Source organism: Schistocerca nitens, chromosome 8, assembly GCF_023898315.1.
Source record: "Schistocerca nitens isolate TAMUIC-IGC-003100 chromosome 8, iqSchNite1.1, whole genome shotgun sequence".
Lineage (NCBI taxonomy): Eukaryota > Metazoa > Arthropoda > Insecta > Orthoptera > Acrididae > Schistocerca > Schistocerca nitens.
In genome coordinates this window covers 594,561,482-594,633,570 of record NC_064621.1, presented here as the reverse complement: position 1 = coordinate 594,633,570, position 72,089 = coordinate 594,561,482, and the positions used below count along the sequence as shown (strand labels likewise).

The window sequence follows — 72,089 nt, the reverse complement described above, 5'->3', positions numbered from 1 at the left end:
TGAAACAGAGGAATTGAATACAGTAGGAGAGGAAGGGTAGCTTTGAGAGATGAAACAGTGAAGGCAGGAGAGGTTCAAACAGATAAAATAAACAAGGACTAGTAGAAATCCCTGGATATCATAGGTGGAACTACACTTAATTCAGGAAAGGAGAAAATTTAAAAATGCAGCAAATGAAGCAAGCGAAAGGGAACACAAACGTCTAAAAATGAGATTGACAGAAAGCGCAAAATAGTTAAACAGGGACAGCTAGAAGACAAATTTACATCTGTAGAAGCATGAAAAATTGAGGGAAAGTTAGATACTGGCTACAGGAAACGTAAAGAAGGGCTTTGGAGGAAAGAAAAACAACAATGTGAATGTCAACGGCTCTGATGGAAAACCAGTGCTAAGCAAAGAAGGAAAATCTGAAAGGTGGAAGGAGTATGTAGAGGGTCTATACAAGGGAGATGTACTTGAGGGCAATATTATGGAAATGGAAAAGGACGTGGATGAAGATGAGATGGGAGACATGATATTGCGAGAACACTTTGACAGAGCACTGGAAGATGACCTAATCCGGCTCTCTTGTTAACATATACAAAATATCACAGTTTTGTTTAGTCTTAATACAGTTGATTTTCGGGCCTAATTTCAAAATTACTCTATTCAACTATTCCATTAGTCGTTGACGTTTATCTGCACTAGCGGCAAACAGTACAGTGCCATCATCAAAGCCGGCCGCTGTGGCCGAGCGGTTTTAGGCGCTTCAGTCTGGAACCGCGCGATCGCTACGGTCGCAGGTTCGAATCCTGCCTCGGGCATGGATGTGTGTGAGGTCCTTAGGTTAGTTAGGTTTAAGTAGTTCTAAGTTCGAGGGGACTGATGACCTCAGATGTTAAGTCCCATAGTGCTCAGAGCCATTTGAACCATTTTTCAACCAACATCAAAGTGAAGGATGTGTACATATGAATCGAGTTTTTTTAAAGGGCTTTAACTCATCATTTCACCGATTTTCAGTTTTTTGTTGTTTCAGAAACCCGATAGATATGCCTATCGATTAGTTCTAAAAGGGCGTTTCTAATGCCTCACATTGAGCGAGAATCCCAGACCAAAGATCGCAGTTTCTTTTTAAATGGACGAATGTCACTGACAATTTCGTCTCTTTAAAAAAAAAATCTGTTGGCAGCATTGTAAAAAGCTGTTTCAGTTTGCCGCTTATTTTCTAACCTGTGATATACAGCCTTTGTTCCATTGCTGTTCAGTTGACAATTAGTTCACATCAAACGATAAAATGAGTGACATTGATAGCGTGTGTAGTGGTGATTACGCTGACAAACCATGCAAAAGAAAACGTGGTGCAAATCCGTCATTATATGTGGCAAACAAAGTACAAGCAGCTCGACTTAGGGGTGAAGGCTACGTTAACCACAGAGGCAACATTGTTGAGGCTAAAAATCCTGAATTTTCCTGCAGGTAAGCCGCTTTGCTTCCATTATTTTGTTCCTTTTTTGTGTTAATGACTTAGAAATACATTATTATTTCAAAGCTATACCTTATGTTTATAATTAAAACAATTAATAACAATATTACTGATAGGTAACCAAAATTGTTTTAAATGGTAGCCTCCCTCTTCTTCAGAACGACCATGTACTAGTTGTGTTTACTGCAACAGTTACTCATTTGTTTCTTTCTTTTTCTTTCTTCTGTTAGATGTACAAGAAAGTGTTTAGACAATCTGGGGGAAGACGACCGTTTGGATGTGTTTTCAAAATTTTACAATATTCTTAGTAAGAATGCCCAGGATTTGTATCTACAAGACTTGATTGATGTAGATGAAGTTAAACAGAGAAGACCAGAAGGTAGACCTAATCCCAAGGTAGTGAAAAGTGCTACTTTCTCTTACCAAATTCTTGTAGGAAGTGATCGAATGAAGGCGTGCATGAAAGCTTTTCTTTCAGTTTTTTCTGTGAGTAAAAAGCGAGCCAGTAGAATTAGAGATTTAAAAATGGCTGGATGTACTCCAGAAGATAAAAGAGGTAGAGGTATTACCAGATGTCTTGCACCTAAAATGCATGAGGCGATTCACGATCATATTAGATCTTTCGCATTGTATGAATCGCAGTATTCTCAGGACAAAATATGCTACCTGAGCCCTCATCTATCAATAAAAACAGTGTGGTAACTAAAACTGTGTGCCCGACCGAGACTCGAATTCGGGACCTTTGCCTTTCGCGGGCAAGTGCTCTACCATCTGAGCTACCGAAGCACGACACACGCCCGGTCCTCACAGCTTTACTTCTGCCAGTATCTCGTCTCCTACCTTCCAAACTTGACAGAAGCTCTCCTGCGAACCTTGCAGAACTAGCACTCCTGAAAGAAAGGATATTGTGGAGACATGGCTTAGCCACAGCCTGGGGGATGTTTCCAGAATGAGATTTTCACTCTGCAGCGGAGTGTGCGCTGATATGAAACTTCCTGGCAGATTAAAACTGTGTGCCCGACCGAGACTCGAACTTGGGACCTTTGCCTTTCGCGAAAGGCAAAGGTCCCGAGTTCGAGTCTCGGTCGGGCACACAGTTTTAATCTGCCAGGAAGTTTCATATCAGCGCACACTCCGCTGCAGAGTGAAAATCTCATTCTAGTGTGGTAACTGTTCAGAACGAAATATCCTGAATTCAGAACTGTCTCATACTACCCATACTGGAATGATTTTAACAAGAGTTTTGGCTACAGATTTGATAGGCCTCAAGTAAGTGTGTGTTGTACCTGTGAAGAACTTAAGCAGAAAATTAAAGCCCCACATCTTAATGAGGTTGCTAAAAGGACAGCTACAGCCGAACTATTAATACTTAAACGCAGGAGTAGGAAGTTGTATTCTGTTCTAAAGCTTGATTTATCTGTAGAGAGGCAAAAAGACAGCCATGTTTTGTCCATCGCAATTGACTACATGCAGAATATAACCCTACCAAAGGTTCCAGTTCAGGAGCTTTTCTGTTTAAGACATCTTACTGTTAATGTATTCTGCATCAGTAACATTAATGAAAAGAAGAGTATATTGTACATTTACCATGAAGGGAATGGCAGAAAGTACCCAGATGAGGTCTGTTCTTTTTTATCAGATTTTATAAAAGAGGTGCCTCAAAATAAAACAGAGCTCTGTTTATTTTCAGATAATTGCACAGGCCAAAACAAAAATCAGACACTTTCTCGATATCTTCTCTCACTCGCAGACACAGGTCGATTTAAGAAAATACAATAATTTTTCCGTGGGAGAGGTCACAGTTTTTCACCTTGTGACCGTGATTTTGGAATCATCGCAAAACATCTCCAAAAAATGATGGAATTTATTCAGTGCACGAGGTTGCTCGTCATATTATAGAGAGTTCTGTACCAGGAAAGTTTGTGGTAAAGAAGTGACAACCACAGAAATTCTGGATTTCAAAAGCTGGTGGCCATTGCAAAGTATGCTACCTCTGAAGAGACGAAAAGCAAATCTGGAAATGAAACAATTAAGTTTTTAATTAGTGCTCTTTATCACTTTGTCTATTCCCATGAAAGAAAGGGTTACATGAAGAGGTATTCGACAATAAATGGTCTGGTCTTCCACACATCCTTCATGGCTCTCAGTTCAATGCCCCCCTCTCCGCCATCATCACAATCGTACTCTTCTAGGAAAGTTCACATCAAAAGAGCTAAGATTGAAGATCTAAAGAAAATCGAACCCTACATTCATCAAGAGCACAAGTATTTCTACACAGAACTATTTTCCTGGCCAACTGAACCTGAAAATGCCACAGAATAAGAAGAATGCATTTTATGTAATCTAGTTGATGACAGTACTGGTGTTATATTTTTTAGTAATTATTGTGATTTGTATCATAAACCATTGCTCTTAATAGTATTTTGTATACCTTTGCAAAATAATTAAACTAAATTCAAAAAACAAAAACAAAGCGAGATTTGCTTAATTCTGACATGAGTTTTTTAAGAACACTCCATACAAGACATTTTACGAGTCTCTTCCTGAGTTCTCCGTCCAGACCGCTGTAGAAAATTCTCCTTTTCTTATAAAATGCCTCTTTTGCCATTGCTATCCTTGTTTTAATTTCTGTGGTGCACTTCCAGTCGGTGTCTATTCTGCTTCCAAGATACTTAAAATTTTGCACCTGTTCTAATATGTCTCCATTCAGCATAATTTTTATTTCTTTATTTCCTCCTAGTGCCAATACTTTTGTTTTTTTGTGTTAAATTTCATTCCATAATTTTTTCCGTTAGCCTCAATGGTGTCCATCACGTCCTGTAATTCTTTTTCCCCTGTGGCTAGAAGGACCATGTCATCAGCAAACCTCAAACAACCTACTCTTCTTCCTCCAATTTCTACTCCTTTGTCATCTAATGAGCATTGGTCAATCGTATTTTCCAAGTAGAGGTCGAAAAGGGTAGGTGATAGACAGCATCCTTGTCTTACTCCTTCTCCTAGTCCAGTCCAGTTTGTACTTCCTCCTCTCACTTTAACTGAGGCTTCTGGTTTCCAGTCCACTCTCTTTTCCCTCATTATAGTCGCCAGCTTGTTCCAAATGACATTGTGAAATGCCTTTTCTAGATCGATGAAGCACATATATAGGTCTCTTCCTTTTTCAATAAACCTTTCTCCCAAGGTTCGTAGGAGCCCTATTGCACCTCTGGTGCCCGTATTCCGTCTAAAGCCAAACTGCTCCTCGCCTAGATTCTCCTCCATTACTTTTTTAAGTCTCGTATTAATTATTCTTAACATCACTTCGGCTGCACGTGAAATGAGGCTGATTGTCCTGCTTTAATGATACCTTCTTTCAGCATATTCCCGTACTCGTTGGAATTATCAGGTGGTTCTTTGTCTCGTAATGTGTTTAGAAACTCACGTGACACCATTTCTGTAATTTGTTCTTTGTTGGATCTTATCTTCTCTAGATCCTACTTCTTCACCATGGTCGCCTTCTTCAGTTTTTTCATTCTTATTTCTATTTCTGCCATAAGTAAGTTGTGGTCACTATTAATATCTGCACCTGGTAATGTGTGCACCTTCTTGATTCCATTCCTGTATCTTTCTTCTACCAGTATAAAATCGATTTGGTTTCTGTATTTATCCCCTGGTGATTTCCAAGTTTAGAGTCTCCTCTTGTGGTTATTGAACCATGTGTTTGCCGCTATCAGCACCTTCCCTGCAAAAGTCTATCATTTCTCTTTCCAAGACTATGACTGCCTACTATGTTTCCCTCTTTCCCTTTTCCCACAATGGCGTTCCAGTCTCCCATTACTATTTTGCAGCATTTTTTATTTTCGTCCATTATTCTCTCTATTACATTGTACGTTTCCTCTACAATTTGGTCATCATGTTCTGAAGTTGGCATACACACCTAGACAATCAGTAAATCTTTTTATGCTCCTTTTAGCCTTACACCAATAACCCGGTCATTTGCATAGCCCACATATCCCACACATTTAGCCAATTCCTTTGTCATAATCATTCCTACGCCATTCATTCCTTTTACTTCTCCTCCTGAGTAATACAATACATATTCATCTGACAGTAACTCTCCACATCCTTCCATCTTACCTCAACAACTCCTGCGAGGTCCATATGATTCTTTTCCATCTCTCTTTTAAGGTTTTCTAGTTTTCCTGCTCGTAGCAGAGTTCTAACATTCCAGGTACCAATTCTCGTTTTGATTTTCTGCCTCCTTTCAAGTTGTCGTCCCCCCCCCCCCTCCCCCCCCCCCAGAGATCCGAATGGGGGACTATTTTACCTCCGAATACTGATTTAACGTGAGAGGAAGCTATTTTTGTGCATAAAATGGAGACTGCATTATGCGGGGAAGATAATCTGCGGCGGTATTCCACTGCCTTCCGCAGTTCTGGAGGCCGCCCCTAACCTGAGATACAGACGCCTTTTGTAGCAGCCCGCTCCTGGTCAGACGCTGCATGAGAAGTATACGTTGGAAAATGAAAGACCCCTAGCCCTCGAAATCTAATAGCGTCAGGGTCGGAAAAGAACAAGAGCTGGCCGAGGGTGGCCAGATAGGAAAGATAAAAGTGAGGAGCCTGGCATAAGTAAGTGGAAGCAATGCCAGGACTCAGCTCGGGGCCCCGTGATCACCAGCCGCGTACTCGCTAGGTAGGTGTGAGTCCCTGAGGATTTTTAGATATTACAATTAAATATCATCACATTAAGTTATTTTGACATTCGTACAAAATCGTTTCAAATACTCTTCTCAGTAGTAAAATTATAAACAGCCGACCGGTTGCAATGGATAAAGAAATTCTTTACCTAGGTTTCGATAAATATATATATTAAAAAAATATATAACTGTAACGTCTCCTTCTCTACAGATAACAGTTTAAAGAGAAATCTTGTACATTCAGTAGAGATCGCCGGCGATTGGTTTTCCAATTCAGGGGTTTACAAACTAACCTGTAACAACTGTCCTTCATATTATATTGGTCAAACAGACAGAGCTGTGAAAACAAGATATAAAGAACACCTGTTAGGTAAAAAAGGAGCGAATATACGCAATTCTACTTTTGCTGAACACCTCCTGATAGCCAGTCATACGCCAGAACATTTAGAAAACACCGTTATCCTACACAGAGAAGACAAAGGGTGTAGATTAGATCTGTGGGAAGAGCTACAAATTTTCAAACATCTTGAGCTCAAGGACGGTAATATACTGAACGACCAGTTGAACCTTGCTTGTAGACAATTTTTCGAAGGCTTTAAACCTGTACTGTTTACGGTATGACATTAATGCTGGTAACCTTAGTGGTCTATTTCCTCAGGAAGCTATGATGCACCTTCAGTGCTTTAAGCTCACTACCCCTTATGTAATGGTGGGTTTGTCACGATGTATGTTTGCTACTACATCGGCCCTTATGTGATTTTGCCTGGTTCCAAAATTTTGTTTTTCCTGTGAATATGTATTAACGGGATCGTGTACCAGTGTTCGTAATTCTTTCTTGACAAGAGCCATTATTGTCAATTTTAAAGTTCTGACATGTATACCGTTTGTGGGCTTCACTAATATAGTAATGTAATTTTTTATATTTTGGCTGTATATGCCACTGGGCGTAAGTTTCTCGGCGTAAGCGCAGCCTGCCTTTTTTTATGTATAACTACATTATTTGTACCAATGCTCCCATACTGTTATAACGGGAGTGTTAATTTCCTTCCTTTTTTTATTGTTAGTCTACCTAAGGACGTTATTAATACTGATAATTTACACGTTGCCTCTGTACGCCAATTGGCACATGTTTCTCGGCACGAGGACCACCTGCCCTGTTTTCAGAGTAACTACGCTCGCCGATTACACTCAGTCGGTTGTAAGTTCTGCAAGATCCATGAGCTATTTTATATTAACGTGACAAACCCTAATTCTAGGGCTATATTTTATTTTTGACACATGGATCTATGCCGACAATTGTAAAAACGGCGATGGTACATTAGTCTTTACTAATGTAAAATTGTAAGTACCAGTCGTCGTTATCATACTTCTGTAATGCAAGAGTTCTCTAATTTGTCTTAAAATTTATTCTTGGCTTATAAGTTTCATACTTTTCTAATGTAAGCTATGATGTTCATTGTCCTTAGGTTACCTTCTGAAGAAGACAAATTTATGTTTATCGAAACCTAGGTAAAGAATTTCTTTATCCATTGCAACTGGTCGCTGTTTATAATTTTATTACGTGAAACCGTTGCTGTTGTGCAGCTATGTTAAAAAAAAAAAAAAAAAACTCTTATCAGTTTCAGACATACAAGTCAGCCAAAAAATTATATTATCACACAAGTTTAAACAAAAATGCAGAACACGCAAAGAATGTTACAATTTCTTTACTTACTTGAAGATGAAATTAAGCACAACGCTTCTACAATGTTTTCGATATATATGTAGCTAGAACTTTTTAATAGTACTAACAGTAATACTGTCTTTTACACAGAAAGTATCTTTTGACAACCTGTCGTTTTTCAGGTTGCATAATACCGCACACTATCTTAATTACTTCAAAAATTAGTGACTTTCGTCGCGTACATTTGTTATACAGCTGGATAATAGGAGTTTACAAGTTGTTCCAAACTATTTTTCGGATATTTTGGCTAACAGACTGAAAACGAGTAACACTGAATTAAACGATATCGTTATATAATAATTAGAACAGATAGGATAATTCAGACCACCTAGTTGGGTTCTTTAGGTTTGATGTGTTGATGTATCATAATTGTTTACATTTTACATCATCCAAAAGGTAGAGATTACTGGTACTGATATTGCAGTTATCTTGTTAATTGAAATCTGGTTTATTACTTGCCCTTACAGAACTAAGAATTGTGACACCAATCAGTACAATATACTTCCTAAACTAATCTGCTACGTATCAACGGGTAGACCTGAAGAACACAATATAAAAAAAATCCGTAGGACATCTTTGTTTTGCAGTGGATGTCAAATGGTTGGTGATGGTAATGATGAGGATGATCATGCTGATGCTGTTGATGACAATGGTCAAGTACCAGCCTTTCCCCGAGCGGTAATTATTTGCTCGTTTTCCTGAATTTCGAAAGTGGAACCTGCCTGTATTCAGTTTAGTCATTCTACAGCCTCAGAGAGGAACCAGTGTTATCTAGGAGATAATTTGTTTATGTCGTGACTTAGAAATTCTCCTCCTATTCTTCTTTGCGGTACCGGTGTACCCAATGCTACTTTTGCGTATGAACATATCTCCTTATTGGGAACGACGAACTAAATCCCGTTTGACTAAGAGGTGAATACGCTCGTATAGACCGATATACCGTTAGCAGGCATTGTGTTTACAGGACGGCACTGCAGAAGTGTGTCGAAGGCTTTCCGGAACTCCAGCAAATACGGCAACGGCCTGGGCTGTGGTAGTAGCAGATTTCCGCTGCTCATGAATTAAGAAAGCAAAACGGGTTTCACACGATCGGTGTTTGCGGAACTCATGATAATTGTTAATTAACTATTAAAGTAACAGATTGCCAGTGCGTTATTAGAATAAAAGGATGACTGTATTTTATTATTAAACCGGAGCAATGTTAAGGATTCTTGCTTCAAAGCATCAGATTTGAGAAATGTGTGACACGTTTGAAACATAGCGTGTCACATTCTTTCGTAAAGAATTCACAATTTTCAGATTGCAGGAAATAGTGAAGTCAATTGCCACGCGATCTGATGTCACACGATTCTAAATTATAGTAATTCATCGAGATGTCGCATTGGTTTAGACACTGGTATTCGGGAAGACTAAGGTTAAAACTTTATCTAGCCATCCAGACCTTGGTTTTCTGTCAGTGGTTTCCCTAAATCGATTCAGCTGAATGTCAAGAGGATTCGTTTGAAAAGTACACGGATGATTTTAGTCCTCGTTTTTGTCTAATTATGTCGTTATTGACAAAAGGTTATGACCTAATATTCTTTGCTTCTAGACTGCGATACGTTTGCTCGTGTGTGTTTGTGGGTACGAGGCGCTCAACAAACGTTTGCTCACCAGGCTATCAAAGAAGGAATGGCGTGTGCTATCGGCTATGTTGAGTAAAACGTTTGGCAATTATGGATAAGAAGCCATCGCTTGTCCTGTCGAAAATGGATCTAAGACTTTGTTTCGACTTTTACATCTTCACAGGCATACCAGTGCCCGTAGGGTACGTGGTAATTAGGAATAGCAGAAGTTGCTGTAGCCTATACTTACTAATTCCTTACGCTGCTTTTGGTGACCAAGAGTGCACGGAAATATCCGTTTAGCTTCAAATGGCTCTGAGCACTATGGGACTCAACTGCTGTGGTCATGTCCCCTAGAACTTAGAACTACTTAAACCTAACTAACCTAAGGACAGCACACAACACCCAGCCATCACGAGGCAGAGAAAATCCCTGACCCCGCCGGGAATCGAACCCGGGAACCCGGGCGTGGGAAGCGAGAACGCTACCGCACGACCACGAGATGCGGGCTATCCGTTTAGCGCTGGGCAAATGTTACTGAGTGTAGGTACGATACGTGTAGTGTGCTGTCTTTAGCCGGAAGAGTCGAATGTTTGAGATCATTGTTAAGATGTGTTACTGGTCGCTATAAGACCTACAGAAGGTCACCCATGACATAAAGTGGAAGAAAATCATCAAAATTTGGTTCAAAATGGTTCAAATGGCTCTGAGCACTATGCGACTTAACTTCTGAGGTCATCAGTTGCCTAGAACTTAAAACTAATTAAACCTAACTAACCTAAGGACATCACACACATCCATGGCCGAGGCAGGATTCGAACCTGCGACCCTAGCGGTCGCTCGGCTCCAGACTGTAGCGCCTAGAACCGCACGGCCACTCCGGCCGGCTCAAAATTTGGGTAACAATGGGAACAGAATACAAAGATAGTCGTGAAGTCTACAACGTATGTAAAATCCAAGACGATGTAATAAAAGTAGAATGATACGAAAAATAAATTCGTGTTAGGAAAGGTATGTGATAAAGTTCTGCTTTTTTGCCACTGTTCTTTCAACCATGAATGAGATATGAAGAAGGGAAAGGATGTTACAGAAGAGTTATACAGGTATAAGGCGAACAAATACCAAGACGTAAATTCGTACACAACATAGTCCTTCCCTTCGAAACTGAGGCAGAATACCATAGCACTGTCAGCCTACTTAAGTAACAAAAAATGTTAAGCATAGAAAAAGAAAAGATGAAAATGTAAACAGTAACAGAAAAAAGAATAGTGACTCCAAAAAAATTAAAAAATGAAACAAATAAAAAAATCAAGGAAGAAACAGTGGAGGTCGTAGAATTTGCATATTTAAGAGTGAAGGCTACTAAATGCAGCGAAGGCAAGGGAGACATCTGGAGCAGAAATACTTTTTTTCTGTCACAATAGCTCTACTGGAATAAAAGCTTAACATACAACTGAGAAAGGTCTATTTGAAACTGGCGTGTAAAGTACAGTTTTGCATTGAAGTGAAAGTGATAAAAATGAACAAGAAACTAGGAACGTTCGAAATTATATCTCAAAAACCGATAAAAGAATTACGTTGGCACCGTAATGGAGATATACTGGGAAGAACATGGGACGAAAGAAACTATTAAAAGCCTTCACAAGCTGCATCGTAGCCGCGAATAAAAACAGTAATCCAGCAAATGTAGTACTTGTTTCGTTAATTCTAGTCTAGGAAAGCAAAAAAAAATTGTTCTCAGACTATCGCTTTATCTTCAGATATGATTGTAATGTATTCTAACGTCATAACACCCGAGTGAAATCGCCAAGAAGTGCAAACAAAATCAACTAGACATCGTCGAACATAAATATGGTACGAACAGAGTCACCACGGCGCTACTGTTCATAGCCGTCTGACGATTGTCACCATGACTGAAAACATACACTGGAATAAAAGAAACAAATTTTGTTAGAAGTCTTAGTAGAAGGAAGGACTAATTAGTGGACAATGGGTGAGAAATATTAATTAAATGGTTCAAATGGCTCTGAGCACTATGGGACTTAACTTTTTTGGTCACCAGTCCCCTAGAACTTAGAACTACTTAAACCTAACTAACCTAAGGACATCACACACATCCATGACCGAGGCAAGATTCGAACCTGCGACCGTAGCGGTCGCGCGGTTCCAGACTGTAGCGCCTAGAACCGCTCGGCCAAAATATTAATTACCACTAGAAGAATGACTGCAATATGTAAAGCAGATTATCGATGATTTCGGTTGTGGTGGGTACACGGAACTCAATGGAACAACATAATACAGCAATGAACTGAGAACAACTCAAAACCAGTTAAACAAAATATGATACAAAATCAAACCCGGACGTTTGACGTACGTGAGGCTGGGGTGGTTTCTTTACTGTCATCGATGAAGAACGTTACTAATTCTGGTTATTCTCGAACAAAGAAACCACAAACGGTAAGAAGCACGATTCGGTCGCAGTGTTCCAACAACAGAATGCCAAATCACATGGTGAGCAGTACAGATATGTCTACGTCATCTTCACAGCTCAAGAGGAAACGGCTGGTCCTTGTCCACCCGTGTGTCAGATCTGTAGCACACTGAACGTGCGTGGCTCTCGATAACGCGGAAAATGCTTCATTGGTTCCACCCTATTGAAGAGTGGAACGAGATCTGCATTAGGCATCTACAAACTGTCTCTTCGGAACTTCGTTAGAGTAACATTTAAACCTTCCTTTTCTTGTAAAAATATTGAAGTACCACACTGCAGCAAATCAACAGACAATTTTTCCCCCTTTATCTTTAACTCAGCTTCTATATCAAGAGGAGAATTCAGTTTCCTGCTTCCCAGATTCTCGATCGTAAACACACCTACCTCAAAGCGATGCAGGTTGTCCCTACAACAGTTTTCTATTGCAACAGCGCAGTAAATAGTTTCCGTAAGCAGGTGATATCGAGCGTTCGTGAAGACCGGACGCAAGGCTATTTAAGCTGCAGCGAATGAAATGTTTCGTGAAAAAGTGTTCTAGACGAAAATATTATACCTTTCTATGCTCCAACGGGCCACCGCCTGCGCGCTCGGGGTGAACTTTGTATTTTCAAGTGGGAAACCCCCATTTTTATTGTATATTCGGATTCTACGCCAAAGAATACGTACAGTTTACTCAAACCATTGTTTTCCATTTGTGGTAGATGGCGCTGTAATCGACAAATATAGAGTGTAACTGCTTTTGCGATTAAGAACCGACGTACTTGATTCTACATTTCATTTAGGATGTAAATGTAAACCTTTTATGTTGTAACGGCTGATATTTGCGTTCGAAATTTACTTTAGTGTTGCAAATTTGGTTAGCCGTTTCAGTGTCTGCTTACAAACTACGTCTAGCGTGATCCATGAACAATGACGTGGATGTGATAGTTTTCTGTTTCCATCGGACTCACAGTTGGGGTGGTTGTTTACGGTCAGTATCCATGGCAAGCGAGTCTGTCACTACAACTCATGGACATTTTGCCTTATTAGAATGTTCGTGATTTGTATTCCGCCAGTAGCTGCGTAGCTGCCAGCGTGAAAGTTAACGGCGGTTGGATGGAAACACCCCGATATCAGTCACCCACACGACGCGGCTACAGGGCGGCCACTGAAATCAAGCATGCGATGGTTTGAGGACTCACCACAACCAAACCTATAGGGAACAGAAAACTACGTTACCACACACGTATATCATTTGCCAGAAACGTCAATGTCTAGTCATATTTGTACCGCACAATGACGTTTGTAGAACTCGAGCAACGTTTGAACGTCAGTATCAACTGTTACCACACAAAGGTTTACATTAACATCGTAAATGAAACGTAATATCAGATACGTTGGTTATTAATTGCAAAAAGAGGTACACTTCATATTTGTAGATTCCAGTGTTATCTACCACGAATGGGAAATAATGGTTTGAGTAAACTGTGAATATTTTTTGGTGTAGAATCAGAATATGCAATAAAAATGGGAAGTTTCCTTTTGAATATACAAATGTGACTCCGCCCACGCAGGAGGGATGGTTAGGACGTGCCCATCACAGACGGATGTTCCATTTACTAATATTAACTTTTCAGCTAGAAATTGTTTTCGTACCATCCGTCGCTTACGAGGTACTTAGTCGTCTCAAGATAAAACAGACGCCCTGTACATAAAAAAGGGAGTGCGAAGCATTTCTCCTGGTCCTAATAATAAATAAAAAATGAATAAGTGTATAAATCGACAGGCAGAATAGTCTGGCCACCTGACACCTGCTATTGACCCTATGTGATCGTTCACTTTCACAGCCCCACAGTTCGCCTCCATATCTGAGTGGGTTGGCGGCACGGTAGCTCAGCGTGTTCAAATGGTTCAAATGGCTCTGAGCACTATGGGCCTGAGGTCATCAGTCCCCTAGAACTTAGAACTACTTAAACCTAAAGGACATCACACACATCCATGCCGAAGGCAGGATTCGAACCTGCGACCGTAGTGGTCGCACGGTTCCAGATTGTAGCGCCTAGAACCGCTCGGGCACTTCGGCCGGTCTCAGCGTGTTCGGTCAGAGGGTTAGCTGCCCTCTGTAATAAATAAATTAAAAAAAAACTGAGTGAATAGATCAACGATGAACTTCAACGGGTGTCGTGGGACATCTGCCCCGGACAAACGCAACGAACAATACTGAACAAAATAAAATTAAAAGTAAATAAATAAAGTGTTCAGCGCGGTAGAATACTGCGCAAAGCTGCCCGGGTTCGATTCCCAGCTGGGTCGGAGATGTTCTCCGCTCAGGGACTGGGTGTTGTGTTGTCTTCATCATCATATCATCCCCATCGACGCGCAAGTCGCCGAAGCGGTGTCAACTAACAGGACTTGCACCAGGCAACCAGTCTATCCCACGGGAACCTGTAGCCACACGTTTTTATAGCCCCACAGATTGTGATGCCCAGGTACATATATGAGTTAACTCATTCCATTTGTGAAAAAAATGGCTCAAATGGCTCTGAGCACTATGGGACTTAACATCTGAGGTCGTCCGCAGCTCGTGGTCGTGCGGTAGCGTTCTCGCTTCCCACGCCCGGGTTCCCGGGTTCGATTCCCGGCGGGGTCAGGGATTTTCTCTGCCTCGTGATGACTGGGTGTTGTGTGCTGTCCGTAGGTTAGTTAGGTTTAGGTAGTTCTAAGTTCTAGGGGACTGATGACCATAGATGTCGAGTCCCATAGTGCTCAGAGCCATTTGAACCATTTTGAACATCTGAGGTCATCAGTCCCCTAGAACTACTTAAACCTAACTAACCTAAGGACATCACACACATCCATGCCCGAGGCAGGATTCGAACCTGCGACCGTAGCAGTCGCGCAGTTCCGGACTGAAGCGCCTAGAACCGCTCGGCCACCGCGGCCGGGCTCCATTTGTGATTCGTTGATATTTTAGTCATAAGATACTGCGCTTTTTTGTTTTGAGAATGGCGTAATTTTACGCTTTTGAACATTTAAAGGGAGTTGCCGGACTTGCACCGCTGTGAAATCTTATCCCTATCCGGCTTAATGTTTGTGCAGCTTTTTTTTTCGGCCAGTACTTCGTTATAGATAACTCCATCATCCACAAAAAGTCTGTGGTTTATAACAATGCTTTATGCTGATCATTAATGTACAACATCAACAGCAAGGGTCCCTACACATTTCTCTGAGACACACCTGAAGTTCTACGTTACTGGATGTCTCTCCTTCCAAGGTAATATAGCTGTGTCTTCCGTACTTGTTCCAGTCGCATATGATCGTGCTCTCATTAATGAGTAATGGTGTGGTACTAAGTGAAATGCTTCCCACTCGTCAAAAAATGCTGGATCTACTTGGCTGCCTCGATTCATAGCTTTCAGGAAGTTATGTGAGAAAAGCGCGAATTGGATTTCGCGTGACCAGTGCTCACGGAATCTACACTGGTTGGCATGAAGGAGGTCATTCCGGGTAAGACACCTCATTCGCTGATAGCGTAAAGCCATTGCTAATTATAATTAGACAAGGGAGTGACACAGATGCGAATAGTATCCGCACAAACCTAAATATTTGTTCGCTCACACAGGATGACTTAACAGTACTGAAGCAATAGAAAAACGACGACAGTATACCGACGCTTACAATGCCGGTGTGTGCTGGGAGTCTATTTAGAGCATTTAACAGAGGTTCACTAAACCCGTTCATAGTCGAGAGCACTATGCGACTTCTGGTAAGAGCTGAGATGTTAAAGGGGCGATAACGGAGAGGTTTCCAGTAAGCGGCGCACGGGACACTGACCATCGGCGGCGTCCGGTGACGTCACCGGCAAGGCCAAGGCCGGGAAGTGGGGGCAGCCTGGATATATTGGACGGCCGGCCGGCTGTTCTCCAGTTCTGCGTTTCGGCTGCTCAGCGCGCGACGTATCAGGTAACGATCTACCAACTGTTTAGCTTCTTATTCTCCTTGTTTTCGTTGCTTTAAGTCAGACAGTTACATGTAATGGTATCTTATTTTTACTACTTAGTCGCATTCGTCTCATTGTTCTCTACACCTCTTCTCTCGCCCATCTAGTCGTATTCTGTCTATAGGATGGTAGTTCATTGTTACTTCAGTGTTTTGTCATATCCCACTGACGAAACGAATTAACTAGTTAATTTTTCTAAACAATCATCTCCTGGTCCTTGTGTGATTACCTTCTGTAGTAGTGCTGCTAGTATCAATTGAATAAAAAAAAAATACTGACTAAAACAGATAACGAAACTTATACCTCCACAAAAGTTCTTAAATTCACATGCCGGAATACTTAAGAGCATAAGTCAATTTCAAATTAGCTGCGGTTTTCACAATCACAATGCAAGATCTAAAACTAATTTCTACAAATACTTACTTTTCTTCAGGAGGGGTCAGAAAGCGTTTTTGAATTCTGTTGCAAAGGCTTTTAACAATAGCATTACAATCCCATCTTATTGGCCACTATATCTACGGTTTGTCTGATACCTCGATTCTAGAACATGTCAAGCCTATTAGCAGTATGACGTTTAACACTTTGTTCATTACAAACAAGCTTTTGCTCTCACAGTATATAGATAATTGTTTGGCAGTTATTATTGTACTCATGTAAATACTAAGCACAATGGTCGATAAATACCTACTTCGCAAACCTGGAAAAGTAGCATTTTTATTATTTGTACTAAATTGAGACTTTACCACTACTGCTCTGTTTGCAGCCTTAAACAAGAAATGGATCAGATTATGTCAATTTCGGTGAATAGCTAATTAGTTTATAACTGATAATTCTCTCGCCTGCCATTTAGAATGACACGATCCACATTCGTAGAGGATTCTCCTTTCTGAAAATATGTATTAGACTTAGAGAATGAATGGCGGACACTGACTCTCTGGTCGCATACCCCTTAATCTGACTTAACACTTGCAGCTCATTTCTGCCTTGTTACTACGTTCCGTTTCCAACCTGGTCTTCTGTAACCAACAAATCTGTACACTTTTGAGTCTGCGTGCCTTTTGTTTTATTGTTATCCCTCGGCTGTCGCCTAATGATTTTATTAATCTTTATACGCATGATAGAGTTAACCATTGGATAGCGTGTACTGGTTCATATGTGTGGAGCTTACAAGACATGGACCATCAGTATTTTATTGGCTGCTGGAGCTATGTAATTTACGCATTAAAATCTGTGGCATCTTTTCTTCTTCCTCACTGTTACAAGTTAAATCTTGCCCACATAAATGTCATATCTTATTGGAAACTCTTTCGTAATCCGAAAGATTTTCTTGTGTTTGGTATCGGTGAGAGAAAAATGGTAGTAAAATTATGGCAAAGTTGGAACGATGTACTGTGATTAATAAACAGGGCTTCTCACGCCAGTAAACAATGCCAATTGCTGTATCATGAACATTCTAAGACGATGAAACAGAATTTCCGACAAGTTACACTATGCGAAGAGTCGATCTTTCTTATGCCGCTTGTGTTTTTAACGTAATCCTTTACTGAGGTTTTGAAACTAAGGCTACTTGCTGTAATTGTTTCTAACGCCATTGAACTGCCCTTGAAGATTGCAATGGAACACTGGCTGCTAATGTTTGCAGTGAGACGTTTCACAAAAATAGAAACTGTATAACAATGCGAGGGCAAAATATGCGAACATAGCTCGGTTTCAGGGTGATCCGTGATAGTTTTACAGTAGTTTTCCTGTCTATTCATGGTAAATGTTTCATTTCAAACAATGTCCGTCATTATCCATCCTTGCTGGCCTTCTCAAGACCTCTGGAATATTTTTGAAAAGGTCCTCTCTTTCTAAGAAAAACAATTGTTACTTCACCACCTTGGTACATAAAAAGTTAAGGATACGAGCTATGCAGGAAAATAAGATAAACCTTACTGTTTCGATACTACAAATTATCGAAAAATTGCTTTTCCTGGTTTATGAAATATCATAGATGTAAAGATATGAGGGAATCCTGTTTGACAGCATCTATTGCCGTGGAATTGTCCGTCCCGGTAGCTGAGTGGTCAGTGCGACAGACTGTCATGCCAAGGGACCCGGGTTCGATTCCCGGCTGGGTCGGAGAGTTTCTCCGCTCAGGGACTGGGCGTTGTGTTATCATGTTATCGACGTGCAAGTCGCCGAAGTGGCGTCAACTCGAAAGACTAAAATAGCACCGGGACACCGGTCTACCCGACGGGAGGCCCTAGCCACACGACATTTCCACGACCGTGGATTTTTTATTGTCTGTCATTTATTGACGCCAATAGGACGTTTGAATTCTTTTTTTCTTCTTCCTTTTCCTCCTCAGTTTGTTTTACATCACATATCTTTCTCCATGTTGAAGCAACTGTTCATTTTGCTTCATTTCTCGTGTTCTCTTTATCTCCATACACATTCACGTCACACTAGCATTTTACTATGTACTCTGTCATCGTTTCACATCTCTTCTTAGATGAGAAAACCAATATTGTTTCATCCTACATAAGCCTCGCGAAACGACTTTGAAGATTCAGTTAGTGTCATTCGAGGTCGCGCGGAGACTTCTTCCCACAACTGGGACAGGAAAGGGTGGCGGGGGGTGGGGGGGGGGGTGGCAGTAGTAACTAAAATACGAGCCACCACAACACACTCTGAAGTGGCTCGCGGAATATACGGTGGATGTAAATGTAGCTAAATTCATTGTTGCATTGGTGTTATATCGTTTTTTTTTTCCTGTAGTTTCCGATCATTGTTCTAAGTACCTCTTTTAAACTTTTTATCTTTGACATACCTAATGTTCTCGGCAGACTATAACTTCTGTCTTTTGCTCCCAGGCGCTGTAAGTTTTAGAGAACTGTTTGCTCAATCGTCAGTGAGAGCTCAGTGTATTAACTAGAAAATAACTAGAAATTTGATTCTGAGTCGCCCTTTATTAGTGTCTTAAATTTCCCCTTTTGTTATGGATGTTTATACTTCTAACCATCATAAATTACTCGCCCATACATATTTCTCGCTACTGTTGGCCGAAATCTTTATCAAAATTTAACGACTGGTGACATGGATGTCATTAGACGCTGCAATAGGAGGAGAATAGTAAGAGGCAATGATTTATGTAAGTAACCATCCCGGCATTATCTTCGCACACTTGTCCGCAGCTCGTGGTCTCGCGGTCGCGTTCTCGCTTCCCGAGCACGGGGTCCCGGGTTCGATTCCTGGCGGGTCAGGGATTTTCACCTGCCTCTAGATGACTGGCTGTTTGTGTTGTCCTCATCATTTCATCATCATGATTCACGAAAGTGGCGACATTGGGCTGAGTAAAGCTTGGGAATTTGTACGGGCGCTGATAACCACGCAGTTGAGCGCCCCACAAACCAAAACATCATCGACAAACTGAAATACGAATTGGGGAAGGGAGAACAATGTTCGCTTTTTGGATATCTATGCTTTGCATAGGTGTTTTGGGGATTTGAGTGAGCTGATTACAAAAATAAGTGACATATTGCTGCCGCTGAGTCCGTCATGTGCGATCAGAACATAAATGGTTTGACAATATCTGAGCTGCATGGCAAAATTTATTGAGTTAGGAGCACATATACAACTGAATTAAGAAAAATACAAGCAAAGTGTAATTCTAGCTGTGGCAATGCTCTCGTCTGCAAGACTAAAATTCCATCGTTCGATTTGGCCAACTCTTTGTTAAGCAATATTGTTGACAGGAGGGAAGGCTATACAAATTCAAGAAGCTGCATTCATCTATTCAAAACGTCGCTACATTGCTCCCCATTCACATATGTTACAATTTTGAAATATTGCCACTGTGCAGATCAATCTTCAAGATTGCCTGCTTCGAATAATTATTGCTGTTAATGTTAATAATTTTTGGTGTTAATGAAAAAGCGTCATCACCAACTAAAACCGCGTCTTATAGCATGCCGAGTGTTCTCGATTGTAATGCACGAAATATGATACGCAATTTCAGCTCTGGCGACAGTGCTTCATGCATTACAGTACCTTTATTCCTTATCGCATAATTAACTCTATTTAGAAGAAACGTGAACCGTTCTGGTGTTGTTCGATCTTCATCCAGTCACGAATCGAACACGTTTCTTATTTTTTTCTTATGTAGCGATTCCACGCAAAAAGCTTTTAACTCCATAGCAACTCGTGCGACGTGCAGCTGCCAAAACTTTCATTTCAGACACGACTCAGGGACCCACAAAACGACGAAACTGAAGTGTATACCGGTGTCGACGTGTCTACAGACGTATATGAGACCACTTGCGTGCAACTCATTCCACACGAGTGGTGCAACCCACTGTCGTCGTGTAAACTAGGCTTTAGGAAAACTGCGGAACACTTAAGTCAGGGTGGCCGGATGGAGATATTAACTTCCCTTATATCGATTCCGACCCATATGACGCTTCTCTCAGTAAGCTTTTGGTGTTAGAAGCTATCAAAATTCCACCACAAGAAAAATGAAATACCTATAGATCCCCTGATATTGAGAAAAACCACCATTTCATTCAGCACTTGCTGCACCTACATTTGCGAAGCAACATGAAACAAGTAGTTCACGAATGAAATACCACTATATGCACATTGAGTCCGTCACAGGTCATGCATGACTTACGTGAGTCACTCATACCAGTTTTGGTAACTGAGGAATTATTTCCTACTTAAATCGTAACATTCGCAGTACCTAAAGAACTCAACACGTAAGCCTGCGATGCACGTGTTGTGTTGCACTGATATGTTCTACCTCCTTCCCAATTTTTATCGCATAATATTTTTCCACAGGTTCCAACGTCATCTAAAAGAAAATCTGAGACAGCAGCTAACACTCTCAGACGTTAAAACACAGGATGTTGCCCAAATAGCTCAGCTCAAATATTCTCGAAACCGTCAAAGATTTAGAAATAAGCATATCAATAAGGAAACTCAGAAGGGCTGTATTTCGCTACATGCTCTTCGTCTTTCTCTCGACTTGGTATTAAAGCGTCTATAGAAAAAGATAATTACGTAATTTTGAGCAGCATTTGCAATCCCTTAAAAATAAGGGTTTGGTGATAATGACTGTTAAGGTTTCCAGCGTGAATTTGCTCAAAAAAAGTGGGCCATTCCTGAATATCTGGGCCAGGCAAAGTACAGTTTGATCTGACCTGCTATGTAAATAACTGGTTAGGTACATTTCAAATATTGTATAGTGTCGTTTCCAAAAGCAGGGATCGTACTCTAGAATCTTAACTCGAGCTTGTCTGTTTATCTGTGAGTGTCCCTACAGAGACAGGGCATATATATAAGTGGGATAGCGTAATAATGTACAACCAGTCTCAACAAAACCAGTAGTGCATCTTTAGAAACGTATTCTACTGAATGTCCTCTATTTAAGTGCTCTCCAATGCCGCTCCATATCGCTCACGTAGGGATCGTGAAGGACAGATCTAATTATAGCATGCGCAAAGGCATTTAAGGAATCATTTTTCACGTGCTCTATACGCAAATTGAAGGGAAAGTAATCATAATACGTGGGACGATGGAAGTACTGTCTATCATACACTTCGCAGTGGTTTGCATAGTATAGATGTAGAACAGTACATAGCTCCATATAAAAACCAATTGCTTGTGTTTATCGTTAGATTAATAAACAATGGGTATTGTTCATGCATCATAATACTTACCTTTTTGCGTTTTATCTTTTATCGAAAAATTTGCTTCTGTGCCTTCACTGATTACCTAAATATATGAAGTAAACAAAGCTCGTAAGTCTCATGGGATAAAATGAACAGCAGTGGCCTTTTTAGCTCCGACTCAGCGATGGACTATCCGTTCAGGGTGATTTCAGCGACCTGCATGTGATAAAAGGATTCGAGGTTCGATTCCAAGTGACGACCTGCATAGACTGCACTGGATTGTTCCGCCAAGGACACGGTCTGTGTGGCCAGCTGGGTAGCCTTATCAAAAATAAGCAAGCGCCCGAAGTTGAATGCACCAGACTGCGTGCCACTGTTCTTTTCGTGCAGGCCCTAGTGACACGTCATCACAGACCTCTTGCGGCGTACGCAGCTACGCAGTTGAATCAGTCGCAGGCGAGACGTCTTAATTCGAGAGTTGATGTAGGGAATTTCGGCGACTGCCCTTAACTATGAAATGGACAATGAATTCAGAGCAATAACTGTGTAATGTTGCTATGATGACCTATACTTCGCAGCCTATTCGTACAATGTCTAATAATTGAGTACTCCCTGACCGAAGACTTTTACTTTTTTCGTGTCTTGAATATCTACAAAAGCAAAACGAGGATAATGGAATGTGGTCAAATTAAATCGGGTGATGCTGAGGGAATTAGATTAGGAAATGAGACACTTAAAGTAGTAAAGGAGTTTTGCTATTTGGGGAGCAAAATAACTGATGATGGTCGAAGTAGAGAGGATATAAAATGTAGACTGGCAATGGCAAGGAAAGCGTTTCTGAAGAAGAGAAATTTGTTAACATCGAGTATAGATTTAAGTGTCAGGAAGTCGTTTCTGAAAGTATTTGTAGGGAGTGTAGCCATGTATGGAAGTGAAACATGGACAATAAATAGTTTGGGCAAGAAGAGAATAGAAGCTTTCGAAATGTGGTGCTACATAAGAATGCTGAAGATTAGATGGGTAGATCACATAACTAATGAGGAGGTATTGAATAGAATTGGGGAGAAGAGGAGTTTGTGGCACAACTTGACAAGAAGGGATCGGTTGGTAGGACCTGTTCTGAGACACCAAGGGATCACAAATTTAGCATTGGAGGGCAGCGTGGAGGGTAAAAATCGTAGAGGGAGACAAAGAGATGAATACACTAAGCAGATTCAGAAGGATGTAGGTTGCAGTAGGTACTGGGAGATGAAGAAACTTGCACAGGATAGGGTAGCATGGAGAGCTGCATCAAACCAGTCTCAGGACTGAAGACCACAACAACAACAACAACAACAACAAGTTATAAGCTTATTCCAGTTTTTCGGTTCAGTGCTAAGCTGCGTCATTTGCACATTTATTTGCTTTCCTTATATCGTCAGCGGTATGATGGAACAGTTCTTCGCACTGTTGCACCAAAAGTGTCTGCTCCATTGTTCGGCTTGGTTAAAGATGTAAACTTCAGTCAACTATAACTGTTATGCAAAATGTTTACTTAAGGTTGGCGTCTGCTCACTCCGCTCTGGTAGATATGTTCAAGAGAGCTGGGCTAGGGATATTAGTATTTATTGCTGCAACTTTCTTCCGAAATCAGAGTTATTGAAATTTGTACCACTGTGCAATGTGCAGATTTTTAGACATACACCATTTCGAAAACAGCAATTCTGAATGGCGTCGTCCTGTTTAACGTATGTAATTTCTTATAGTGTGTTGTTCTGTAGGGCAATGGCTAAACCCCTTTGTAGGAGAGCAGCCTTTTGCGTTCTGCGGATGCTAGACAGAAACGGGGGACCAGAAAAGTGAAAAACCTTGCTTGAACGGAGACCAGGAGCACTCATGAAACACGACTTGCAGCTTCATTCATTCATGCGGTTTTCGTGTGGTATTAGTTTGTTGATTTTTAAGTGTTTCTGCGGTTACAAGAATTTGAGTTTGAAAAATTAAACTTACAATTTTGTAGAAACATGCAACTAAACTCGGCCGCATTTTCGCGCATGAGAGACGCTCTGTCTGAAAAAAGGTGTCCACAGAAATTCATCCAAGACCTACTTGCATTTATTGATGTGACTGGTGAGTTCGAAGAGGAACTGTTTCCCAAGGACTGTATTTGACAGGAATCACACAAAATTTATTATATCTCAAACGAATAATTGGTATCTACCGAATTATACCCAGACCGTAAACATATTTTATTAGTATATACAAAATAAATAATTTTATGCTATTAATACAAATATAAGCGCCACCTTTTTCATTCAGCTATTTGTGATTAAACCCAGGGTAGAGTCATTTACAAAAAATATTATTTTATTCATATATCAATAAAGTTAGGTTGACACTTAAAGTCTACAAAAATCAGAACGAAAGAAAATCCTGTTGGAAAACAATAAAACAACCAGCGAAAAAGTCACAGTAATGCTGCTCAAAGTGAAGAAACAGGTAAAGAACTTTAAAAAGACTTTTAAACTTTCCTGCCCTCTGCAACTCCTTTTACTTACAAAACTTCACATTTGACCGTGTTAGTAGACTGTTGCACAATTTACCATGCCTTGTGCTATTTGATGTTATCTGGCATAACTGAATCTCTTGAAAGCTATTTTTTTCTTTTTAGTTTCGATAAAGTGTAATTTAGGACCAACAAACGACTAAATGAATGTGGGGGAAACCTCCCGAAACTACCCTCCACTTGGCCGATGGAACCTATTTTCAGCAGCCTGGAATTGAAACAAGGTAGTCCTCGTCTTCCCAGTTTGACACAACGTTGTGCAAACTTGCCAAATAGTTTTTCTCATAGCACTCGACAATGCAGAATCTACGGTTTAGTAAGATCCCAGCCAGTCATTGTTAGAAATGCGTAAGAATTCTGTAATGAACAGAAAGTAAACCAAAAGTTAAGAAAAAAAGGGGGGCAATGCCTCCTTTCGCCTCTCCCCCCTCCCGGTCCTATCCTTTGTCTTTAGGGGAGTTGGAACTCCCTATCCCTTCAGTGTTAAATTTAGTGACTTGGCTTCCCTGTATTTCAGGAACCACTGTAGCCATTGACATGAAACTTTTACAGGACATTAAACTGTATGTTCTGAGTCTACTGAGCTACAATAATTGCATTTAGCCACTGCTTTCGGAAATACAATTTTTTAATTACACAGTTAAAATTTGGTGTACTTCTTTGTATGTTATCATAAATAATTTTAATTATACATAACAGTATGTTCTTCTTTTAGTTCAGTAGACTCAGGATATGTATTACTCCCTGAAAATTTGAATACTCTACTCGAAGTGATTTCTGAGATTTAGGGAAAAATGAAACAGAAAATGTAAATTTTCAGGAACGGCTTCTAAAGTTTCAAAAGACTGTAACTCAATATATGCTTAATTTTTTATTTTTAGTCATTCAGAGGCATCCTGCACCATACTGTATATCATCCTCTTGATCTTTTTCCAATTTTTTTCTTCTTTCTGGACTCCTTAGTGGCCAAATGTGCTGCATACTCTGCTTTGTCAATGCCAACCTTGTCCATCCGTTCAAGCGATAACAGCAATACTGACACCGCCCCCTCCCCCCACTTCAGTGTCTTCATTCCAACAAAAACTTTTTTTTTTTGGTAAGCGAGTCCATATAAAATTATTGAACGACTCTTGGGATTTTGAGTTTGACCATGCAGACACTTCGTCAGTAATTCAGGATTGCCAGGTCTCTGTAAAAAGGTTTATGATATTCATGACAGCTGCTGGGATGGAATGTTTATGGCTGTATGAACTGTTTGAGCAGTGGGCATTGCGGTAATTGCATCGTGAATCAGGTCCAGGAGGGCAAAGGTGGTTTACTGGTTTTTCATCAGTTGACAGTCTGTGGAAGAAGGTAGCCCATACTGCCTGCTTCATTTTCAACAAATCCTCAGTATTATTTTAATGGCCATCCAATAATACTGCTGTAGTTAATCGATCATTTTGGCTGTCAGCCAGCCTCTTATGGTTTTACCATCAGAAAATTTCTTGTGTCTCAAACTTTGTTTCAACTTCCTCAACCTGGTGCCCATCCACCCTTGACAGTGCTACCAATACAAACTCGTAATTTAACGAAACTTCCTGACAGATTAAAACTGTGTGTCGGACCGAGACTCGAACTCGGGAACTTTGCCTTCCGCGGGCAAGTGATCTACCAACTGAGCTACCCAAGCACGACTCACGCCCCGTCCTCACAGCTTTACTTCTGCCAGTACCTCGTCTCCTACCTTCCAAACTTTACAGAAGCTCTCCTGCGAACCTTGCAGAACTAGTACTCCTCAAAGAAAGGATATTGCGGAGACATTGCTTAGCCACAGCCGAGGGGATGTTTCCAGACTGAGATTTTCACTCTACAGCGGAGTGTGCGCTGATAGGAAACTTTCTGACAGATTAAAACTGTTTTCATCTGTCAAGAAGTTTCATAACAGCGCACACTCCGCTGCAGAGTGAAAATCTCATGCTGGATACGTAATTTGACCTTTATAACACAGCAACCCAGAGCCTGCTACATAAAAAATTAACGATTTTATTAGATCTTGAAGTAATGCACGTAAAAATTGTAACATTTTCAACCTGTGTAGATTGTATTTAAAAAATAAAATATACTTCCCATGCGAGTTTATAAGTGAGTTACATCATTTTATTCGGAAAATTGCAAATTTTATGATGAGATAAAAATCTGAAAATGGGAAATTTTTTTTCCGTTCTAACCCCCCTCAAGTGCACGATTTGGTGGTGCTTTATGTATTGGATTTTATACATTATGAAAAGTTGAAGATAATGTTATTGTGCCTGCTTCTCAACTGGAAAATTATTTGCGTCAGTGACTCAGTTGTGGCGCTTCTCGCAGTTAATGTGCCGTACACGGTGTTTTTATATTAAGAGACGCCATCTCATTCATATGACAATGTACGACCTAAATTGATGTGTATAAAACTGCTTCAATCCATCCAGATCTTGTAGGTTTTGACACTTTCATTATCTTGCTACTAGGATGGCCAAATGATTTGTCTACGGAGGCGCATGTGGAAGCAATATATCCAACGACGTAGCGGAAACTTTCTATACAACACTCTGAAGCTTCTATCAACTGCGAAAACAGTTAAATCATCTAGTGTAGTCTCTCTCATTTGTTGCTCATCAATCATTGACAACGCTTCCTCAACGCCGGGCACAAGTCCAGTAAACAACTTGACAGTCAGTTTGTATCCGTTTCCACTGCGACTCGTGAAGAATTACGTAACTGTCAGCAGTTCTTTAGCTCATAATTAAAATACGCAAATTGCTTTTGAACTCCACCGGTAAGGGATCATCACATTCGCTGCCAGTTGCTCTTATCTGGGAAAATAAGTTTTCCAGGCAGACTTGGTTGAACGTTGAGGTCAATACATACTTCAAATAGTAGCTATGTTTCAAATCAGAGAAACAGCCCAATAATGACCTATCGAGTTGCGTTTCTGCTCTCTCCCTTTTTTTTCACAGATGGAGTAGAATCAGCGAACAACTTCCTCTTTTGTCTCCATTCACGATCCAAAAGCACTAGAAACTGGTCGCTTGACAACAGCCACCTTGGAATTCATGACGCCAAAGATATCTTTCACCAACTTAAAAAATTCTGCTCTATCTTTTTCTTCTGAGATCACGAAAGAAATCTGACACGGTGCTGTAAATAGCTAGCAGGCAAGATGAACACGTTGTCGATCCCTTCCGGAAACTTTCAGATGACGAGCAGTAAGTTTAGGGCACAGTTTTAATTCGTCATTAACTTACAACAGCTGCTTGACTGCTCGTTTTATTATGGTTTTCCATCGCTTAATGCAAAATCATCATCCAAAAAGTGATTTCTCAAAAGTTTCACCATATGTGACACATCAGCAAATACCAAAACACGTTTCGTTTCATCGTTAAGGTTGATGAAGCAAGTGCTTGCGTAGTCTATATGGAATTTCTTCCACACTTTTCCATTTTTACCTCCCAAATCAGACACAATACCATCTACAATACATCCCACTTTCTGCGTCTCTTTGATGATACTGACCAGAAAAACTCGATTCATTGTAGTATCAAAACTATAATACACAGGTTGCTTCCAGGTCCCACGTAAACCATGTGCCATAACAACCTGTATCTGACGATGTGGCCCGTATGTGGTGTCTGTCTCTTGGTCGTAGCATATGCGACTGTCCACATTTATTTCATCAAAATTCAACACGCTCAACCTCTCTGCTTCGCCAACATGTCGAATCTCCACGTTTTATGAACACGATAAGGAGATGAGAACGGAATCGCCAACTCTCTTGAGGACGCCGGTGGAGCTGCTTGCAGAACAATTAGCGGCTCAGATGTCGAAGGTGACGTAACGGCCAGGGAGTGGTGTGTTAACCACAGGCTCCTCCGTTGCTGCTGTACGATGAGTCACCAGGCAGGGGTTGACATATCGGTTGTTGTGGCGGTACGCCTCATAACGTGAGAAAAACATTAAATAAACTTCACAAATATACCAAAACTGATGTAAAGAAATACGTTACTGTGTGAACTGTCAAGGACATAAATATTATCTCTTCTAAGGAAAATAACTAAGTCTCTAATCAATTAATATGATCTGCAAATGTAACTGCAGTCTGTTTTTTGCAAAAAGATACCTTCTCTTCCCTTTTTTTTCGTAGTGTAAGAACCCGTAGTGTAAGAAGAGGCACGAAAACTTGTAAATTTCGTGTAATATTTAGCCTAAATATAATAAAATATTACTTAAAAGTATTGTCAATTTTTATATGCACCAGCTTCTAAATTCATGAAGTGTTAAAATTAATTTCTTTGTGCAAATTTTATTTGGTACATTGGTGCAGAGGTCAGCGCCATTATTCTAAACGATAATGGCCCAGAGTCGTGATAAATATCTTAACATTCTCTAATTTTGACAACTAAAAAATAAATGTAAATGCAAGAGATTTCTCTTGATTAGCGATTCTTCCTTTGCAACAATAAAAGTAATAAATATTTTCAATATTGAATCATATTTGAGTAAACTGAGTTCAGTAAATGTTTTCAGTCCTCGTTTAACGAAATTGCGAGAATCAACTTAGCCTTGTATTTTCACAAAAGTAAAACAATTTGACAAAAAACAATTTTAACAATAAATAGTCATATCTGGAATTTTGTTCGAATATTGGACCACGAGTTTGAAGCCCTGAGATAGAAAAAAAGGTCGTATGTTTAAGCCATACACACTATAAAGATTTTCATTCTTATACAGAGTTAGCGATTCTTAGAACTAAAATAATAGAAAGCCGTGAGCCGCCGGCTTTTCGCTTATTTTTAAATTTTCATGGCAGCAGTCTGTGTAAAGACGGTGATTAGAAACCTAACGAGACATTCGATTGGGAAGCTTCCAGCTTTTTCTCAAGAGGTCATCACAGTATATGCTGAGGCCATTATCCGGGCAAGACACCTCAACACATCAGCAAAGGCACAGACGGCCAACCAGTAGCAGCAGAGAACAACACGCTGGTGGACAGCATCTGCGGTTCACTACAGAACGGATTAAGACATTTAAATTATTCTTCAAATTTTTGAAAATGAGGCGATTAATCGTGTGACTTCTGTATCATCATGCTTAGTAATGTGTAAAGTAACTGGACTTAACAACGTTTCCTTACTATTTAATATCTGCGTGACAAAAGTGTTATACACTATTTCCGATTGTGACGCAAAAAATGTTTTCTAAACTGAAAGCTCTTGTCATTGTGCGTTTACATACAATTGAAAATTGTATAATATTTGAAAACTGACTGAAGTATGCTAAATTATGACTTATATAATGAAAAATATCGAATAATAGAACATACATGTTACGGAGACCACAATCAATAGTTTTGCCATTCCTAGAAAGACAGTATAAGAGTTTCATAGACGCAGTAGGTAGTAACATTCAGTACCTGTATAGATAAACTTCTATCGAACTCATGACTGATTACACGGCCCTTCAGTTTTCGTAAATAAATGTTAGTATGAGAGGAATAGCGCCATACGCGAACGTGAGAATACGTCTCGTGCTGCTGAAGGTTCTCGACGGTGACGTCACGAGGAAGCGCGCGATGGCTGCCCAACGCATCGGCCCAGCCTTGTATGTAGGAACCTGGCTACAAAGCATTGGCCGTGCAAGCCAAAGTTCCTTTTCAAAGGAACAAGTCCGGTATTTGTCTTATGTGATTTACAAGAACCATAGAAAAGCAAATCAGGAAAGTGAAAGTTTCGTTTATTATTTCGTCTGTCGACGCTTCCACGCTAAGCTTTATTAAATTTCTTATCAACACAGAGAACTATTTTTGCTTCATATCAAATTAAGTTGGGAGTGTCATTTATAAACAAGGTGTCAGTCGTAAGAGGAATTTCCGTGATATCTCATATATAATTAAAAATACGGAAGCAAAGAACTGCGCAGTTTGATCTGATTTATCCGTAAATCCAGGTTAATAGGGTAGTCCTGCAGTGGGTCTGCAGTCACAGTTTTCACATTTCCTGATCCTGACTTTTCGAGATAGTTTCACTACAAATGTTGTTATATGTTCAGGTATTAGTCGTACCGTGAAGTAGTCACCTTTCTTACAGACAACTCTGTTTCAATGTCTCATCCCGTTTTGAAATATGAAGGACGTTCGTAATTTCGTGACACGTCATTGTAACTACTGGTGGATGCAGAATCAGCTCCTATCTTATAACAGTACAGATATTTCCACGGTTAGATGATGATCTTTTATTCAAGCAGATGCAGCTTACTAACTTGACTCTGTTGCTTCAGTCCACATTGCCTGTTATGTTAGCGTGGATTTGGTTAGACTAAGACCTTGGTATTACATCACTCAGATTGAGGACAGTAGGGTGAGAGGTGTAAAAGATGTGTTTGTTGACAGAGAGGCAGAATCAGTGTGTGACCCCGAGCCTGATTGTCACCGTGACCCACTCCTATCTGCACAGGTTAGGGGCTATCGCGAACTCTCTAGCCACCATTGAGATGACCTACGAGCGCTAAGTCTCCTCCGATAAAACATGTCGCTTGTTTTCATTTGTATTCTATACCGATTACTGACACTCAAAAGTTAGGGTGGTACGCGATAAATGGTAAAGTGTTGCGTAATGAACACAGATCGAACAAATACGTTGGACAAACCTGTTAGCGTTGCAAAAATTGACGCAGTCTTTTTCAGAGAAAAACCGCAATCCGTCGTTGTAAAACATATTCCATTGTCCGCTTAGATCACATTTTTTTTTTAAAAAAAATTGTGGCTGGTTTCGGTTCCACATGCGCCACATTTAGATCCGTAAAGCAAAAAATAAAGTAATTAACCAACATACGATCTACGATGTTCAACATTACCATACGTACCAGGACGTACCTGAATGTACTGACTGCCATTTAAGAGTAACTGCCATTTAAGAGTAACCCGTACAGTTCATCAGCAAAATACTTGCTAAGAAGTGAACTTCGGAGAAAAGGCTGTAAATAAATATTCCGTACGATAATGAGATAGTTAAACAAAAATTTATTAATAAATAAAATGGCCCAGTTTCTTAGACAAGCGATTAAATGAGCAGCGGCCGCCATACTGTACCTGACAACGATCATTCTGGTTTCCTGGGAGACAGTGATAATCCCTAGATCAGGTTCCTCATGTTTCTCTGAATGCTGCGATTAAAGGACAAGTACACACTCAACAAAGTTATTGTCTTCAGGTCTTCCAACAGTTTCAATACTCTTCTTTTACGTAAGTGTATTCGTTTTGCATTACAGTGAAGTCAAGACCACTGCCACATTAAATAATTCATGCCGCTTGTTAACTAGTCGCAGTTAGAATTTACTACCAGTAGATGTTTGGCTTTATGGGTCTTAACTTCTAAGGTCATCAGTGCCCTAGAACTTAGAACTACTTAAACCTAACTAACCTAAGGACATCACACACATCCATGCCCGAGGCAGGATTCGAACCTGCGACCGTAGCGGCCGCGCGGCTCCAGACTGTGGCGCCTAGAACCGCTCGGCCACTCCGGTCGGCGTAGATGTTTGTTTTGCGTCATTCCCGGTTCATGAATAAACATGCTCAGATGTCTGTGTGCTCTAATTGGTAACATCTTTTTTCTCTTTCGCCGGATTCGATCGTGACGTGAAATACACAATTGTGAACGGATTTGGTACGGTATTAGCCGACAAGAGATCCGATATCAGGACGTCTTTAGTGTTGCGCTTGGCTTCCAAAATGGCTAAGTCCAAGTTTTATCACCATTAGTTGCCGCGAGTTTTCGTATTTGCTCGTTTTGTGTAACAAATGAAAGAGAGAACGCAGATTTCACATTAATATGAGATTGACAAAAGTTAGTAACTAAAAAACGCAGCGTGTGGGCATCTGTGTGACTCTTGTAATTATTTTGAGCAAATGAGATGTCGTGCGTTGCTGGACGAGTAAAGCTTATGAGGCACGAAGTAAGGAACTCCATAGTCGCGGGGCTGACTTGAAACCCCATGCAGGCGAGACAAATTCTGGCCACTCGCCCAATGTCGCGCATTACAGATGCAGGAGTGGACCTAACTGCGAGAAAATTGCGCCATAAAGCAGGAAGTTGGTCTCGACAGCTGTGCCAAATCGGTGAGTCACAGTTAACCACTTCTGTACTGGCAACTGGCAAAACATCCCGCCAGGCTATGGTTAGTTCTTGATTCATTGCCATTGTCAGGACTCAGTTTCTTGTGCGCATTTGTGTACAGTACCGGTATTGTTCGCACAAGCAAGTGTTATTGAAGAGAGAGGGGGGACCAGAACAGCGAAAAGGTCTTACGGCAGGGCATTCTGGAAGATGTGGGCAAACATTTAGAGACAATAATTTGGGCCCCTCTGGAGGAAAAATATCATAAAAAACACGTGCCCTGTTCTTACCGGATTCCGAAATACTGTTGTTTGAAACAATAAGGAGTAGGAGTGTTGAAAGGTAGTGTTTAATTTCTAAAATTTTAGGTGCCGGAACTCTCCTCTTCGACCGTACAATCTCCCCCAAACTTACAATGAGAAATCACTTTTTACAAGATACTGTTCTGAAATTCAGGGCTTTATAGTAAAATTTCTTACGACTAAAACAATAACGCCACAAGATTTAATCTAAACAGGTGTTAACTGTCTGTCCTCGGAGCATTTACAAGTTCATTGCAGCCGGCGCAGTGGCAGTCTACAATTAGCGGTACTTTTCGATTCGACATCACGTGTACTATTTGCCGACTTTTTGCAGTCAAGCTAATAGAAGGAAGTCTCTGGGAGATGCCGGTGCGCCGTCCCGGCCAAAATTAAGCCCTGGTTCAAGGATACTTGTCTAATTCTGTTATCGATTATAGCTCAAATAGGCACTGCTATCTTCACTGCATTTTAAAGCGGATGTTACCAAAACTTGTCAGGGTACATATACAAAACTCAAATAATTTGTGAAGAACAACATTTGAAAGTGAATAAGCAAATTCTCCCATATACATAGTTGTGCCAATAACGTAACTTACAAGTGACCAACATGGTGCAGATAGTGACACGACGCTGCATTTTGCAGACCTGTTAAGCACAGAGCATATGTTTAATGGTTTTCCATTCAGAGTGGCACATGCTATGCAGAGCTGTACCGAGGTGATCCCGTGTCCTTTGCAGAACTACAAAAGCTGAACCCCCCTCCATTTTGTAAGTAAATTTAATAAAATAGGCATTATTGGAAAAGAAATTATGGTACTTAATGGAACCGTACTGTGTACAACCAGTTAAATGTATCATTGTACTCTGGTGTGCAAAACTTTTGAATGAAAGTAACTTTCATATGTCACTGCCAAGTAACATAGCTTGAGGAAACCTGGGACTGTACAGTGACTGAACTGCTTCAGTATAGCAAGAAGGTAACTAAAAGAAATACGCAGAGAGACAAACAGAAATGACACTATATCCATCATTTTGATTTGCAGCTTCTTGTATTGGCTCTGTCTGCAGTTAAAATTGTTTGGATGTGAGGTCCGCCAGTTATGCAAAACACTGTTTTTCTCAGTACCCAGACATGTTTCGGCACCACTGTGCCATCATGAGTGGGTTTTCGTTTTTATTTATTCTGCAATTTGAACATTTTTGTTAAATGATTATAGAATTATGTGCATTTTTAGTTCAAACGACAGATTGTTTCTTTTTGTAAATACCTTTATATTTGGTGTGCATGAATTTTCTGGATCACTTGCGTGTTAATTACTACAGGTAGCTTGTCATCTACAACCAAACGATGTTGATGAGAAAGTTTTTTGCTGGGAGTTAACCTATCTTCTAGAATTTAATTTAGTTTTTCACGATGTTTACGGGCTTGTATTTGTTTTTACATACGTTTTCTTGTGGCGAGCACTTCCATTCTCTGCATCGACACCTCAGTAGTTTCAATTAGCTAAATGTGAAGAGAAAAGGGAAGCTACATCTGCAAACAACTTTACTGAAAGATAGTTTGTGATGACTCACTAAATGGGGAGCAGTGTCATGGAAATGGCAACAGTATTCTGCATATTGATATTCTACTTTCAGTAGTAAAAGTGGATGAATAGCAGTGAAACTGCACGTCATAAGCCATTGGACATCTAGGTTTCTTCTGAGAACTTGGACTTTAATTGTTTGCTCAGTCAGTGAACAGGCTAGACTGCAATGTGCAAAGCGAGTGGAAGTCAAGTACTATTCCTGGGAAGACAAACATTGTTTGGATCACACTGCTCATAACGCATTGTTGCAGATTTGCTCTGAAACAACTGTATTCACTTAGTTGTTACCAAAGGCACGATGGCAGTTGTATTCTTGTTAGCCACAAATCCTTTGCAGCTGATGTCGTCCATACCAGACATGGAATCTTTCAGTATGACACAAGAACGGAACACAACAGTTATTAGAGTAGCTTGTGGCTAAATTCCTGTCAATGTACCAGCTTACAAATGTCGAAATATCAAACCTCTGAAACACACATGATGCAGAGCACAAGCTAGAAGTATTTAAAGCTTCTCATTGTGGTTTTTAGTGAGCACACAACCATTTGTAGTTGGATGTACGAAAGAGTTGTAGACTTCATATCATGAATTGCAGGAGTTTTGTGTAACAAGACTGTTAAGTGGTGGCAACAATTTTTTTTAACTTGTCAATGCATTGTGCATAAGTAAGGTAGCCTTAAATAACAAGTATTCTTAAACTTATCAGCATTACAATGTTACAGAATGTGGAAGCTGGTGGCTTTGACTCTAGCAGCAGCCTGCTGCATTGTTCTGGGTGAGGAGTGTCCCTGCAACATCAGTGGGAACAAGCTCATCTGTACTGGTATCAAACTTGATGCTTCACCACCGGAGTCTTGCTTTGCAGGTACAGTACTGATATAATTAAAATTTTCACCTTCTGCAACTGTAGGAAATGCTAAGGTGCAAGCTCAATGGCACCTGGAATACTATTCATGTGACATCGTATTTTATGGGTTCAACAAATCACACTGTTGTACAATGTGTACATATGGTATTGGACAAGTCAAGTATACATTTTACAAGTAATTTTTACAATTTATTTGTTAAAATTTTAATGTATTGTATAAAAGTCTGTGCAATATTGTTAGAAGGTAACAGGCATCACATTGTAGGCTTCTTTCACTTGGGTTGTAAATTCTTTTTACAGTACTATGAAATTCAATGGAACATGTTGAGAGCAAAATAGGAATAAAATACAGACCAGTACATACATCCTTTTAGGAAGAATGCACAATAATGCCATCAAGCATTTGTAACAGCAAAGATTTTCAGAGTCGCAGCATACTTAGTGTGTACTGGAACTGAAATATTGTATTCATTATACTTTCATTTCCATTATAAAGAAAGACAGCTAAATAATGTCCTTACTTGTGCAGTTGTGTGGAGACCTTTAAAAAGAATTGTGAAAGTTTCCAACTGGAGTAGATCATCTTATGAATTTGTGTGATGTTAGGGACTGTAAACTGCAAGCCATAAAGCTTGTGCCATTAATATGCTGTATTGCCATAACTTCTTTACAAACATAAATTGCACACTGTGGATGATCTATATATCTATATAAAATATTGCTTAATAATTATATTGTCAGTAAGATTAAATTACATTCCAAGAATTTTAAATTCATCTTGATCTCTCCATACACTATTATAATTTGATATATTCATAATTCTGAGGGAAGCAAATAGCCACTACTTCCAATCTAAAATCACCTCTATATTAAACACATGCACAAAACTTAACTTCTTTATGTTGAAGCATTTTGCCACGATAATTGACAAGTGGTTATCAGATTATTATCAGAAGCTATATGTTAATAGCAGTGATACACGTCACAAAGATATGTTGAATGTTGATGGTAGAGGTGTTTTTATAGCTATAAAAATATGATATCATCTGGTAAGGTTAGTAAGATTTTGAATGTGAAATAATTTGGGTGAAGCTAAATGTTAAGGTCCCCTTGCCTCAGGAGCAGTAGTGGTGGAACATTTGAAAGGAAACTTGAAGATTTTGTATAAGTTCTCTGATCAGTATTAGTTGTAGGTGGAGATTTCAACTTAACCAACTATAAGGGGGGGGGGGGGGGGTGTTGCAAACACAGGGAATCATATTAAGTTTCTGTAAATGATGTATTTGAGAATTATCTTGAATAGCTAATCAGAGAACTGTGTGATTAAGACAACATTAAAGCCATTACAGCAGTAACTGAATAGGGCTATAGGTAGGAATGTAAAGAAAAGAAAGGAAGATATTTCTGCCTTGCAAGAGCAACAAAACACAGATTTTAAATCACTTCAAAATTAATCTCTTGGACCAAAATTCTGAGCATGAATAGAAAAAAAATAGAGTATTCTACATTATTGCTCAGATATGTGACAAGCAAAATTGTGGTGAAATGTTTTTGATCACAATATAAATTGATATTGTGATCAAAGACTGGAATAAAAAACATATCGTAGTATTGGATTGCTGTTCGTATATGCGACTATGTCGCAACTGGTGAAAAAATTGTGGTGGATGAGAGAGACCTGCAGTGGTTCAGCAGCCACATTAGAAAGCTGCCACAGAAGCAAAGAAAGCTGGAAATTTAAATGTATCCAAAAGTTCACAGACAAAAAACCGAACAAAATCAAAATTAGCATAAGGAGAGCCATATGTGAAGTGTTCAGTGAATTCAAAAGTAAAATTCTGTCTACTGCCTTTGCAGATTGCCTTAAGAAGTTTGGTCTTCTGTTAAATCAGTAAATTGGTTGAAGCCATCAATCCAGACACTCTACATCTACATATACTCCACAAACCACTGTGAAGTGCATGGCAGAGGGGTACATCCCATTGTACCAGTTATTAGGGTTTTTTCCCATTCCATTTACATATGGATTATGGGATGAATGATTGTTTAAATGCCTCCACATGAGCTGTGATTAATCTCTTATTGTTGTCCTGATCCCTATGGGAGAAATATATAGGGGATTATAGTATATTCCTAGTGATAATTTAAAGCCAGTTCTTAAAACTTTGTAAGTAGGCGTTCTTGGGGTAGTTTGTCTATTTTTAAAGTGCTTGCCAGTTCAGTTTCTTCAGCATCCCCATGACACTTTCCCACAGGTAAAACAAACCTGTAGCAGTTTGTGATGTCCTCCTCTGTATACATTCCGTATCCCCTGTTACTCCTATTTTGGCAAAAGTCTCTAAAGCTTGAGTAATATTCTAGGATGGGTCGCATAAGTGGTTTGTAAAGCTGTCTATAGACTGATTGTATTTCCCCAGTATTCTAGTAATAAATCAGTCTGCCACCACCTTTGCCCATGACTGAGCCTACATGATCATTTCATTTGATATCCCTAGAAACTATTAGATCCAGCTATTTGTAAGAATTGACCAGCTCCCTTCATGAGTCACTAATATTATACTTGTAGGAAACTGTTTTCTGTTTGTGAAATGCATTTTCTAAATGTTTAAAGCAAGTTGCCAGTCTGTGCACTGCTTTGAAATCTTGTCAAGATTTGGGTGAATATTTATGCAGCTTATTTTAGGCAGACTCTGTGACCATAATGGTCAAAATGGAGACTTACAGAGAAAAGATAAGGCCAAAATAGTAAATGCCTTTCTCTGAGTTTGTTTCACTCAGGGAGATCATACTACAATTCTTTCTTTAAATCATCATACAAATGTCAAAATGACAGGTAGCAAAACAAGTAATCATGGGATAGAAAAGCACCTAAAACCACTCAACAGGGTGAAAGCCACTGGACCTGATGGGACACCATTATAGTTCTGAGTAGAGTATGTGAAAGAACTTGTTTCTATTTTAGGAGAAGTGTACCATAGGTAAGAAGGATGGAATATCAGACTTGTAGTGAGAGAGAGAGAGGTGTGTGTTTTGTTGTGCCTATCTGCGACTCCTGGATTTTCCGTTGTTTGATTATTGTTGATCAGTCTGAGATCCATGCCAGATAGTATTGATGAGGGGTGAACAGAAAAGATCTGCAGAAGAGCAGTGTGCAAATGCATCACGGAGACACTCGGTCAACTCCAGCAGCAGGCACTTCAACAGAAATATTCTGCATAATGCTGAGGTGTGCCTTTAAAACACAAAGAGCATACATTCCTAGAAGAGTCAACTGATACATTGCTTCCTCCTACATGGTTCAACGAGAACAAACTGATTATAAACATACAGAAAACAACCTACATCAACTTCAGACTCTCATCCCAAAAACAAGAAATGCCTGATGTGATTCTAAATAACCAAGAGCTTATGTGTGTGGACTCCGTCAAGTTTCTTGGCATATGGCTTGCAGAAAATCTTAAGTGGGAGACACACACAAATTATATCTCAAAAAAGCTCTCAACTGTGTGTTACATTTTAAGGGTACTCAAAAAATCAGTCACAAAATCTGTTCTCATACATGTGTATTATGCTTACTTCCATTCTACATTACAGTATGGAATCATATTTTGGGGGAACTCACCTGGAGGTAGATATATTTTCAAAATGCAAAAAATGGCAATACGCATAATATGTAATCTAAGACATAATGAATCATGCAGACAACATTTCAAAACAAATGGCATTATGACACTGCCTTCTGCTTACATTTATAATATCGTCTCATTTGTCAAGACATACCTGTTAAACAATGACTGCACACTAAAATTCAATGGAGATATTCATAACTATGCAACAAGGCAGCAATCTGACCTACATATGATTCAGTCCAGAACTACCTGCTACCAAAAAAGTGTTTTAAATGTTGGGATAAAAATGTATAATAATTTACCCAATGAAATCAAAGCAACAAAGAACCCAAGAGCCTTCACACATAAGTTAAAAAAATATCTCTTGGACCATTGCTTTCATGCAGTTGATCATTTTTTTGAAAGGGGTTAAAAATGTAAAAAATATGATAAATGTCCAATTAGGTCTGAAAATTATATACTGTGCATGCCTATGAAATACACTGGACTACTTTACTATTACATTTGTATTGGCTGTTTGTATTTTACCATACAACATTTGCATTTACTGTTTTGTTAAAGATAGCTAACTTCCTCATTGCAAAATGATGTAAAATCAATTTATTAAATATTAGCTGCAAATATGTTCCCTTGACCTATCCAATATCGTATGTAAAATCTTACATCTCTTTGATTTGTATTAACAGTTTTGTTGAAGATAGATAATTTCCTTGCTACAAAATAATGTAAACATCAATTTGTAAAAATTACTGTAAATAGCTCTCTTGACCTATCCAATATCATATGTACAGCTGTACAATACTATGATTGCCTGGATCAATAAAAATACAATACAATACAATACAATACAATGTCTCAAGAAAATACTATGACTGTAAAATCAGAAATTTGAACTCTCACAGAGGCTTACCAAGAATCCTCCTTGTGAGCCATTCATGACTGGAACAGAAAGGATGAAAATGACAGTGTCACACAAAGTACCATCCACCGCATACTGTAAGCTTGCTTGAAAAATATAGAATTAGATTCTACATACATTCTTGTAGCTGACACAGAAATCTCTTCAAGGTTGTGCGAATGTATGTGTAACTTGCACAAATTTTCTTCCAGTCATTTACTTACTATTATTACATCTTGTATTTGAAAGATTTTACATTTTCAGTTCAAATAATTCCTATTATGATCTACCCATTGGCTCCAAACACAAATTTTTACAATGAGCTCAACCTTTGCACTGCTTGCTATGAGCTCTCACTTAGAACTACCAACTCTCATAGAGATTATTTTCACAGCCATGTGCTTCTGCACTGATGGTACCAAAAGAAAGAAAATAAATGCAAAAAATGACTTATTACTAAATTTACTATTGCAATGTACATACCTTGAATATAATCATACTTCTCATTTAAAATAATTTTCTGTTTATTATTTTATAATAACTGTTTCTTGTTTCCTTATTTTGACTATACCTGTAACTGTAATTGCTTACTTACTAATCTGAATTTCAGTGCAATAATATAAAAGCCCTAATTAAAGATTTGATGACACAAAATGGGTTAATCAATGCGTATTGATTAACAATAAACAAAAATAGTAAGGTTTATCACTGTATTTTCCTCACAGATTATTATTTTATTTGTGGAATAGGGCTCTATTTAAATTTCCAAATGAGATAAATTAATTTTAATAAAATATGGTTGAATTACACTGCAGGACCCAAGACTTAGATGTGTCACAATGTTACTGTTATAAACCTTCCATGAATGTTGTCAGAACATCAACACTCTTTAGTAATGTATGCTACCTGTATGTATTATCTCTCAACAGTGTACTACACAATACACTCAATTATGCACAGTATATTTTTCATTAATGACAGTTTGGAACATCCTTTTCTGAGATGTGACTGGAAGTTTTTTATTATCTAAGTCTAGTGAAGTTATTACACAGTAGGTCCAATCAACACTATGTTTGACACACACCTGCTGATATCTATTCTGATTTCCAGACAGCTGATGAATTTGCTCTTATTTCAGGTAAATCAATAAAACAGCTAGTAATTTCAAGACTACAAGAAGGTGGATTTAAGACACTGCAGTTGCCATCATCACAGTACTGTGCCAGTTTGGAAAAAATCATTGTGACAGAAGTAGCCAAACTCTGGGAGGTGGAGGGTCTGTCACACTGCCCACAGGTAATAATCAAAATATTATTGTCATTTCTTGTTATGTGTGCTATTTACAAAAAGCAATAAAACAAATTACTATATATTCTTCTTGTATGTATGATAGATTTACAAAGTTGTGAAAGTTCCATATACTTGAATAGCTGCTTTTAGTTTTTCCTGTGCAGCATTATTGAAATTTGGTTTTCGTTACCCCTAGGTTCTGTTTTACTGTGGGCAAAGAAGGAATATGTTTGATTATCAAAGGATATAAGAGTAACAACCATCCTCAAGTCACTTCTTGTTACAATCACGTGAGAAATTAGATAGTGAAATTGAAATACAGAAGGATAAGTTGTCTCTGGTCCTATGTAAAATCACTCAGTGCCACTAAGGCTTCCATTCAGCTCCTTGATGACCAGTCTGGTGAAGCAGTTGAATATAACAAAACAAAAGAAATAGTTTCAAATTTCATGTTCAAGAAATTGTTCACACAGGAGAATCGTACAAACATACCATCATTTGACCATTGGACAGACTCCTGTATGGATGACATAGTAATAAGTGTCCTTGGTCTAGAGAAACAACTGAAAGATTTGAAAGCAAATAAATCACCAGGTCTGGGTGGAATCTCAATATGGCACTGGCCTCGTACTTAGTCTGCATTTATCATGAATGTCTTGCATAGCATAGAGTCCTAGGTTAATGGAAAAAAGTGCATGTGACCATTATATAAGCAAGATAAAAGAATGGACCCACAAAATTACACACCAATATCCCTAACTTCAGTTTGTTGCAGATTCCTTGAATACAATATATTCTCAATTTGAATATATTAAGTTTCTCAGTCTAAAGAAAGTTTATGGCCACAAATCAGCATTGTTTTAGAAAGCATCACTCATGAGAAATAGATTTGCCCTTTTCTCACGTGATACACTGTGAACTGTGGATGAAGGGCAACAGATTCCATACTTCTAGATTTCTGAAAGTAATTTGACATGGTGCCCCAATGCATGCTGTTAAAGAAGGTATGATCATATGGAATAAGTACACAGATATGTGTATGGCTTGGAGACTTCTTAAGTACCTGGTATGTTGTCCTCGACAGCGAGAGTTCATCAGAGACAAGGGTATCAGCAAGAGTGTCTCAGGGAAGTATGAGAGGACCACTCTTGTTTTCTATATGCATACATGATTTTGTACACAGGGTGGGCAGCAATGTGCAGTTGTTTCCTGATGGTGCTCTGGTGTATGGTAAGGTGTTGGAGTCGGATGACTGTAGGAAGATACAAAATGGCTTAGACAAAATTTCTAGTTGGTGTGATGACCAGCAACAAGCTTTAAATGTGGAAAAATATAAGTTAATGCAGAGTAGTAGTAGTAGTAGTAGTAGTAGTAGTAAGAACAAACCTCTAATGTTCAGATACATTATTACTAGTGTCCTGCATGACACAGTCAAGTGGTTTAAATATGTGCGCGCAAGGTTGCAAAGTGAAAAGAAATGCAACAAGCATGTGAGAACTGTGGTAAAGAAGGTGAATGGTCAAGTTCAGTTTATTGGGAGAATTTTAGGAAAGAGTGGTACATCTGTAAAAGAAACTGCATAGGACACTGGTGTGACCTATTCTTGAATATTGCTAGAGCGCTTGGGATCCATACTAGGTCATATTGAAAGAAGGCATCAGAGCAATTCAGAGGCAGGCTGCTTGATTTGCTACCATCATGTTTGAACAACATGTAAGTGTTCTGGAGATGCTTCGGTAACTCAAATGGGAATCCTTGGAGAGAAGGCAACATTCTTTTTGAGGGACACTATTGAGAAAATTTAGAGGACTGGCATTTGAAGCTGACTGCAGAACAATTCTACTGCCTTTAACATACATTGTGAGTAAGGACGACGAAGATATGATAAAAGAAATTAGGACTCATATGGAGGCATATAGATAGTTGTTTTTTTTCCCTTGCTCTATTTGTGAGTGGAGCAGGAAAGGGAATGAGTAGTAGTGGTAAAGGTACCCTCCACCATGCACCGTGTAGACGTAGATTAGTTAACGAGAGCTTCTAATAAAAGACATAAATAATAAAGTGACTGCTTCTTAGTAGATATCAGTTGTCTGGATTCCCCTGAGACCTAGAACAGCTGTAGAGGAACCTTCACTTGGGGAAGTCTGGTAGTAATTGCAGAAAGGTGAAAAAACTATTATTTTTCTCATACTACAAAATCCTATTATTGGGATTTACAGAGAATGTTGAATACCATTATGAATAAAGAAGCAATATCATATTATGAGCTGCTGGAAACAACTCATTATATCATATAGATGGTAAAATGGAGGGGCAAACATTTCTGTATTCCCTACTTAGGTGTACGATACAGCACAAACCTGAATGCTGATAAAATTTCAGAGGTTGTTTGGGGATATTTTCTAGGCATTTTAGTATAAGGGACACATGGTCTCCAGTATCTTATCATGGAGTAACTTCATTCATTCATTCATGTCGTTTTTGCCCTTATGGACAGTGTTTGAACTCAAATATCTCATGACGACACAATTTGCACTTCTTTCCTTTCTTCCTTTTCTTGTCCCAAAATCTCTTCATCTTTTGCATATGCCCTTGTTTCCTTTGTTATGTCCATAATGCTCCCATCTTCCTCTCCTCATTTACCATAAATTTTGCATTCCTAATTTCGTTCCTGAATTCCTTTCTGATCATTTGTTTGTTGATTCCCAGCTGCCTTATGTCTTCCTCTATTTCATGATACCAATTTGTCTCAAGGCTTGAATGTTTTATTACATCAAAGATTCTCTTTGTAAGTCTGGTGTTGTCCATTCTCTGTATGCATCAATAGAAATTTATTCTGCATTTTCTGATCATGTCTGTGTGTCTGTCAGTGTGTTGGTCTTTTCGTCCATATGCATTTTTGTGTATTGGTCCAAATATTATCCTGAGAATTTTGCATTCTATTTTTTTCTGTCTCTATAATGCCTGATGCTCCAGTTGTGGTCGTTTCTGTCACATATAGTGCTTCCGGTAATACAACTGTTTTGTAATGTCTAATTTTGGCCTGTCTTGATATGCTTTTCTTATTATAATGTGACCATGTGAGTTTATATGCTTTCTGGAGTCTTTCGGTTTGTTCTATGTTGGATGCCTTGTTTGATCCTCCTATTTGTATGTATTCCCCTAAACACTTAAATTTTTTGACTCTTTTTACGGATCCATACATTGTTTGCATGATGTGTACATTGTTGGTTTGTCGTTCCCTGTATTGAGTCTTCTCATATGATATCTGTAGACCTGTTTTGGCAGCTATTTCATGATGTTCCAGTGCTTCCTTTGCCTCCTGTGTATTATTACTAAGTATGGCTATGTCATCTGCAAATGCCAGACATTTTATGATTGTTCTTATTTCACATGTTCTTCCTAGCTGTATTCCTTTAACTTGTTCTTCCCATTGTTTGACAATTTGTCTAAGACTATGTTAAACAGGATTGGTGAAAGCCCCTCTCCTTGTCAGACACCTATTTGTATCTGGAAGGGTTCCGAAATTTCTCCCAGGAACTTAATCTTCGAGGTGGTGTCTGTGAGTGTCTGTTGTATAATTGCCCTGGTTTTTCTGTTGATGCCATATTTTTCCAGTATGTCAAAGAGCGTTTGTCGGACTATGGAGCCGTATCCTTTTTTAAAGTCAACATAGGTAATGGAGTAATAATGACTTAATTGTTTGTTCCCCCAGTTATCTTTGTTACTATGAAAACACCTTCATATTGTTGAGTCATCAGAATGTACAACACTGATTTCCTGTACAGACAGAAGTAATGTGATATGGTTGCTTTGCTGCCTGAAAATTTCAGCATATCATTATTGTGCCACTCTTCAGTTCCATTCAGTGAGCACATACACATGAGATGCATACTGGCCAACTCTTAATCATTAAACCTATCAACACAATGCATACCATTAGTTTATTGGAAAAATATTTTTGGTGCAGTATGGATGCAAAGATAAATGGGAGGGGGGGGGGGGGGGGGGGAAGGAGGGGAGAGGAGAGAGGAATCAAACTGAAAAACAATTAATCTGTGATGAATCACTGAAGGCCAGGGGTCCCGTTCACCAAAATACTCAGAATATGTCCCTGAGCGAATGAAGTGCCAATGTTGTCTGACCCAGTCAGCATAATTACCAATTTTACCCACATTCATCGACTGTTTTTGTGACCAGACAACAGTATGTGAGCCCAATCAAGAATGAATTAGAATGGGAGAATGGTCAACACTACACAATGACATGTGATGTGATCCAGTGAGAGTTGGATAGAATACTTCCTATTGTTAAATACAGAATTCCTTGGGAAAGTAGGCAACCTCATGGTGATGATGTTGGATATACTTATATGGTATTTCGTTGGTACCATGTCAAGGAAAGGTTGTGTGTATGTATTAGGTGATGAAATTTGTCATGCTTTGTTTAATATTTTTAACACAGATGAATATTTCCAAGATGACAGAGACAAAAGCATCCTTTTTTTTATAAAAAAGACCTTGAGCTACCATTTAATTTTTTATTTTATTTTATTTTTTTTATTTCTTGTGCGATTGTACAATTTCAGCCTTAGGCCATTTTCAAGTATCTAAAATGGAAGTTTCATACAGTGGATACATTAGTGACACTTGTTTTTTTGATATAGGAACAAATCATATCTGTACACATACTAGGTGCATTGACTTACTTTACAGATGATTTTTTGGTAACAGATTGTCATATATGTAGTTGCTCCTATGACATCATATCATGCTCATAAATTAGTTCGAGGTGTTCACACTATTTTAGGAGCACTTTACTTTTGAGCAGTTGTTGCAAAACTCTTATATATAATGTACTTAACACTAGGAAGATTATAATTACTTTACAGAATTTTGCTACTTAACCTGCATATGCTTTTGTTCTCAGTTATATTTAGTTATTGTTCATCATTTGTATAAATATGACTGTATGTAATTTCTTTAAAACAACTTGTAAATATTTGTTCTGTTATGGTAGGAGCACATCATTTTTGAATAGCTGGTACAAAGATCTTAGATATAACATTTATCACAGTATTCTAGTGAGATAGTACTGAGAACCACGAGAGTCTAGCAAAAATTGCTTTATGGTTGCTTGATGTTTCGCATTAGTAATATTTATTAATGAGTGTAGCGATAATTGTACATTCTATGCTTCTGTAATGCTTCGCCCTAGAACTGGTAGAAAATTGTCTAGGAATTTCCCATTTTGCAGGTTGTTTTGCTCATTTAAAACTGTCTGACTGATTTTTTAGATGTATGTAGATTTCAATTTCTTCCTTTATGTCCATGACTTTTCCTTCCTGTAGCTTATGTAATATTTGAAGTGATCCATCTATAATAGGTATTTTATGGTTGGTGTCTTTTAAGTGTGCAGTCCATGTGGATGGACTGTCATGTGTTCTTTAAATCGTGTACCAAACTTTCTTCCTGTTTGTCCAATATAAAATTTTGGGCATTCTTCACAGCTAATTTTGTAGATTCCTAATTGTGAAAACAGCTCTGATTTACATAGTATGTTTCACAACAATTGGTTTAGACTGTTACTGCTTCTGTAAATGATGTATAGTTTTGTATCCTTGAATCATCGAGTAATTTTGTCAGAGATAATTCCTAGACATGGCCGTACAAGGACTTTATTTTTTCTGTGGTTCGTTTTTGTCTCTAGTTAGTTATTTTATCTATTCAAAAATGATGTGCTCCTACAATAACAGAACAAATATTTAAAAGTTATTTTAAAGAAATTCCATACAATCATATTTATACCAATGATGAACAATAATTAAATATAACTGAGGACAAAAGCATATGCAGGTTAAGTAGCAAAATTCCATAAAATAATTATAATCTTCCTAGTGTTAAGTACATTTTATATGAGCTTTGCAACAACTGTTTGTAAGTAATGTGCTCCTACAGTAGTGTGAACTCCTTGAACTAACTTATGAGCATGATATGATGTCATAGTAGCAACAACATATGACATAATCTGTTACCAAAAAATCATCCGTAAAGTAAGTTATAATGCATCTAGTATATGTACAGATATTACTTGTTCCAATATCAAAAACACAAGTGTCACTAAAGTATCCAGTGTATGAAACTTCAGTTTTAGATACTTGAAAATAGCCTAAGGCTGAAATTGTACACTCATACAGGAAATAAAAAAAGGCAGCTGAAGGCTTCAAGAAATCATTCAAAAAATTCATTGCAGTTACGGACCCTATCTCATTGAAAATTACAAAAGCATCTATTTAGCTTTGTCCAGGTGCATTCATCTGATAACATTTGTTGACAGCTTTAGACCAGAGAATGTGGTGCAAATTTGGTTATTTGCTAATGGAGACCTGTCCTCCATCACACATAAGTGACAAAATGCACTCTATGAAAGAGTCATCAATTTTTGCATCCATTATCACAAATAAAATATGTGACACTAGGTAAACTAATTGAACATGATTTTAATCATATCTGGTACAGTATTTTACTGTCCGATTGTGATCTGTAATTACCTGTTATTCACAAGTTTGCATTACCATGGGACCCCAAAAAGTTTTTATAGTAATTTCATACATAAGTTGCTTGTGCTGTGTGTCCAGCAATATTTCTTATCAACAATATTCTCCTGTTTCATCAGATAGTGTCCTTTGAAACTGTTGTGATTTTCCTGGTTTCTGTTATTTAGCGGCCTACTAACTTATCATAGTTTACTACTACGTCAGGTACCTTAATGTTGCTCAGACATAGTTAATTCACTATTGTGTTCGGTAATTAGTTTTGCTGCCAGTCTGTAATATTTCTGAAAACAAAAATGTATTATTAAAAGCTTTTTATCTTTCAAATGGCACAAATAATATGAGAATTGCATAAGTAGTATGCTGTGCTGCATAGCAACCTTGGTGAAGCTGTTCTTTCATTGGCTTGCTCTGACCAACATGTGGACAACAAAGATCAGTGTTTGTGTAGTGTTGTGTTGTTATGGATCACAATGGGATGAGCAGCTCATAACCTGTTACCAATTCTCATCAGTAACTTTCCACCGAGGAAAGCAGCACCATTTGAATTCTTGGGCTTCACCTGCAGCTAGATTGGTGTCTCAGTTTCTGTCATGTTTATGCTACTGTAAAGTTTTCATTTTGTTTATGCTGCTGTCAGTAAAAGATGTTATTTTCAAAGAAAGTTGTTTTAAGTAAACCCACATATTATCTTAATTAACATAAACCAATGTGTATAAGTAATTATAGTATCCCCCCCCCCCCATTTTATGTGAATAAATTTGACAGACTACGCATGTGTACTTCTGTTCTAATGTGTCTACAAATGTCTTTCCAGATTAGGCAGGTTATAGTAAAATCATGCGCTCTGAAGCAGCTACCATCAGTGACTGGTCTTGCAAAGCTGAAAGATGTTGTCCTCCGTAACAATGAAATCAGTGAAATTCCAGCTGATGCCTTTGCCACCAACCCCAGTCTTGAAGAGGTGAATATTCTGGTTTATAGCATTATACACATATCTTTACATCTAATTATACATTATTTTTAAAGCTGTATTAAAGCAGTGTATTTCTATAACTATATACACTGAAAATGCATGTGGACTAATAAAACAGAAGCAGTGAACTTGAAATTTCTGAAACAAAAATATCGGAAAAATTGGGGAGCAATAAAGTGTCTCATGTATGTCCTCCAGCAAACACACATCAGTTCAGTACTGCTTTGAAGAAAACTAGAACATGTAATTGATACTGACAAGTAGCAAGTGTATTCAGAAATATCCCATTTGTCATAATAGATTGATACAATTAAAAGTAATGAATACAATGCTTATATATCATCAGTGTACTCAATCCATGCTTCAACATTATTTGTTGCTTAATGTTGTACACATTATATAATTTACAGCTACTACGATGCATACATGTGCACTCTTGCCTGTGCCCCTCTGTATGCACTTGATAACAACACTGTGCATGCTGATGCATCATGTGTTGCTCTGCTTTGGATGCGATAGAGCAGGATGTGCATCATGAGATGTGCTTGCCCAAGCCAGCGGGCATGTGAGGGCACCTGATTTTATTGCACTTACTGTTGTTTGCTTACTCACCATCACTTATCACTTAAAAACTACTCCTAGGAGGTGTAACAGCTAGTACATAATAGATTACTTTGATTAATGGTCAAAAGTTTTACACTTGTATAAATAATGCCAAATGTTCAAGGAAGGTCTTGATGGCAGAATTTGTAAAACAGTAGCGAATTAGTGACAACAGATGTAATGTAGCTGCTTTATAATTTATTAAATTCTGTGTAATAAAAGTTAAAAATATGGATTTTCTTTGTAAGAGACAAAGAAACTGAAAAGTGAAACAAATCAAAACTTGCATAAAATGCTATAAAGACATGCTGTCATTTTATCTGGTAGAAAAGTGATTGCAAAAGGAAAAATAGTATACACTGAATTTATTTTGAGTAAATTACCTCCAGACGAGTCTGAATGTGCAAGAGAAAGTCAACAAAAAAATTCTCCCAAGCAGTTCAAAAGGTGTGAAATATTGTTTTATTTCAGTTTTGGCTTTTTATTCACATTCTTAAGAAAATAATTATAAAAAAGTGAACTGCAAGGGAAAGAATACAGTGTTGACCTATAACATATATGTACTGCTGAAAAGCTGAAGTGTGTAAAGTCAATGTGCAGCACAAAACCAAAAAGTTGCACAAAATAAAAAATATTATTATTTTTATTTTTTAATCTTTTTATGCCTAGGTTTCAGAATGTCTTCCAGTTTCTCCTAATTCATCACATTTCCTTCATGCTGTTCCTCTTTCACTTTATTACAGTGTTTAAATTGCTAGGAGTAAACTTTGTGAGCAGCTTGCAATGATGATACTGTTACCTGCTCAAGGGTCTGTCTGATACCATTAGATTTCCTTGATTTTATTTGATTGAATAATTATATAACCAATTCATAAAGAAGCATGCTTTAAAAATGTCTTACTTAAATATGTGTATATATGTTTTATAGGTGAATCTTTCAGACAATAAAATTTCAGAAGTTCCAGAAACAATATTTGCAAATAATCCCAAGCTAGACGAAGTGGACTTATCATACAACAAGATTACCACCTTGCCATCTGGTCTATTTTCTCACAATCCCAAACTGGAAGAACTCGAACTTACCCATAATGGCCTTACTTCATTGCCATCAGACATTTTCAAGTAAGTCTATAAGTGTATTAAGGTGAAACAACATTAAGAATTTTTCAAGACAACCCTATACTGGGGCTTTTGTGGAAGAAAAGTATTCACCTTAAACAAGCATAGGTTTCCAATAATGCCATACACACACACACACACACACACACACACACACACACACACACACACACATTTGTAATAACATGTTACTATGGCAAGAACATAAATAATGTGAATAGAAAGTTTTCATATCCTGTGGCTTTTGTGATGTGCTTCTTCTTCTAATAGATGCTGTCTCATTTAAAGCATATTCATGATGTCTGAATGTGGAAGTAAAATTTGGAAGAAGTCTCAACTGACAATTTTAATTGATAGTCCATACACCCATTTAATCATGTTTAGTATTTCCGACAGCTCATATTAACTTAAGGAATTAACTTAAATGTATGTTCAAAATGTGTACTCCATAAATTATTTTAATTCATTTTTCTTGTAAGGACAGTGTGGTTTTTACATTTGTCTTTGGAATAAGACAAAATTTCAAAGTTAAACCATGTGTTGCCACTCTGTAAACCCTTAAGTCAGGGATCCAAATTGGACATTGCAATAGTTAAGATGATTCTTGGTGCTACACATGTTTGGGAACAACACAGTAAAATTGTTTTGTAGGGGCACATTTTTCATTCAAAGCATTTTTTAACAACTAGAACTTAATTTCAAAGTGTTTATGATGAATATGATAAGAATTTTTTGGACTTCATGTTCCTTAAGACTTTCCAGTGGAAGAGATTGGTACTAAATTCTAAACTTTGAAATTGTGGTCTTCTTACCTGAATTATTAAGAAAAGAGAAATTAGTGGAGAAACAAGAAAGAAGCCACTGAAGATACCTGTGTTACTAATGCTACAAAAGTGCTGAAGCAGGGATCTCTCTTGAGGGAGAAAAAAGAGTAGAGTAGCTGATTTTCTGGATACATTTCCAAATAATAAAACATCTCCATTTGTGACGGAAATGTAAAAATCTGCTTTCCATGAAATTAGGACCTTAAGTATTGTTTTTATAAAACTGTTGACCTCAATAGTTCACAAAAATAGCTAACTGTTCTATAATTTAAATGTTCATTTTTTGGCTGACGTAAAATCTTTTGACACTATGAACTCCAAGCCACTGATTCAACAGATACCATGTGAAAAACATGAGAGAGAAAAAAGTGAAATAGGTAAAAATAGAAGTGACAATCCATGCTAAAAATTTATTTTTCTCTTTTGTTTTTCCACCATAGAGAGGAATCATCTGGTTCTAAATAATGATTTATCTATTTTTATTAGTATTGTTGCTTCATGCCTTTATAAGATTTGATGACTGAAGTTACTTAAAGCTGTCCCAGGTAGTATGTTTTTATTTTTTACCTTCTTTGTGACACTATATTTATCAAAATAAATTTTAGGATAATTCAAGCAGACTTTCATTCTTAAACTCTTGTTTATTCTTGTTCTTTCTGCCTAGAGCACAATTAGTCCATTGTTTTACTGTCTTTGTGGTACACAGCAAAACTCTGAATCATTTCAGCACATGATAGGCAGAATTCCTCATCAGTTTATTGTTAGGGAGGCTATGACAAACAAATCGTGTACTAATCTTACCATTTTTCTCCTCATTAGAAACAATCGCAAGCTGGAGAAAATTGACATTAGCAGCAATAAGCTGAAATCTCTGCCTGAAAGAGTGTTTGATGGACTGGTTGAGCTGGAAGACCTGTACATATCAGGAAATGAACTAGAATCTTTGCCTCCACATCTGCTAGATCCTCTTGTTAAACTTGAAGATCTCCTGCTACAGGTGAGCCTGTTTTTTAACTTCTTTATTGATTTTACTAAGAGCACAACTGACCATTGTATACTCATGTTATAACTTGTATCAAATGACAACTTAATACATGAGAGCAAATATGGGACATTATACAACAAAACAAGAATTTATATTGTGGCATACACTAATGGCACATTCATATTTGTATGTATATAGACTGAAGTGATGAGTGAAAATTTGTACCAAGGCCAAGAACTAAACACGGGTCTCCTACTTACTATGCAGGTGCATTAGCCACAAACGCACCTTGGCACAGTGGTTCACGCAATTGCACGGATTACCTTTGCATGCCTCCCTCCTCAATCCAAATTCCCACTGCCACCCCAGCCTACTTTACGTGTCCCCTTAAACATGAACAGAATTGCCGAGGCTCTCCATGTACTGGAATAGCACCTCAGCATCATACAAATGAAATGATACAATTTCAGAGACTTCACTGGTCTCGTACAGATAAGGTTTTACCTATATAGACTGAAGCAGTGAGTGAGAATGTGGAAATCCTCAGCAATTCTGTTTGTGTGTGAGGGGGAATTTAAAGTACATTGGGGCAGCAGTGAGAATTTGGACTGAGGAGGGAGGCGCCCCAGTGTAATTCATGCAGTTGTGCAAACTGTAGGGCCAAGGTGCCTTAGTGGCTAGCACACCTGCCTAATAAGTACGAGACCTGGGTTTGATTCCTGTCCTTAGTACAAATTATCATTCACTGTTCGAGTCTATATGCATATAATATCTGTATGTAACCAGTAAAGTCTCTCCAGCACTCTTAGACTGTTTGCAGGTGATGCTGTTATTTAACGTCTTACAAAGTTCTCAGATGATAAAAGCCAATTGCAAAATGATTTAGACAATATATCTGTATGGTTCAGAAAAAGAGAAGTGAACAAAAGTTTGTGACTTATTGGCAGAACACAGAAAAGAGACTCTACACTATTCTTGTCTGTCCTCTTCTGGAGTATTGTTACACAGTGAGGGATTTGCATCAGATAAAACTGACAGAGGACATTGAAAAAGTTCAAAGAAGGGCAGCTCACTTTGTATTATCAAGAAATAGGGAAAAAGAGTGCCACTGATATGATACACGAACTGAAACAGCCAAAAATTAAAACAAAATCATTTTCAATCACCAGCTTTCTCCTCTGAATGCAAAAATTTCTTGTTAGTGCCCAGCTGCATAGGAAGCCATGATCATCACAATACAAGAGAAATCAGAGCTCACACAGTGCTCATTTATCCTGCACACTGTTTGACAGCAGAGCTACACAGAAATAGCATGAAGGGAATTTTGGGGCACACTGTCAGGCACTTCATTGTGAAAAGATTGCAATTATGACCTGTTGGTTACTTGGAAATAACTAAACTAAACAATTTTTTATGCCCCTTCTAAGTCCATTCTGAAATGAAGAACAGGCTCAGTTTCTAATGGTATTCTCAATGACCATTAAATCATTATCAATGGTGATTCTTGATTCCTTTTTATCAGTATTTGTGATCTTATTCATTAAATGTTGCTTTTGTGAAACAAAATATTTATTTTTCAGGACAATTTACTGACAGAGCTTCCACCTACACTACTCAGCAGCCTGACTCATCTTGAAAAACTGAATGTATCCAACAATAAACTGGAAAGGTTGCCTGAAGGACTGTGTGCTTCCAACAGAAGGCTGGAGAAATTAGATGTTAGTGGCAACTATTTAACTGAAATTCCTAGCGATCTCTTGAGGTGAGTTTATAGCATGCTTGAATGAGCTAAAAAGAATAAGAACAGTTCTTGTCTTTCATGTTTAGATTTTTCATGTCAGATTAACCTTAATTTTGCTATATGTAAAAAGTTCAATCTAACTGTGTCAGCTCATAGAGGACTATGTAGCAGCTGTTTGCTGCCTCAGAAACGCTAAATGGTGTAGGCTAATTGCTTTATGTCATTGTATAAATTTCCTCCTTTCCTGTTCTTGATGAATGACAAATTTGTTGAGTCACATTTCCTTCACATAGGCATACTGTTAAAGTTGTGTTGGTAGAGCTGCTCATCTGTAATTTATGCTCTAGCACTTTTGATTCCCCTTGCCCCTCTGATCATTAATATTTCTTCATTTATAACATGATATCTTAAAGAGTTGATAAAATGACAAGTATAACTGAGAATTTAGAGGAATAAAGATCTTTGCTCTCAAGAGCCAAAAGAACCATTCATCTAAGAATTAGGAATTATTCTGTCATCTGTTGCATGATTAGAACATATCGTGTCTCTAGGGTGCAATTAGATGCTTCCCCTTAAACCTGTTGGTGGTTGTCAGGGAGAAATTTTTGAACGTTCCTCATAAGTGGGTTATTGGGCACTGGACCTGGAGGGATTGTATTTCAGCTGATCTGACAGAAAAAATTAACAGGAGTTAAAATTTTTAGACTAATAACTAAGCATTATGGTGTTAGAAATATTTGTACTCTCAGTAGTTTAGAAACATACCAGAAGTTCATTTTTATGCCTTTCAATGTTTTGTGAACAAAAATGGGCAAAAAATTCAATGAGAAGTCATTATTTTACCATCCTAAACTTTCAGTACTATTATAGTTGGTCTTGGTTCCCATATGATTATTGCATTTATCAGCAGATAATCTTCATTGAGATTTCTGGATACCCCACTGTGGTTAATCTCAATTTTGAATTCATAATTCTGTGTATGTATTTGTAATGGGTGAATTACTGATAATGTGGTTATGATGACACAGACAGATTTTCAGGATTCAATCCTCTGTCAGTCCCAAGACTTTCTTTAAATAGTTATCTTTCCTTCCTTTTACCTCTGGCAATTCTGAATCCACATTAAAACTGTAGACCTTCTTGGAAAAAGGTTTGATCTGTCAGTTCATATGTCAGAGTAAGGCAAAGAAATAGCTCCAATAGGGCCATGCCTAATAAAGCTCTCTGCTGTTCAAATCATGCTGAGGACTGCTTTGCTTTTGTTAAGCAGCTTTGAGAACTGAGCTGTAGTGTGACATTCATGACTAGCTAACTAAAATATTTCAGTATTTTCACTATCAGTATTTTAACTTTTTGTATTTCTAAAATTGTTTATGAATATTAGTGGATCAAACATTATGAAGTTCTAGGCAGTGAAATTAATTTTACAAATCTTCATGTTAATGAAACCTAAGGGCAAAATTGAAATGAACTCTCAAATGTTTAAATATAATTAAAACAGTTGTTTTTGATGGGTTGTAACATTGCTATCTTACTGTGGTATTCACCTTGCAAGTTTTTAGTGTCTCTGGACTTTTTTAGTGTCTCTGGACTTTTTTAGTGTCTCTGGACTTTTTTAGTGTCTCTGGACTTTTTTAGTGTCTCTGGACTGGTAGATTCAGGATCATCTTAAATAATATTTTATAGTAAGCTGGGAAACAGAATTTAGCTCCTGATGGCCAAAGTGGTCACTGAATGTTGAACTTCCTACTCTAAAAGCACCAAATACACTTCAAAATGAGTTTCTTAATTAAATTTATGGTTTAGCACAGTCAGTTTACAAAAAATAAGCAAATTACACCCATGTCAAATTTGTTTTCAGTTCTGCATCCCGCTTGGAAAAATTGGCACTCTGTCATAACAAGCTGACAACTCTGCCATCAGGACTACTCAGTTCTGCAACACGACTGAAATATCTCTGGGCTGAGTCCAACAAAATCTCATCACTGCCTGCAGGTTTTTTCAGGTGAGTATCCATTGAAAGAGGAAGGTAAAAAATAATGTGGACTTCTCCTGTAGTTATGAGTAACATATCATTTGATCCACAATGGGGAAAAAATTGTTCTTAACTCATGTCAGTAGACTGAAAATGGAAAGACAAGTTAGATAAAATAGGCAGCAACATAGAAAAGGAGAAAATAGCAGAATTAGGTGAGAAAATACATGGGAAAAATTATCAGTGTAGGAGAAAATAGATTGCTGCTTACCAGCTTGTATAAAGAAGAGGAATCAAAATAGCATGCAACAGACATAAAGCATTGGCTATTGTGCTGTTGTGTTATCATTATGTAAAAAGCTGACTAAGGATTGCTTTTTGGTTGGTATACAATGTGAGTCATTTCATACATGGCTCTTTATTTAACTGGAGCTGACCAGGTATAGGTCTGACTTAGGTAAGTGTTGTAAGTCTTGTTCTTCAACAACCAGATTTTATTAAGCATAAGTTATTTACAATTAAATCACAGAAGGTAATAGTTCCTGATTTTCTGGAAATATACAAAATGACTTTTTGAGGTGGACACCTCTTTCCAGTATATTACTCTGAAAGTTTCTTGAATAATTCACATCAGTGCTGGAGAACACCGTATAAAGTGTCAACTGGGAAGCACTCTGTGCATCCATATTCCATCAGTTTGCCCACTGAAAACAAAAATGTTGGTTGAACTTTAAGTGAAGACAGTGGTGCACTCAACAGAGGGGTAAGCCTGTGCAGTAACCAAATATTGATAGGTAACAGCCCAGGAGAAAAGCAAGTAGTGTATGGTTATAATCAATACACACACCAGAGCCCTTGCTGTAAATATTGACTCGTGTGTAACAAGTGAGGCTGCCGTGGTCCGTGGCAGGCTTAAATCTTCACAGGTGTTTTGCAAGATGACCTGTTACCTGAAGGTATATCCTTTTGTGCCATGCCTATTGACTTCATAGGACAAATGCATAATTATGATTTATCCATCAACAAATTAATGTAGTACTATGGTTAGCTATTTATAAACCATGCCACAAATTTTGTTTTATTCCCTGAAATATTGCAAGTGGAAATACATTTCCGTCTGCTTCTCACTTACAATGAAGATATGATCTGAATGCATATTTCACAAAAATTTTCCCATTTGGGACTGGTGCTGTAAGAAAGAAATAAAAAAGAGGCCATAAACAGTGATCAAATGAAATATAACACAAGGCTGACAATTACATCTATTAAGTATAGGAATATTTTTTTCAGGTGGATAATAGCACAGACCACTGCCAGCAATACTGGAAAGGCAAGAGACACTTTCCATGCTTGCTAATCCACTCCTTGTGGGCATTCTTCTGAACTGCCCACAGCCAACAGATTCTGTCACATCTGTATAATGAAATGTTTGTCAGTTCCATGTCCTCCATGTGACAATAGACATTCTGAATATGAAGCCATCGAGAATCGTGATTTGAGAGTTCTATGTAGGGTCCTTTGCTTCTAATATACATTATTAATCTTCCACTTCCACTGTTAAAGACACAAATTGTTTTTATTTTCGAAATGATATAAAAGAACATAAGAAAAAAATGACAGTCCTCATGATGGCAGAACATGAATAGAACTATTCAAAAACATCAAAAAGATCGTGCAAGGAAAGCAGGTTTTCGTTAATGTTTTATAATAATCAACAAATTCATTTCAGTACTTCTAACAAAACACCATAAATTGTAAATAAATGTAATATAGTGTTCACAGAAACATGTATTTGCAGGACTTTTTGCAAAACTATATAAGCAATGATATTATAGCACAGTCATTTGGAAACAGGGGTTTCACATACCACTGTCAGCAATTTCAGCTAACAGCTGCAGTCTTTCCTGTTAATATAACATTATTTTCTTTTTGCTAAAAGTAAAAATGTTTTTTGGTTTAATTGTGTAATTACTCTCATTACAGGAACACAGCCAAGTTGGAAACACTTGATCTGTCAGAAAACCACCTGACAGATCTTCCTGAAGGCATCCTGTCCCCGCTAACTAAACTGCGGTCTCTGCTGCTTGCAAACAATGAGCTCACAAGCTTGAAACCTGTGTGGTGGCAAGGGAACTCATTGAGAAAACTGTCCTACCTTGATGTTTCTGGCAATGAGATACACACACTGCCAGAAGATTATGAACTGGAGAAAGTGTTGGTAGACCTTGATAAACTTGGGCTAAACAACAACCCATGGAAGTAAGTTGGAATGACTCATATAAAATACCTGCAAATTCAGTGTAACATTGAAGGGTCAAATAATTATTATCATTAACAAAGTTTCATGGAATGAAAATTGCATCCTGCACTATTTTAATAATACCATGTGCTTGGCCATGTCAAGGACTGCAAACAGGGATAAAGGTGGTCTTTGTTTACAATGTCTTAACAGCTCATTATCATACAATGTGTTTTGAGGCTTAATAACTCACTATAGGGTACATATCTACAAGAGTCAGTTTTATAAAACAAAATGTTTTCTGTGTAAGAACAAAAGCAATTAAGTTTTGACAAAATAATGTAATTGGACAGCTAAAAAATCTTCTTACCAAGCAGTGGCAGCACACACATAAGATGGTTGTAATTAGGCAAGTTTTCAGAGCAAGTGGCTCCTCCTTCATACAGAAGGGTTGGAGGGGAAGGAAGAGAGATGAAGGAAAAAGACTATAGAGTTCTAGGAAAAGGGGTAGGTTTTTGGAAAGTCATGCAGAACCGTTGGTCAGGGGAGACTTACTGCACAGGATAAGGAAAGACTGATTGATGGGGACTGCATCGGATGAGATTTGAAAATCTGGAAGCTTAAAAGTGGCAGACCAGGTAATATGTGAGTCTGAGATTACTGCTTAAACATCATTCCCGAGTTGATAAGAGTGAAAAGCTAAGTACATTGTATGTAACACAGGCGGGAGGGGGCGGTCAAAAATAGACGGGTAAGACAATGAAAGATGTATAAAACTAAAACAGTGTGAAGAAGAGTAGTTACTGTGAATAAATGCTGAAGTGAAAGAAATTAATGTAAATTAAGGCCAGGTGGGTGGCAAGAACCAAGGACATGATGTAGAGTTCTGCAGAGTTCTGAGAAACTGGTGTCTGGGAGGGGGGGGGGGGGGGGAAGAAAAGAATCAAAATGCCAATTGTGGTGTAACAGACATTGAGGTTACAGACACAAGCAGACAATATGTCTGCGTGTGTCTGTATATGTGTGGATGGATATGTGTGTGTGTGCGAGTGTATACCCGTCCTTTTTTCCCCCTAAGGTAAGTCTTTCCGCTCCCGGGATTGGAATGACTCCTTACCCTCTCCCTTAAAACCCACATCCTTTCGTCTTTCCCTCTCCTTCCCTCTTTCCTGATGAGGCAACAGTTTGTTGCGAAAGCTTGAATTTTGTGTGTATGTTTGTGTTTGTTTGTGTGTCTATCGACCTGCCAGCACTTTCGTTTGGTAAGTCACATCATCTTTGTTTTTAGATATATTTTTCCCACGTGGAATGTTTCCCTCTATTATATTAATACAATTAAATTAAAACGTTTACTGCGATGTTTGTTTACCTGATCTTATGTGCTTATTTCAAATGGGAATGTTTGTTACAAAATCACAATGTCTTTCAGGCAAACACTAAGCCACGCTGTGTAGTAGACATGTCTGGTGAGGTATTAAGCCTTGAAATGCACTTTGTGAAGTTATTACGTTGAACCACAACCAGTTATAGATGATATCTTATGTCCATTCTCGAACCATTTCTTGTACCTGTTCTTGTCTAGATTGTCTTTCATCATATTTTGAAAGGCTGCATCTTTCTGTTTCAAATCACAAATTATTTTTGTTATTGAAATATACATGTGTTGCTCCATGTATTTCATTACACTTCACGATTTCATCCTTTCTTTGATTTTCAGTTTCAGAATTTTTATTCTTTATTTTTTTATAAAATGTCGTGAACACTCTATACACACTTAGCTGGATTGGTCATATGGATGATATACAACATTAATTTTATTGAAACAGTACATCTATAGAGCACTACAAACCCTTTCATAAAACTGAAAGGGAAGTTCCATTATGAGCACGGTAGGAATGTCCCATAGAATTGGTAATGATAAATACTTAAACAAGAAATTGTTTATCTGGAAAACATGGAACACGTGCAGGTATTCAACAACAATCTGGGCACTCAAATGTCATGACTTTCAGTACAGAGTTCCAATTTTTAATTAGGACTCAACCTGCTGAACCTCATTTATATCATTACTTAATAATTGACGACTAGTGGCTGCTCTTCTTTGGAGACAAGTATCATTAGCATGGATTGGTAGTAAGTTTTTTGAATTTGCAGCCTGACCCTAAAATAAAATTGACATAATATTTTGGGTGAACAGCTGAAAAGCCAGAACCATTGCCCCTATGGCACAGAACATGGAAATTCTGTGGGTTGTATAGAGGCAATGGCTCTAATCCCTCAGGAGTTCATCTTTACTTCTTCCATGAATATGATTTTCGGATCTGTGATCCCAAGAAAAGTACTATGAATAAATACTCAGAGTATAGTCTATGGAGTGACAATAGCACTAATTTTTTAGTTTGTTTCAGTGTCTGACAGATTTTCCTCCATTATTTGTCAAGAAAGGTAGAAACAACTCTTTTTTTTTCTGCCATTTTCAGCTAGAATTTCACTAGTGGAAAGATGTTGTTGGTGCAAGCTGGTTAAATCTGTTGTTTACTTTATCCTTCAAATAGATTTTCTTATGAATGTATATTTTCCTTAAGGGAGATAATTTTTGATTTGATTGATTGCTGGCCATTGGCATTAACGTTAGGTTTATCATGGAGTTTCCCCTTGTTCTCATAAGTACTTGCATATCTGTGTGACATAAGCTTGAACTTCCTGAAATGGTGCTGTCATGAACATATCCTGATAAATGCTGATATTTTGCCATGTGACTTGCTCAATGTTGACTTCATACTCAAATACGATCTGACTTCCTTAATGTTGTTATTTTAGGCTATACCATGTTTTTCACCTAGGCCGGGCTGGTGATAATCTGATTATATACATAGTACTTGAAAAATAAATGTAGTGTAACTACTAACAAAATATTGTCAGGTGTATTTTCTGGACCTTGTTGTTTGGTCACTATCCTGCTGAAACTTATTAGAACTGTGTAAATAATGATTGGTTTCTCTCTAGATGCGACTGCAGTCTGAAGCCAGTACTAGACAAGCTGGCTGCTAAAGGACGCCTTCAGCCATCTGTACTTCTGGCACCATCGCTGTGTGCAGAGCCATCAGAGGTGAAGGGAAAGGCACTCACGGACTGGAGAACAATTGCTGACTGTCATTAATTTATTATATACACTCTTTATAACCATGTATGCAAAATACAGGCAATTTTTGTAGTAAAAGAGTTTTATTTATGATACTTCCTTTAACATATATAAGAGGTCTATTCAAAAAATTCCAGAAGTGTTCCTCAGAATTTTTGTACATTTACCTTCTACTTATTGTGTATGGTATCCTTCAAAATACTCTCCTCCATAATTGATACACTGCTCCCAATGCTGTTTCCACATCCAGAAGCAGACTCAGTATACCTCTTGCTGGATTACATAAAGCACCATCTGCAAATTTTGTATCTTGTCTATCATTATAAGTCTGCATCATTTCAATGGGGCTTTTAACTCTGGAGGGGAGGGGAGAGGGGTAGGGTGGTGGGTGGGTGGGGGGGGGGGGAAGTCCACAGGGGCCAGGTCTTGAAAGTATGGCAAATGAGGCAGCACAATGAGTTCATTTTTTGTGCAATGGTCATACACCAACAGGGATGAATGTGTTGGTTGTGTTATTGTGCAAGAGCCACGAATTGTCTTGCCACACTCCAGACCATTTACTTCTCGTATTTTCTCAAAGTTGTTGCAACATGTCCCAATAGTACCATCGATTAACAGTTTGACCTTGTGGTCTGAATTTATTATGAACTAATCTTTCAAAGTTAAAGAAAACTATCAGCATGGCTTTGACATTTGACCTGACCTGACCCGATCTGACCAGCTTTTTCTGGCCTTGGAGAAGCTTTGCTGATCCATTGTGGAAATTGAACCTTGGTCTCAACATCATAACTGTAGACCCACATTTCATCACCAGTTATGATTCTCTAAAGGAACATCTTGTTCTTGTTTGATCGATCCACAAGCTCTTCACAGATTGGGAGGTGAAGGTCTTTCTGGTCTTGACTCATGAGCCATGGGACAAACTTGGTGATAACATGATGCATTCCAAGGTGCTGTGTCAGGATTTTATTATATGTTCCAGCTGAAACACCACATTCTTCTGAAATCTCTGTTGGTCTTCGACTGGCACGCACAATTTCGTTGACGTTTCTGATAAGAGCATTGCAGCTGATATCGAAGGGCATCGTGCACAAGGATTATGTTTAACTTCCATCTGGCCATTTTTGAACCATGTGAACCATTTGTAATACTGAGTATGGCTTAAGCACTCATCACTGTAGGCTTCCTGCATCATTTGTTGTGTCTCTGTAAAGATTTTGAGTGTCATGCAAAATTTATGCATTGCTCCTCTACGTCTGCCATCTCAAAATTCACAAACTGTGGGACACAACATTCTGTTCAAGACACCACTGAACAATAACTGACGTACAGCAATGAAACTTCTGGCAGTTACACACTAAAGACAGGCATGTGCAGGGATGCCAACTGCTTCTCGCTCCAACACACCATCGATGCGAAATTATGAATGTTCTGGAATTTTTTGAACAGATCTCATATATATCAATAAATATAGCTCATATGAATTTTGTGCTGCATCTGAAACGTAAAATTTGCATGCATACTATAATTATTTAATTAAAAAGATCAGAGTGGAATACTTTAATTTTTCTTCTTCTCCTCCTCCTCCTCCTCCTCCTCCTTTTGGGAAGTACAAAAGTAATCTGATAAATGGTGTACAACAAGAATGACAGTTCAAGGAATGTGCAAAAAATTGATATTTGATGGGCTCTCGATAGTGTATATAGCTATGTGATCAAAAGTATCCGGACACCTGGCTGAAAATGACTTAAAAATTCATGGTGCCCTCCATCAGTAATGCTGGAATTCAATATAGTGTTGGCCCACCCTTAGCCTAGATGATAGCTTCCACTCTCACAGGCATATGTTCAATCAGGTGCTGGCAGGTTTCTTGGGGAATGGCAGCCCATCCATCACAGAGTGCTACACTGATGAGAGGTATCGATGTCAGTCGGTGAGGCCTGGCATGAAGTCGGCATTCCAAAACATCACAAAAGTGTTATATAGGAATCAGATCAGGACTCTGTGTAGGCCAGCGCATTACAAGGATGTTATTGTTGTGTAACCACTCTGCCACAGTACGTGTATTATGAACAGGTGCTGGATCGTGTTGAAAGATGCAATCACCATTCTCGAATTGCTCTTCAACAGTGGGAAGCAAGAAGGTGCTTAAAACATCATTGTAGGCCTGTGATGTGATAGTGACATGCAAAACAACAAGGGGTGCAAGCCCCCTCCATGGAAAAACATGACCACACCATACCATATGTTGTGGCGTAACAAGATAGTCACGCCACACTGAGGAGGAAGCCGAAAGGCACGCGTACACACACGCCGACTGGCGTCAAGTCTGGAACAGGATACGTATTGAATACTATAAAGAAAATACGTATCTTTGGAATATACTTAACTTTTAATCAATCCTTGTGATACATCTCTCTTGACTATACAAATGAGACTCGTAAGATACATGCACTGTGACAATTGGCGCCTTGCTAAGTCGTAGCCATTAACGTAGCTGAAGGCTATTCTAACTGTCTCTCGGCAAATGAGAGCAAAGGCTCCATCAGTATAGTCGCTAGCAACGTTGTCGTACAACTGGGGCGAGTTCTCGTACGTCTCTCGAGACCTGCCGTGTGGTGGCGCTCGGTCTGCGATCACACAGTGGCGACACGCGGGTCCGACATGTACTAATGGACCGCGGCCGATTTAAGCTACCACCTAGCAAGTGTGGTGTCTGGCAGTGACACCACACCATAACTGCCTCTGAATTTTACTGTTGGCACTACACATGCTGGCAGATGATGTTCACTGGGCATTCACCATACCCACATCCTGTCATTGGATCGCCACATTGTGGACCTCGATTCATCACTCCACACAATGTTTTTCCACTGTTCAATTGTCCAATGTTTACACTCCTTACACCAAGCAAGGTGTCATTTGGCGTTCACCGGCATGATGTGTGGTTTATGAGCAGTCACTCGACCATGAAATCCAAGTATTCTCACCTCCTGCATGTCATAGTACTTGCAGTGGGTCCTGATGCATTTTGAAATTCCTGTGTGATGATCTGGATAGATGACTGCCTGTTACACATTACGACCCTCTTCAACTGTCGGTGGTCTGTCAGCAACAGATGAGGTTGGCCTGTACGCTTTTGTGCTGTATGTGCCCCTTCATGTTTCCACTTTGCTATCACACCAGAACCAGTGTATCTAGGGATGTTTAGGAGTATGGAAATCTTACATACAGATGTATGACACAAGTGACACCTAATCACCTGTCCACGTTTGAAGTCTGTGTGTTTCATGGAGCACCCCATTCGGCTTTTTCACAATGTGTAATGAATTCTGAGGTCACTGATATGGAGTACCTAGCAGTAGGTGGCAGCACAATGCACATAATATGAAAAATGTATGTTTTTTTGGGGGTGTCTGGATACTTTTGATCACATAGTGTACATGCTAATGCAATGGATAGAGTGAAGGATAGTTTCTGCCTCTTAATCTGTGTTAGCTATAGAGATAATGCAAGTACCTCTGCAATTCACTGTTGTTAGCAACTTGTGCATAAACAGCATCTGTCCTTACTCTGTCTGTGTTTAACTTCATCACTAGATTAACAGGATTGGAGAAGACACAAGAAATTCTGTCATGTGGCTCTCATTCATCATCAGGACGAGAGGTTCTTTCTTCAAAGAATCCTCTTCACCAACGAAGCACTCCTTAAAAATTATTAAAAACTGAATGTAAGAAGTACTCATTACTGGGTCCTTTGGAATTTGCACTGGCTATGGCAGGTTGAAAGCTGGAGGCAGTGGAGTGTTAATGCTCTTTCTGGAATTGGAGATTATTTAATTGCTCCTTACTTCATTGATGAAACCTTAATGTGTAATAGATGCACATCGTTTCATACCAAAAGTGCTGCTGGCTATCCTAGAGGAAGTATCACTTCAAATAATTAGGTAAAGTTGTCACCAATCCAAAGACTGGTCTCAACATAAAAGTGCTGTATGGAGCATTGTCTGGCTGGAGGTGGTATGCTGTTGCCTTCCTCTAACTTTTGAAATGACTTACCCAGTCAGTTGTAAATATGTGGTATCAGCACAATGAGTATCTAGCTTACTACTTGTGTGAGCATTCAGTTTGCTTGATAAAACATGAAGGCATTATCATTTGGCACACACATTCAGCTGTTTTGAGGCCACTAGACTTTATTCTCTGATGTGAACATGAAGTTTCAAGGATATGATTGGTTTTAAAACATGGCATTGTTGCAGCACATAAAACGATAATCAAGCAATCTCTGTAGTCTAACCAGAAAATCCTTGCAACAGGGACTGCAAATGAGTATTCTAGTAGATGGAGGTAATTTTGAACATTCTATGACGCAAATGGAATTTAATGGAAATGTTTATGACCTGTTTCATTCATGATTTTCTTTTTGTTCTGGTTGCAGAGTTATTCATTTCCACAGATCATTTGTATGATAAATTGTAATGTGGAGTGGGTCATTTTGTATTCATATGTTGTAATTTTTCACTGTACATGAAGTTATAAGTTAACAGTTTTTAAAACTCAATTTCTTATTTTACCAGCCTATTCTATCTGTGACACTGACCCATGTTTAAGGCTTGGAGCCAAGTGGAGTGCCTCAGCCAGAGGCTCTGTCAATTCTCTGATAGTCTTGGCTGCGGATTTCTGGATCTCCATTAAGAGAATTGAATTGAATTTTATTTGATCCTGTAAGATTACATTGTGTACAGTAAATGTACGTGTAATATAGGACATGTCAAAGTATTAACATTCTTTATCACTTATCACTTATTTTTCTACACCTTTAGCTTACATTTTTACATCACTGATAATGAGTAACAATATATACAAATTTAATGGCATAAGTATTCTGCAACACTGTAAAACTCTTTTTCAATGAGATAGTCTTTAAGTTTCTTTGGAAAGTCATTGTGAAGTACACTATCTTGCAGGTTTTTGGGCAGACTTCTTAGTAGTCTGATACCAGAGTACTGGGGTCCTTTTTCTAGCATTGCCAGTCAGTGGGGTATGCTCCGTACTTCATTCTTCCTTCTTGTATTGTGGGTGTGCACACTAGCATTTGTAATCCAGTCCTCACTACCTTTTGTGATGTACATTATTGTTTTGTATATATACAACGATGAAAAAGTTAAGATACCTAAATTCTTGAAACAGTTCCTGTACGTTTCAGAGGTCTTTCTTCTTAAAATGGTCCTAATTGCTTTTTTTGTAATGTGAACACTCGTTTTGTCTCTTGTTTGTTTGAGTTTCCCCACACAGTCACTCCATACTGTAAGTATGGTTCGAAAAGTCCATGATACACTGTACACAGAAGGTTCTTGTCTGAATACTGTGATAGCTGCATCATTAAGAATAAGATAGAGCTCAGTTTCTTACAGACATTATTAATATGTTTTTTCCATTTCAGTTCATTATCCACAAGAATACCTAAGAATCTAGCAGATTCTACTTCTTCCAGCCTTGTTCCATCAACCTCTAAATCCATGTCTACAGCCTTTTCCTTGTTTTTAAACACTGCATACATAGTCTTTTTTAGATTTATAACCAGTTCATTTTACAACATCCATTGAGCTGTGACATTTGCAGATATGTATGCTCTTCTCTCAAGCTGTTCTATATTTTGGTCACTATTTAGTATTGTCATGTCATCAGCATACAATATTTTCTTTTCTTCCTCCTCAACACCTATATCATTAACAAACACATTAAATAACAATGGCCCCATTACCGAACCCTGCGGCACTCCATATTTGTTGGATTTGGTTTCTGATTGGTACGAGTTTTCTAATGATACGTACTGCCTGCGGTTGCACAAGTATGATTTTATCCATTCACCTGGTTGCCCCCGAATGTCATAGTTGCTTAATTTTTGTATCAGCAAGTGTCAAATACCAGTATAAAAAGAAGCTGGGGCCTGAGGTCCTCTGATGGATGCCTACTATTCAATATGCATAAATGGCTCTGAGCACTATGTGACTTAACTTCTTAGGTCATCAGTCACCTAGAACTTAGAACTAATTAAACCTAACTAACCTAAGGACATCACACACATCCATGCCCGAGGCAGGATTCGAACCTGCGACCGTAACGGTCGCTCGGTTCCAGACTGTAGCGCCTAGAACCGCACGGCCACTACGGCCGGCCTATTCAATATGCACAGGGTGAAATCAAATTACATACAGAGTAAAGACACTACAAATGACAAAATTTTAACAGTAGATTGCTGATGCATTTGTAATAAAGTCCCTGAGTTTACTGCCCTCAAAGACAGCTGTAGTGCTCAAATTATAACTGAGAGATGTGTGCAATGTGAAGTAGAAAGCTTGTAAATATTTAATGAGGTATGGTACATATATTGAAAAGACTGGTTAGGTGCCATATAAGTTGCTGTATTCATTACAATCGACAATAATATAGTGTCTGTTAAGGTCAAAATTGAGTACGACTGTGAAGTTATCTGGATGCGAGTAATGATGACCCAGATGAACTGAAGTTAATGGGATGTTTTTACCAGGCATCAAATTTTGGCGCAATAGTTGTAGATTCATTCAAAGAATGTAGCACAAAAGTACCCTGATCCTTCAGTATTAGTTGGAAGCAACATACAGAGTGTTGTCTTGAACAGTCTGTTCAACAACCCATTGACAATAGATATATATCAGGCCCTGTAGCAACAAACAGGTCGACTTTATCATGAGTGTCAGTACAGAGACTAGGATTAATGATTATGATGTCATCATAGCAAAGATTATTATTAAAAACTTAATAAACTCAGCAAGAAGACTAGGAGAGTTTTTACGCAGGAAAGAGCAGATAAGTAGTTACATAGAGGAAGTATGGATAAAGTTTGAATGGACTGTCAGTTGAGCTCTTGAGGAGTATGTGCCGAGTAAGTGTAAGAATGGAAAATATCCACCATAGTTAAATACTGAGAACACAGAGATTATTGCACTCTTGGTTCAGGGAAAAAGAAGAGAGAGAGAAAAAAAACAACAACAGGAAATGACAGGTAAAATCATCATCATCATCATCATTTAAGACTGATGATGCCTTTAAGCATTCAGTCTGGAGCATAGTCCCCCTTATAAAATTCCTCCATGATCCCCTATTCAGTGCTAACATTTGTGCCTCTTCTGATGTTAAGCCTAAATCGTTCTTAACCGAATCCAGGTACCTTCTCCTTGGTCTACCCCGACTCCTCCTACCCTCTACTGCTGAACCCATGAGTCTCTTGGGTAACCTTGCTTCTCCCATGCGTGTAACATGACCCCACCATCTAAGCCTGTTCGCCCTGACTGCTACATCTATAGAGTTCATTCCCAGTTTTTCTTTGATTTCCTCATTGTGCACACCCTCCTGCCATTGTTCCCATCTACTAGTACCTACAATCATCCTAGCTACTTTCATATCTGTAACCTCAACCTTATTGATAAGGTAACCTGAACCCACCCAACTTTCGCTCCCATACAACAAAGTTGGTCGAAAGATAGAACGGTGCTCAGATAACTTAGTCTCAGTACTAACTTCCTTCTTGCAGAAGAGAGTAGATCATAGCTGAGCGCTCACTGCATTAGCTTTGCTTAGATTAGATTAGTTTTCGTTCCATAGATACATGCTGAGGAGATCCTCGTGGATGTGGAACATGTCAATTTTTTTTTAAGCTGAAATAACAATACTAATAGTATGAATATATACAATACATCATTTGTTTCTATTAAAAAATTTGTCAATGGAGTAGAAGGAGTTGGCCACTAGTAAGTCTTTCAGGCTCCTTTTAAACTGATCTTTATTTGTAACTAAATTTTTTATGTTTACTGGCAAATTATTGAAGATGAGTGTTCCTGAGTAGTGGACCCCTTTTTGAACTAAAGTAAGTGCTTTTAAGTCCTTGTGCAGATCATTTTTGTTCCTGGTATTGTATGTATGAACTGAGCTGTTTGTTGGAAAAAGAGATATATTATTTAGGACAAATTTCATTAATGAGTAATTATACTGAAAGGCAGTAGTTAGTATACCCAGTTCTTTGAAGAGGTTTCTACAGGATGTCCGTGAATTTACTCCACAAATAATACGTATTACACGCTTTTGGACTCTGAAAACTTTTGTTTGACTTGAAGAGTTACCCCAAAATATTATACCATATGACATTATGGAAAGAAAGTACGCAAAATATGCAAGCTTTTTCATTTTTATGTTGCCTATGTCTGCTAACACTTGAATTCCAAATACAGATTTGTTAAGGCATTTCTGCAGTTCTGTGGTGTGCTCTTCCCAACTGAATTTATTATCAAGTTGTAATCCCAGGAATTTAAGACTGTCAACCTCTTCTATCTGCTGTTATTCGTACTTTATGCATATACTGGGCAGAAACCTCTTACAGGTTCTGAATTGCATATAGTGATTCTTTTCGAAGTTTAATGCCAGTGAGTTGGCTTTAAACCATTTATTAATATCCATGAAAATATCATTAGCAGATCTTTCTAGAACTACACTTGACATACTATTTATTGCAATACTTGTGTCACCTGCAAACAAAACGAACTCTGCTTATGGCAGTGTAACTGATGAGAGATCATTAATGTACACAAGAAAAAGCAATGGCCCTAAGATGGATCCTTGTGGGACACCACATGTAATTTCTTCCCATTCTGTTGATGACTGATGACTTAATTCACTAGTCGCTTGCACTGACACCCTTTGTTTCCTCTTAGTGAGGTAAGGCTTGAACCATTTTGCAGCACTGCCCGTGACACCATAGAATTCTAATTTACTTAAAAGGATGTTGTGGTCCACACAATCAAATGCCTTTGACAAATCGCAGAAAATACTTGCTGCTTGTAATTTGTTATTTAATGAATTAAGTACATTTTCAATGTAGGTGTAAATAGCCTTCTCGATATCAGAACCCTTACTTCGAACACTTGATTTATATTTCAACTTACGGAATCTAATGTTTAACGGTGACAAAGGGGTAGCCATGCTTACCAAAAGAAAGAAGATGTATCAGGTTTCATGCTTTCATACTTAATTGTGGTGCAACTGATATGACATTGGCCGGAAAAATTAAGTCAATAGCACCATAGACAATGACCACACACGAGTCTGCCTGCTGTAAAATAAAGGCCCATTACTACATTTGCTACATTGAACACTTGATTTGTATCTCAACTTATGTAATCTAATGTTTAACGTTGACAAAGGGGTGACCATGCTTACCAAAAGAAAGAAGATGTATCAGGTTTCCTGCTTCATACTTAATTGTGGTGCAACTGATATGTCATTGGCCGGAAGAATGAAGTCAATAGCACCATAGCCAGTAACCACACACATGAGTCTGCCTGCTGTGAAATAAAGGCCCATGACTACATTTGCTACATCGAACACTTTATTTCTATCTCAACTTATGGAATCTAATGTTTAAAGGTGACAAAGGGGTAGCCATGCTGACCAAAAGAAAGATGTATCAGGTTTACTGCTTTTATACTTCATTGTGGTGCAACTGATATGTCATTGGCTGGAAGAATGAAGTCAATAGTACCGTAGCCAGCGACCACACACGAGTCTGCCTGCTGTGAAATACAGGCCCATGAATACATATGCTACATCGAACACTTGTTTTGTAACTCAACTTATGGAATCTAATGTTTAAAGGTGACAATGGGGTGGCCATGCTTACCAAAAGAATGAAGATGTATCAGGTTTCCAGCTTTTATACTTAATTGTGGTGCAACTGATATGTCATTGGCCGGAAGAATGAAGTCAATAGCACCGTAGCCAGTGACCACACACATGAGTCTGCCTGCTGTGAAATAAAGGCCTGTGAATACATTTGCTACATCGAACACTTCATTTGTATCTCAACTGATGTGATCTATTGTTTAACGCTGACAAAGGGGTAGCCATGCTTACCAAAAGAAAGAAGATGTATCAGGTTTCCAGCTTTCATACTTAATAGGGGTGCAACTGATATCTCATTGGCCGGAAGAAAGAAGTCATGAGCACCATAGACAATGACCTCAAACATGATTCTGCCTACCGTGAAATAAAGGCCCGTTACTACATTTGCTACATCAAAGACTTCATTTGTATATCAACTTATGGAATCTAATGTCATTAGGTGACAAAGGGGTAGCCATGATTTGCAAAAGAAAGAAGATGTGTTAGGTTTTCCTGCATTCAGACTTAATTGTGCTGCAACTGATATGTCATTGGCCAGAAGAACGAAGTCAATACACCATAGCCAGTGACCACACACATGAGACTGCCAACTGTGAAATAAAGGCCCAAGACTACATTTGCTTCCTCGAACACTTGATCTGTACCTCATCTTATGGAATCTAATGTTTAACGGAGACAAAGGTGAAGCCATGCTTACCAAAAGAAAGAAGATGCATCAGGTTTTCTGGTTTCATATTTAATTGTGGTGCAACAGATATGTCATTGGCTGGAAGAATGAAATCAATAGCACCACAGCCAGTGACCACACACATGAGTCTGCCTGCTGTGAAATAAAGGCCCGTTACTGCATTTGCTACATCGAACACTTGATTTGTATATCAACTTACGGAATCCAATACTTAAAGGTGACAAAGGGATAGTCATACTTACCAAAAGAAAGAAGATGTATGAGGTTTCCTGCTTTCATATTTAATTGTGGTGCAACTGATATATCATTGGCCGGAAGAATGAAGTCAATAGCACCATAGCCAGTGACCACACACATGAGTCTGCATGCTGTAAAATAAAGGCAAGTTACTACATTTGCTACATCGAACACTTGGTTTGTATCTCAACTTATGGAATCTAATGATTAAAGGTGACAAAGGGGTAGCCAAGCTTACCAAAAGAAAAAAGATATATCAGGTTTCCTGCTTTCATACATAATTGTGGTGCAACTGATATGTCATTGGCCGGAAGAATGAAGTCAACAGCACCGTAGCCAGTTACCACACACATGAGTCGGCCTGCTGTGAAATAAACGCCCGTGACTACATTTGCTACATCGAACACTTGATTTGTACCTCAACTTATGGAATCTAATTTTAAAAGGTGA

The 72,089-nt window shown here is 38.4% G+C and overlaps 1 protein-coding gene across 1 annotated transcript; it reads left to right on the top strand.

Moving 5' to 3' along the window:
• The first annotated feature begins 15,819 nt into the window (after window positions 1-15,819).
• LOC126198642 (carboxypeptidase N subunit 2-like) lies at window positions 15,820-61,076 on the top strand. Its single transcript, XM_049935106.1, has 10 exons — window positions 15,820-15,897; window positions 34,879-35,021; window positions 40,690-40,847; window positions 48,212-48,358; window positions 49,902-50,095; window positions 51,736-51,913; window positions 53,482-53,663; window positions 55,504-55,647; window positions 57,601-57,876; window positions 60,863-61,076. The coding sequence occupies exons 2-10, from the start codon at window positions 34,880-34,882 to the stop codon at window positions 61,014-61,016; spliced, it is 1,575 nt and encodes a 524-aa protein (XP_049791063.1). The 5' UTR covers window positions 15,820-15,897; window position 34,879; the 3' UTR covers window positions 61,017-61,076.
• The last annotated feature ends 11,013 nt before the right edge of the window (window positions 61,077-72,089 follow it).

Excerpts from the sequence above, each read along its gene's own strand:
- LOC126198642 (XM_049935106.1), top strand. The coding sequence starts at position 34,880 with ATGTGGAAGCTGGTGGCTTTGACTCTAGCAGCAGCCTGCTGCATTGTT. Across the intron at positions 51,914-53,481 it reads TTGAAGATCTCCTGCTACAG|GACAATTTACTGACAGAGCT; the intron begins GTGAGCCTGTTT and ends TTTATTTTTCAG. Across the intron at positions 53,664-55,503 it reads ATTCCTAGCGATCTCTTGAG|TTCTGCATCCCGCTTGGAAA; the intron begins GTGAGTTTATAG and ends ATTTGTTTTCAG.